The sequence below is a fragment of the Solanum dulcamara genome, chromosome 4 (genome assembly GCF_947179165.1).
Source record: "Solanum dulcamara chromosome 4, daSolDulc1.2, whole genome shotgun sequence".
In the NCBI taxonomy this organism is placed as follows: domain Eukaryota; kingdom Viridiplantae; phylum Streptophyta; class Magnoliopsida; order Solanales; family Solanaceae; genus Solanum; species Solanum dulcamara.
In genome coordinates this window covers 17,779,618-17,844,012 of record NC_077240.1, presented here as the reverse complement: position 1 = coordinate 17,844,012, position 64,395 = coordinate 17,779,618, and the positions used below count along the sequence as shown (strand labels likewise).

The 64,395-nt window shown below is 31.5% G+C and overlaps 4 protein-coding genes across 6 annotated transcripts; 3 read left to right on the top strand and 1 right to left on the bottom strand.

Moving 5' to 3' along the window:
• Positions 1-5,464: 5,464 nt before the first annotated feature.
• LOC129884785 (malate dehydrogenase, cytoplasmic-like) lies at positions 5,465-8,849 on the top strand. Of its 2 annotated transcripts, none has more exons than XM_055959070.1 (7): positions 5,465-5,723; positions 6,820-6,978; positions 7,068-7,243; positions 7,384-7,661; positions 7,752-7,887; positions 8,133-8,244; positions 8,618-8,849. In XM_055959070.1, the coding sequence occupies exons 1-7, from the start codon at positions 5,681-5,683 to the stop codon at positions 8,710-8,712; spliced, it is 999 nt and encodes a 332-aa protein (XP_055815045.1). In that variant the 5' UTR covers positions 5,465-5,680; the 3' UTR covers positions 8,713-8,849. The 2 variants fall into 2 exon arrangements, with proteins under 2 accessions (XP_055815045.1, XP_055815044.1); XM_055959069.1 differs by lacking the exon at positions 5,465-5,723 and adding an exon at positions 5,994-6,147.
• A 1,142-nt stretch (positions 8,850-9,991) lies between these two features.
• LOC129886723 (uncharacterized) lies at positions 9,992-14,627 on the top strand. 2 transcript variants are annotated; one of them, XM_055961537.1, is made up of 5 exons: positions 9,992-10,099; positions 10,806-10,896; positions 10,973-11,231; positions 13,943-14,088; positions 14,178-14,627. In XM_055961537.1, exons 2-5 carry the CDS (start codon positions 10,813-10,815, stop codon positions 14,190-14,192), a joined length of 504 nt encoding a protein of 167 aa, XP_055817512.1. In that variant the 5' UTR covers positions 9,992-10,099; positions 10,806-10,812; the 3' UTR covers positions 14,193-14,627. The 2 variants fall into 2 exon arrangements, with proteins under 2 accessions (XP_055817512.1, XP_055817513.1); XM_055961538.1 differs by lacking the exons at positions 13,943-14,088; positions 14,178-14,627 and adding an exon at positions 13,654-13,774.
• A 10,571-nt stretch (positions 14,628-25,198) lies between these two features.
• On the top strand, positions 25,199-28,014 carry LOC129886722 (squamosa promoter-binding-like protein 8). Its single transcript, XM_055961536.1, has 3 exons — positions 25,199-26,244; positions 27,306-27,430; positions 27,613-28,014. Exons 1-3 carry the CDS (start codon positions 25,601-25,603, stop codon positions 27,765-27,767), a joined length of 924 nt encoding a protein of 307 aa, XP_055817511.1. The 5' UTR covers positions 25,199-25,600; the 3' UTR covers positions 27,768-28,014.
• A 13,741-nt stretch (positions 28,015-41,755) lies between these two features.
• LOC129884784 (uncharacterized) lies at positions 41,756-43,507 on the bottom strand. Its single transcript, XM_055959068.1, has 2 exons — positions 43,264-43,507; positions 41,756-42,315 (listed from the first exon to the last, which is right to left on the bottom strand). Exons 1-2 carry the CDS (start codon positions 43,359-43,361, stop codon positions 42,003-42,005), a joined length of 411 nt encoding a protein of 136 aa, XP_055815043.1. The 5' UTR covers positions 43,362-43,507; the 3' UTR covers positions 41,756-42,002.
• Positions 43,508-64,395: the final 20,888 nt, after the last annotated feature.

Genomic DNA, 64,395 nt, shown 5'->3' with positions numbered 1-64,395 from the left:
ATTATTTAAATAAAGTGGGGCCCACTGAAAGTGGACAGCCCACTAATTTTCTCCTATATATATAGGCCATATTGGCATGAAGAATATAAGGTAATAAGAAAAAGAAAACAAAACAAATACAGATTACATTTCCTTCTCGTTCTCTTTTTCTTCCTCTGTTTTCCTTCCTTTTCTCTTACTTTCTCCACTTTATTTTGTTAAAGATAGAATATTTCATAACACGTTATCAATACGAGGCTCCAGCTATTGTTTCAAGGTAACAAAAGGCGGTAAGAGTTTTATTTAATTTTCTTTTCAGAAAATGGCAAATATTTCCAAACTTGAATTCGTTGCTTTGGACATTTCTGGAAAAGACTACTCCTCATGGGCACTAGATGCCGAAATTCATCTTGAATCGATGGGTCTGACAGACACCATCAAAGATGATAACACGGCATCTAGTCAAGACCGTGCAAAAGCTATGATTTTCCTCCGCTACCATCTTGACGAGGGTCTTAAATTACAATATCTTACATTAAAAGATCCCCTGAAATTGTGGAAAAATTTAAAGGAAAGATATGACCACCTGAAGTTGATCATGCTTCCATAAGCACATCATGACTGGTTGAATCTGAGACTAATGGACTTTAAAAATATAACTGAATATAATTCTGCTTTATTTAGAATTATAGCTCAGTTAACTTTATGCGGAGATGAAATCATGGAACAAGATAAACTTGAAAAAACATACTCCACATTTCCACCCGCGAATATGCTCATACAGCAGCAATATCGCAAAAAAGGCTTTACAAAATATTCTGAATTATTATCTCACTTACTTATTGCTGAACGTCATAATGAATTATTAATGAAAAATCATGATAGTCGGCCCGTTGGTTCTTTGCCGCTCCCTGAAGTGAATCAAGTAAATTATAACCAACGAGAAAGAGGTCATGGCCCCAGTCGTGGTCGTGGTCATGGGCGACAAAGAAATTATAATCATGATGTTCGGCTGGCACCAAAAAATGATCAGCAATATAAAAGGCAGGGTAAAAAGCCAGACTGGTCGCGGACTTGCCGGTCGTCAAAACGCTTGATTCAGCTATATCAGGCATCGTTAAAGAGGACAGAAAATAATCCAAAGATAAATTTTATCTCTGAGAACAATATTGAACCCATGCATCTGGATGTAGCTGATTTCTTTAATTTTCCAGAAGTAAATATGAATATTGATAAGCCCAATGATATTTAAATAATTCTCTTTGTTGTTGTCTGTATTAAATATTATGTTTGTATTTTTCAAGATCCATGTAAGAAAATAAAATTTTGTATAATAAATCATGTATTAATTATAATATTTACTTTCTTTCCTTTTGAAGAAAATATGAAAATGCCTCAAATTTTATTTGGATCAATGATCGATTAAGAAGATATTTGTGTAATTAATAGTGGAACAACTCATGCTATTTTTAAAGACGAGAAATATTTTTCCAACTTGCTTAAAAGAAAAGCTAATGTTACTACGATATCTGGCAATTCCAAAATGATTGAAGGCTCCGGAAGAGCTACTATAATTCTACCTAAGGGGACAAAAATTGTTATAGAAGATGCCATATTCTCTTCTAAATTCCCAAGAAACTTGTTAAGTTTTAAAGATATCCGCAGAAATGGATATCATGTTGAGACACTAACTGAAATAAATACTGAATATCTTGGTATAACCAAGAGTGTCTCAGGCCAGAAATATATTTTGGAAAAATTACCAACTTTGTCATCTGGCTTATATTATGCAATAATTAATGCAATTGAAGCACATATGATCGTAAACCAGAAGTTTACTGATCCAAATACATTTGTGCTATGACATGATCGAATAGGTCATCTTAGATCAATAATGATGAGACGAATTCTTGAAAATTCATCTGGACATCCGTTAAAGAACCAGAAGATTCTTACAAATGATGAATTTTCATGTGCTGCTTGTTATCAAGGCAAATTAATTGCCAGACCATCGACCCTGAAGGTTGGCATCGAATCTCCTAGCTTTTTAGAGCGTATACATGAAGATATATGTGGACCTATTCATCCACCTAGTGGATTGTTTAGATATTTTATGGTCCTAATAGATGCATCATCTAGATGGTCTTATGTGTGCCTCTTATCATCCCGCAACCTGGCATTTGCGAAGTTGTTGGCACAAATAATAAGATTAAGGGCGCAATTCCCAGATTATCCAATTAAGGTCATTCGCCTTGATATTACTGGAGAATTTACATCCTAAGCTTTTGATGATTATTGCTTATCAATTGGGATAAAAATTGAACATTCTGTTGCTCATGTTCATACTCAAAATGGCCTTGCAGAGTCATTTATAAAACGCATACAATTGATAGCAAGACATCTACTAATGAAAACAAAATTGCCAATTACTGTTTGGGGTCATGCTATCTTACATGCAGCAGCACTTGTACATCTCAGACCGACACATTATAATAAATACTCTCCATCACAATTAGTATTTGGTCATGACCCAAATATAGCCCATTTAAGAATTTTTGGTTGTGCGGTATACGTGCCTGTAGCACCACCACAACGTACAAAAATGGCCCCTCAACGAAGGTTGGGCATATATGTTGGGTTTGACTCACCCTCCATAATTCGATACCTTGAACCATTGACTGAAGATTTATTCACTGCTCGATTACCGATTGTCGGTTTGATGAAACACTTTTTCAGCCATTAGGGGGAGCGAAAAAGAAACCCGACAACAAAAAAGAAATTGCGTGGAAAGTTTCATCACTATCACATTTTGATCCACGTATCCGCACATATGAGCAGGAGGTCCAGAAGATCATCCACTTACAGAAAATAACAAATCAAATGCTAGATGTATTTACTGATTTGAAAATGATAACTAAGTCACATATCCCTGCAGTGAATGTGCCTATCCGGATTGATGTCCCAAAAGGACCATCTACTAGTATCATAGCTTCTGAATCCCAAACACGCCTGAAGCGTGGTAGACCATTGGGTTCAAAGGATAAAAATCCTAGAAAAAAAAGCGTAAGAAATAATAAAGATGATACTACACACGAACTTCCTGAAGAAGGTCAAGGTTTGAGTATTGCTGATATTCCTGAAGAAATCAGTGAATCCGAGACTCAAGTGAATGAAGAACTTTCAATAAGTTCTACCGGTGATGAGATAAATTTAGATCGATCAAAAATTACGGTGGATAATATTTTTGCATATAATGTTGCAATTAACCTCATGCAAGATAGTGAAAGTCTTAAACCTAAATCCGTCGAAGAATGTCGACGTAGATGTGATTGGCCAGAATGGCAAAAGGCAATTCAATCAGAATTAGACTCACTTGCTAAACGTGAGGTTTTTGGACATGTAGTCCAAACCCCTGAAGGTGTAAAACCAGTTGGCTATAAATGGGTTTTTGTGCGAAAACGAAATGAGAAAAATGAAATTGTAAGATACAAAGCATGCCTTGTTGCACAAGGATTCTCTCAAAGACCCGCAGTCAACTATGAAGAAACATATTCACCTGTTGTGGATGGAATAACATTTCGATATCTCATAAGTTTAGCTGTACATAAAAATCTTGAAATACATCTAATGAATGTAGTTACAGCTTACCTTTATGGTTCACTTGATAATGAAATTTACATGAAAATTCTAGATGGATTAAAATTGCGTGAAGCATGTAAAAAGTCTCGGGAAATATACTCAATAAAACTGCAAAGATCATTATATGGTTTAAAACAATCAGGGCATATGTGGTATAATCGCCTCAGTGAGTACTTGATAAATGAAGGTTATATAAATGATGTCATTTGTCCATGTGTTTTTATTAAGAAAACGGAATCAGAGTTTGTGATACTCGCCGTTTATGTTGATGACATAAATCTCATTGGAACCCCTGAAGAGGTCCAAAAGGCGATTGAATATCTAAAGAAAGAATTTGAAATGAAAGATCTCGGAAAGATAAAACTTTGTCTAGGCCTGCAAATTGAACATTTAGCAAACAGAGTTTTTGTCCATCAATCTGCCTACACTGAAAAGATCTTAAAAAGATTCTACATGGACAAAGCACATCCATTAAATACTCTAATGGTTGTTCGATCACTTGAAGTGGAAAAAGATCCATTTCAACCTCCAGAGGAGGATGATGAACTTCTTGGTCCTAAAGTACGATACCTCAGTGCAATTGGTGCACTTATGTATCTTGCTAACGCAACCAGACCTGATATAACATTTTCTGTAAATTTGCTGGCAAGGTATAGTTCATCCCCAACGCGAAGACATTGGAACGGTATCAAGCATATTTTTCGATACCTAAAGGGTACTATTGATATGAGTTTGTTTTATACTAACAAAGATAGTGCAGACCTTATTGGTTATGCAGATGCAGGTTATTTATCAGACCCACACAAAGCTCGATCTCAAACAGGCTATCTATTTACACACGGAGGGACTGCTATATCATGGCGATCCACAAAGCAGTCAATTGTTGCTACTTCTTCAAATCATGCTGAAATAATAGCAATTCATGAAACAAGTAGAGAATGTGTATGGTTGAGATCAATGATACAGTTCATCAAAGAAATATGTGGCCTGGAAAGTGATGTCAAAGTACCCACAGTTATATTCAAAGATAATACCGCGTGCATAGCTCAATTGAAAGGTGGCTTCATAAAAGGAGACAGAACGAAACATATTTCACCAAAATTATTTTTCACACACGATCTTCAGAAGAATGGTGAAATTGATGTACAACAAGTTCGCTCAAGTGATAATCTTGCAGATTTATTCACAAAGGCATTACCAACCTCAACTTTTGAAAAACTAAGATATAAGGTTGGAATGCGTCGTCTCCAAAATATCAAATGAAGTTTTCATCAGGGGAAGTAAAATACGCGCTGCACTCTTTTTTCCTTAACCAAGGTTTTGTTCCACTGGGTTTTCCTGGTAAAGTTTTTAATGAGGCAGCATTCAATGCGTATTACCAGATATGTGTATTTTTTTTCCTTCGCTAGTTTTTTTTCCCACTGGATTTTCCTAGGAAGGTTTTTAATGAGACACAATATCTATGGATATTCCGAATAACTATGTATCTTATTTCTTGTAAAGTGTTTTTATAGCGGCACATTACACGTGGACATCCAAGGGGGAGTGTTAAGTGGAATGTAAGTGGAATGTCCACAAAATTATTTAAATAAAGTGGGGCCCACAGCCCACTAATTTTCTCCTATATATATGCCATATTGGCATGAAGAATATAAGGTAATAAGAAAAAGAAAACAAAATAAATACAAATTACATTTCCTTCTCGTTCTCTTTTTCTTCCTCTGTTTTCCTTCCTTTTCTCTTACTTTCTCCGCTTTATTTTGTTAAAGATAGAATATTTCATAACACAATTAAATTAATATAAAATTTAGATGTGTACTAAATTAAAACTATTTTGATCTGTTCAACCATTATTATTAACTAGTACAGTGCCAAATCCATGAGACATCAACTAACATGCAGCTTTTCATGTGACTACAACAACTGCTTTTGATGACCATCTATCTCCTTATAATTCTCCTTGGATTTCGATACTAACATCCTAATCATACATATAACAATTTTCACATTCATTATAATATTCTAACTCAGACTAGATCTGAATTATTATTTTTCTTCAACCATGGCAAGACAACCCACTAGAGTTCTTGTCACTGGAGCTGCTGGTACAATTTTTTTTAAAAACAATTAACCATTATTAAGTATGTTCTAGTTTTGGTATAATTGTATCAGGTTCTTTTCTTGACATGGATGCGTTACTATTCTATTTCATAGCTTGTGGATTTTGTCTTTGGTATTTTTGATTGAGTTAGGTTGGGTGTCTTGTCTTCAAAGTCTTTTTTTGTGCATGTGTGAAAATTTCATTTAAATCACATATGGGGTATCATGTTAACAGTACCTAATTTCAATTATTTGTGAATTTTTTCTAGTCTATTTTCTTCTTAAAATTAATGGAATACTGGGTATCAATTGAAAAGCCTATTGTTTTATTGGGTTGTGCATATTTGTCATGGAAGATTGTTAGGCATATATGGAGTTTCTTGAATATAGAAAAGGATCCCATTACAGTTCTTGTTACTGGTGCTGCAGGCACGTTAAGTTTATATTTCATTATGTTACTGCATTTATTTTCTATTTTTTGTGAACTTTTTTTTATTTATTCCGTCTTGGTAATCATAGAGGAGTACTATATGTTAAACTAGAGGCCAAACGGGAGAAAATTCTTTTTGATAATGGGTGACGGTGAGATTCGATTCCAACACCTCTGTTTGCTTTAATAAAGATGTTGATATTGAAGTTTGTCAGTGTAACCATCTCATTTAAAAGTTAATATTGTTAGTTTAGATTCACTTCAACAAGGAGCTGGATTGAAAATCATCTGAATTGTCTTATATCTGAAAACTGAATTGTCAAACTATATCTGATGAAAAATTTGTATGCTACAAGAAGTTCTAAATGTGGACCTTGTTGATCGGTAAACTTGGATTTAGAGAATTAGCACATGTGATATTGTGAAAGAAAGAGGTTTTTTTTTGTTGTGGCAAAACATTCAAGAACTACAATAATAACAACTATAACTCATGAATCCTAGGAAAGCTGGGGTTGGTTATATGAGTCATTACTGGTCATGTCGCTCCATTGTAGTCCAATCCGCTGCCAAAACATGGCCCTTTAATCTGCCCTTTTTAGAACTTTAGTATGGTATAAGATGATCAGTACTGTATGTTGATGCTTACTGTTGGTTTGAACATCTTGTAACAGGTCAAATTGGATATGCTCTTGTTCCAATGATCGCTAGAGGAGCCATGTTAGGCCTTGATCAACCTGTTATCATACACATGCTTGATATTGAACCAGCTGCTGAGGCCTTGAAAGGAGTAAAAATGGAATTGATTGATGCAGCTTTTCCTCTTCTCAAAGGTAAAATACAGTAAGGAAACAAAAGCATTGTGCGACCACTTTTTCTTTCTTTCTTTGTTAAAAATTTATTGAATGTTATTGTTCCGCAGATGTTGTTGCTACCACGGATGTTGTTGAAGCTTGTAAAGGCGTCAATGTTGCTGTTATGGTTGGTGGATTTCCACGAAAAGAAGGGATGGAAAGAAAGGACGTAATGTCGAAAAATGTTTCAATTTACAAGGCACAAGCCTCTGCCTTGGAGCAGCATGCTGCCCCTGATTGCAAGGTAAGAAAATTTAGTTATTCAATTGTAATCTGTTAAGACAACAGGATTTTCGTCCATCTTAGGTTCAAAAAAGTCAATTATCTATGGAACATTACAAAAAAAAAATTGACATGTTTTATCGTGGTCTCGAATTGGTGCAGGTTTTGGTTGTTGCTAATCCAGCCAACACCAATGCACTTATTTTGAAAGAATTTGCCCCTTCCTTTCCTGCGAAAAACATCACTTGCCTAACAAGGCTTGACCACAACAGAGCTTTAGGTCAGGTTTCGGAGAGACTAAACGTTCACGTTGGTGATGTAAAGAATGTGACAATATGGGGAAATCACTCTTCAACTCAGTATCCAGATGTTAATCATGCAACGGTGAAAACCGCTGCTGGAGAAAAGCCTGTCAGGGAACTTGTTGCTGATGATCAATGGTAAATGATCTACACCATTAAGTCTTACATATATTTCTGTACTAATAAGAAGATCAAATCAGTTCTAATAAGCTTCCGTAAAAATGTTAGGTTGAACACGGAATTCATCACCACAGTGCAACAGCGAGGAGCCGCCATCATAAAAGCTCGAAAGCTATCAAGTGCATTGTCTGCTGCTAGCTCAGCTTGTGATCATATACGTGATTGGGTTCTGGGCACTCCAAAGGTTAAGTATCATCCATTTTTATTACTCCCTCTTTCTAGTTATAATACTTAAAAGGAGTTGGTCAGTGCACTAAAGCTCCCGCTATGCACGGGTCCGAGGAAGGGCCGGAGCACAAGGTCTATTATGCATAAGTCACAACCTTAAGGCTCCCCTTCCATAGTATAATACTTGCAGCTATAAAATGCATATGTCATTTCTCTGTTCTTTCGCCGACGGCTAAATTTTTCTTTACATCTTTTTTTCAGGGGACATGGGTGTCAATGGGGGTCTATTCTGATGGATCTTATGGAGTCCCAGGTGGCTTAATTTACTCTTTCCCTGTTACTTGTGAGAAAGGAGAATGGTCAATTGTGCACGGTTAGTTTGTGGTCTCATTAATGATCAATTAGTTTCATCTTATAAAATTTTAGTACTCAATCTAGTAAATACTACCTCTGGTTTCACATATTAGGCTTTTCCGCAAACTAAATTTGTTCCAAAATATTTTACATTCATGATAGTTCTTTATTATTACTTTTTTTTCCCGATCTACCCTTACTGTCTCAATTTGCTGAAGTATTTCAGCAATTGGGACAGTAAAAGAGTACATTAGACAAATATTCATATAATTAAGGATATGAAGAATGTGTTTCTTAAGGAATATCGTAAAATCTTAAAAGACAGATAATATGAACCAAAGATAGTATCTACTATATGGAGCTTGCCTAAAGATTCTCCGTTGTTGACGCAGGTCTAAAGATAAACGAGTTTTCAAGGGCCAAGATAGATGCAACCGCGAAGGAGTTGGTTGAGGAAAAATCCTTGGCGTATTCATGCCTAAACTGAAAGCACGATTAATTCTGCTCATCAGGGATAATAAACATTGGAAGATGAATGAAATAAATGGAATTCCTGTTAATTTTTTCCTATTTCATATGTTGAATCATCTTTTTACTTGACAAAATATGATTCCTTGCCTCATACTTCTCTCTTGTATAGCTAACTACTCCTTTTTATTTTCCTATGCTCAACTTGAAAAAGTTGAATACTATAATCTGCTTAATTATTTTTGAGTTCTAAATCTCGAAATCTCATAAATTCCTAAAATTTTGTAAAGAGATCGAAGCATCAAATATTGTCTTTATCAAAATTGGCATATGATATTCCTAGTCATCAAATACATCAATAGGGTCGTATAGAAAATCTTTAAACAGGAAAAAGAACTCATGCAATGTTGTATATAATTTTGTTAATGTTAACTAGGGGTGTTCACATTTTGGGGTAAAAATCGAACCAAGTTAATTAAATAAATTGATTTTATCTTGATTTAGTTTTATATTTTTTCAAAAAAAATCAATAATATTTGATTTGATTTTGATTTTGCTCAAACAAACCAAAAAATAACCAAATCGAATCGATAAATTATATAATTATATAAACATAATATATTATTTTTTATGAACAATTTTAAATATATTTGTTCCGAACAAAAAGAATTCCAAACACATTTATATTTTTCTATGGGATAATTATTGTTATACCCCCAAAAGGAAAATTATTTACTATTAAATACCCCATTATTTTTATGCCCCCAAAAGGAGTTTGCGCAGAAAAATCAACTAGTTCGCGTGCGTCATCAAGGAAAAAACACTATAGTGAAAGACACCGCTCAATTACTTCTTGATACCATCAGAGTAAATATATACTCTGATAATATCATGAAGGAAAAAATACTGCCAGTGAAAATGTTTAACGATCTTTTGTACCTTCAGAGTTTATATATATTGTGTTGTTATTAAGGAGCAAAAAGTAGTTAATTACTGGATAAACTGTCTAATTACTTTCATGAAGGGAAAAACACTATTCAATTATTTCTTGATACCATCATAGTATATATATTCTGACAGTATCATGAAGGTCATGCGAAGACGGAAATGAGCCTGGCCACGCGCAGAAGGGGCGGAGCAGTGCTATAATTTGGACCTATTAGTCCAATCAGGATAAATAAATTGGGATAGGTCCAATTTAAGTAAATAATTTATTCTCTTGGTTAATTTTCCCTTTTTCGTAATAACGGAACAAAAATATACCAATATTGTATATCCGAAAGTAGAGGGAATGAAAAAACGAGTTGAAACTTAAAACCCGGATTCTGAAATTGTATTGAACCCTTTATTGTTTGAAGAAAAAAGTGATAGAAGAGACGAACAACTGTCGAACCTGCGCCTTGCTGGTATTGATCTTTTTTCCTTTTAGGAAGATTTCTCAATTGAGTTTGCTTTTGGAGAAATTCATGTGGTCCGTCGTAGATTTGTTTGGTTCTGATCTTTGAAAAAATTCATTGAATCCACTGCTTCAGCTTCGATAGATAAGCCACTTGATCAAGTTTTGGTTGGAATAGACTAGTATTGATTGTTTATATTAATTAAACTATTGTTGTGATTATTTATCCTGTTAAGGTGGAATGTTCGTATCATATAATTGCTCGTGTTTTAATTGATAATTGCTAAATGTTCAAAATCAAAACAAAGGAAAAAATCAATTACAAATCATGGGTGAATCATGTAACCCGGTAATGATGTGGTTCAATCTGGCAATTACCAGCATGTAATGCTTGACAATTCTTTAATGAATCTGAGATTCTTTTTCCCTCACAGTAATTGTTTTTTTTGTGGATTTAATTAGGTCATTGGGAGATTTTAAAGTATATTTATCTCCATTTTACTATTATCCTTTTATGGTGTAATCAGAGATTGGAAGTGCTACACTTAATCTTCCCCTTATACTATTATTTTCTTTTTGGCCCAAAAGTTGGGATGATGACTTCATCACTTGCATCGGCATTTCTTCTAAACTATAATAACTTTTTCTTGCAATAATTTATCAGATGAATTAGTTTGTAGAAATTCGAGGACACTCATAATTGTTAGTGTTTTTAGAGATCAAATGGACGACTCAATGAAGCAATTACAAGAAAAGCTTATTGAGGTTGAAATTGAAGGTGAAAGTCTTTTATTAGCTCGGCAACAGGTACTTGAAATACCCTCTAGGTCGAAGCATATTTTTTGTTCAAATGTAAAATCAAACATTGTGCAATGTAATGCAGTTAGTTGAAAATGATAGAGTGAGGAATGGGAACAGGGAAGCATTAACTGCATTGAGGAGGAGGGCTAAGACGACAAAAACTAGCGTTCTTACACCTTTTGAGTCAATAATGAAGGATGTTGAATCAAGACCGTTGGTGAAAGAGGTTTGTCCAACGTGTGGTAATCATGATTCAAAGGAGAAGACTTGGGTCATGTTCCCGGGAACTGATGTATTTGCCAATATTCCTTTCCATGCTGCTCATACCATTCTGGAGAAAGGTTTCTTTCTTACCCACATTTATATTGTGAATCTTTGTAACAAAGTATGCTCCAGTAACATTCTGTATATGAACTTTATGCAAAAACGGTTCCTTTGTATTATTTAATTGAATGAATTATACATGAAAGCATGAGGAAGAAGCTCTATACATGAAAAATGTGCTATTTCAGAGCGAAGCTTTACCAGTAAAAAGGGGCAGTTTATTAAATTAAAATTGCTTGACTAATGAGTATAAATTATTTGAGGTGTAGACGGCCTTTCTTTTTTTTTTTGATCAGTTAAACATATTTTCATTCATAAGCATGGCCAAAAAAGCTGATTGTATACAGGGGGTTTACCAAAAAAGTAAAGAATCTACAATAATAAATGATTCTCTACAAATTGAGGTGTAGACAGCCTTGTGAGTTGAGACCTTTTTCCCCTCACAAATTTAATGGAGATAAGTGAATGCAAAGGGTTGCAAGTGAGGTTGCTCCAGTGACATGAGCCACTTCTAACTAAGAGGGTGGGAGTTTGAATCACCAAGAGAACAAAGTAGAAGGGGCACTGTTGACTCTTGAGTGGGGTACTAGCCTTGACACAAATACAACAGACAGGGTTATCTGGAGGTTTGGAGTGGAGTTTTATTACATTAGAGAAGAAAAAGGAGAACACAGATGTTTTTTTTTTAAGCATGGTTATCAATATTAGGACTTAGGAGTAAAGAATTATAATAGGCTAAATCGTTGATACATGATCTTTACTTGACTCCGTACGAAGTAGAGGTTTCAGCTAAAGGAACAGCATTCTTGGGATGATAATGAAGCAACGAAGAGAACGGAAATTCAGAAAGTAAAATAGAATACAGATGAAGAAGACAGAGATTAGGAATCAAGGACTCCAAGAATGAGAAAATAGGGAACAAATAGTATTAAAGAGCTAATCACCTCCTAAATATCCATACAATGAAACAAAGACATAAAGATGAGTAGCAGATCACTTAACAAACTAATCACTCATTTGAAGAAAACCTTGATAATCACTAGAGAGCATAGGGTTCTCCTTGCCTCACAAGTCCAATTATCATCTAAAAACTAAGAAACTAACCCCTCAAATGTAATATTTATTGTCTAAACTAATAAGAATTGAGGCCCATAAAATAGATCTTAAAACAAAAGAGGATCATGAAACAAAAATAATCTGGGATTGATGACTAGGTAGGCAGGCTGCTGGCTGGGCCTTCAGGGCCAGGACGTAGCCTTTGGCCCTCTGCTTCTCTCTGACCCTTCCCAGGCCCCAGCTTGCTACTTGGATCTTCCCTAGAATCCAGCTCGGCGTGTTGTCTCTCTGAGAGTCTCTGAACTCATGTTTTGGTGGTCTAACTACTATACAAACCCCAGGTTAAGTGTTGTAGTGTCCTGTATGCTTTCACACTTGATTTCAAACAGTATAATCCTTGTAAGCTTCTTCTTTGACATCTCCAAATATATACATCTTCTCAACATCAAATGCAAGTCATGGAGTACTTTTGCTTGTGATCTGGTGATTACTTTTTGTGATACCGCCCTCCACTGAGTTGGATCCCTTGGTACCAAGGCCGTTGCCAAGGGGTGAACATGTTCTTACAGAAGATAGCGATATGTAGGCCAATATGGACTTTCTTATTTGAGACTTTTGAGGTATTTGTGAGAGTACGCTGTAATAGTGGGTATATGGGCAGAGGTTAAGAGGAGAAATCAGGAGATGAAGGGTAGAAGAAGACAGATGTTGGAGAGAGAGAATCATTATTTTCTATTAATTACCAATTCTGTTGAAACATGAATGATATATAAGCTTTTATGATGTAAACTACTTTAAATCAAGTAGCAAGTTGACTAGTCCAAAACTTGAGAGACCAAGCAGAGCATGATAGTTTGAAAATGTGTTGTTAATTATTGTTTACAGACAAGTGATGGGATGAATTTGCCTTTCTTGAGAGTAAATATTCCTATGTTCCATTTTATATGACACATATGGGATCACTTGTTGTGCCAGTCTAAACATAAGGGTTGCATTTCCTTTGGTATGAGATGAATCTTATTCTCTAGAGGAAACTTTATCCTATTTGTTGGATTTCTTAATTGTTATCTATCATCTTGCTTCATATCTCCTTAACACCCTCATTTCATTCAAACTAATATTCTAAGCTTGCAGCTGCTAAGTTGCCTGACAATTTGTTGTGCTCTTTTTCATTTAGTGAGTAAATAATTTATTAGAAAATACATCCAGGGATGCAGCCTGTATTACTATCAGTATAAGTTACCACTTTCTCACGACCCTCTCCCAGCCCATATTTTTTGTGCATTCATGATCACGTGAAACTTAGCAATTACAGTGTTGACTGTGAGCTATTTAAATTTTCCCATGCTCTTTCATTTGTTATGATTCTTTTTTGTCATCAAGGCCAACCCATCATGACTTGCCACTCTAGGATGGTCTTATTGAGAGTAGGAAAGGATTTTATGCAAGTTGAAGCACTGGAATGACAATTAGCTTGACCCCCATCCACCCAAAAAAAAAAAGTACGACCATTAACTTTACCTGGTGTCTCCGTTTAATTTTTCTCTATTTGATAATTCATTTGATTTGTATTCTTGTTGAGAACTCTATTGTTTACTTTGGTTCTCTCCCCTGTTTTCAATTTCCATATTTGAAACATGAACTGGTTCAAATAGTTGGTTACTTTGTGCAGATCAAACTCTACTCGATTACAAAGCTAAGAAACTTCAGAGCATTGTAAAGGAGAAGTCTTTGTGGATATCAGATCAAGGAGTTCTTGCAGATAGGATTAGTCCTGGTGTCCTCAGATCTATGGTGACCCTAAGTGACAAACCAAAAGTAAGTTTTGGTGGTTGCATTACCCTTCTAATCTGTCTTCTTCTAATTGTTTTTTGCCTTGATGTGTTTACTTCTTTTTGACCATTCAGGACTGTGCAGAATGAATGATCAACTTCAGTAATAATTGCATATGGGGGTAAATCTTTGTACTCCCTACCTCTTGCACATGTGCTCATCTGTACTTAAAACACCAGCATTTTTGTATTAAAGGGAGTATCCATCCACTTGTAGCATTTGCATCCGTCAAGAAACAGGTTGTAGTCTGAAGGTGGTGAAGTTATCTTTCTTTGTTGATTAATCAGTAACTCACATGAGAGACTCTTTAAGGTGCTTTCAGCAGTTGGATAATTTAAGACTGTAAGAAGCAATATTATTGACGGTAGAGTTAATGTGTAGCTAGCTGGAAGAAATCTTGAGTGGAGGTTAGTCAGTTTAGTTTATCTTCGTAAAGTGGAATTGACTTGTAAACCTGAAGGTGTATGCCCCTTATGGCATGGGAGTTGTTTGTGAACATGCTATTAGCAACATTTGAAAACCAACCAGTTACTGTTGCGTTTTGAATCAATATGTTTCTATAAACAGTTGCGCTCAGTGTGATGGTACATAATTCTTCTGGTGATTATCTACCGTCTACACTGCTAATTAATCAGGAGCGCTTACTGGTTTTACTGCCTGTGCTAAACGGAACTGAACTGCTGGATTGTTACTTCACTTCACCAGATTCCCTTTCCTCTTATACAAGGGAAAACGCTTAATTTATTGCAGACTTGGGTGAAGATATCAATGTCAATCTGATGTTCATAGTCGACAAGATTATTTGGTGATTCATGTTCAAATTACCTGAAAGGATACAAATTATATTCTCTTAGTTTTGTTAATAACATCAGAAACAATCTTCACGGTAACTCAAATGTGTGTGCCACAGTCAGAGTAAAAATGGGCAAGTGTGTACTGACTGATATTCGAAGGGACCTCCTAAATTTCATACGTGGGGAAAAAATTGTGCTAATTTCTAAACTGTTTCAAAAGGGGGAGAATTATATTTCTTTTTTAAACAGGAAGTCCATTGGTATGACTTGGTCTGAGAGAAAATGGTCAACTGTGTCTAACATTGGAGGGGACCTCTGTGGGAAATAAATTCATCTTTTTTAAAAGGAAATAAATTCATCTATAAATGCACCCAAGGAAGTTTTAGAACAATTCTTAAAAGGGCGTTTAAGTTAGTTTAATTTATTTATTGAAGTAGCATCTTTTGGCTTAAATATGCACTTGCTAAACACTTAAAAAGTGCTTATAAACAAAAGACTTAAGTTGGTCACCGCCAATAGGTTATTTTTTAGCTTATAAATCTTTTTAGTTTGATCAAGATATTTACTAGTATTTGTTTTTTAATATATTAACGTTTGAACAGAAATGGTCTGACAAAGGAAGGTGCAATAATAATGACACCATTGTTGATGTGTGATTCACATGGCTCTACAAGTTTTATGAGACGACAAAATTAGATCATAGGACCACAAAACCATAAAAGTGAGCACACTTTTCATCTTCCAAAAGTGAATGATTGAAGTCGATTGTATTTGTGTGTTGTAATTTTCTTGGCAACTTCTCTGGTGAGTAATACTTTTTGTTTCATGGGCCAGCACAGCAGCTAGCAGGAACCTTTCACATCATTGTTCTTTGTTAAACCCTCCTTAAAGTCCTACAATTGAATTCATCTGAAAATCTTTGGAGGACGAGTTCTACTAACTTAATTGTTTTACGCTCGAACTATATATATATATATATATATATATATATATATATATATATATATATGTGTGTGTACAAAATAAAATGTATATATATTATTCATTAGATATCTAAACTCGTTTCAATAGAATGAAACAGCAGATGAAGATGTTACTTATAGGATTAAAGATTAAAATTGAATTATTGAGATGGAAAAATGATATTAAGGGGTTATGTGATAAAAAGGAAACTTATCAAAAAGAAACTTATATGCTATATGGTAGTGAGTGTTGGAGTTGCTAAAATTCAAACATATCACGAGATGTGTGTTGCAGAGATATGAATGCTAAGATGGATGTGCAGTCATATCAGATTAGATAAGATTAAAAATGACCACGTTCACTAGAAGGTGCAAGTACAATATATTGAGGATAAAATGAGAGAAGGTCACTTAGATTGAAAAGGTTTGGACATGCTCCGCATCTTAGATGCTTTGATCTGTAGGTGTGGAACTATGGTAAGTAAAGGTGTGAAAAGGGAGCGAATAAACTTAAAAAATTACATGAAAGGAAGTGGTCTTGAAAGACCTCCAAATGCTCGGTATCAATACAAACTTAGTTAAAGAGAGGGCACGATTGAAGAAAAAGATACATATAGGTGATAGCTACGAGTTAAGGATATGTTTTAGATTCGAATGAGACTTTTTAAAAAAAAAATTAATATTATTATTATTATTTTATAGTACATATATTTTGAGTGTATTTTTCAATTTTGTTTTATTTATTAAAAGAAATGAAGATTCATATAGTCGATTCTAACTTGTTTGAAATAAAGTCATAGTTATTATTGTTTGTATTACTCATTTGAATTTATTAAGTCTAAATCTTGAATTCAACTTTTGAGTAGCGGTGAACTTGCAAGTAGATATTTAGGTATTGGAGGGGGTGGGGTGGAGGGGAGAGAGGGGGATGGCTCTGCATGTACTCATAATAATTGAAAATGCAATTAGTGTTATTTTTTAGCCATCATTAAGAGTTGTAAGATGATGACAAGACACTAAATTAAAGAAACAACGCGTTTGGTTTTTGCTGTGATGATTATGGAAAATTTGCAGCAAGACTTTTGAATTGCCAGTAAGCAGTTGGTGAGGCGTTGCTTTTTTTTATCATCTGATCATCCAACATGTTTTTCTATTTTGTATGTTCAACATCCACTATGTCAGCGTAACTGATAAAGTTATTGCCACATGATTAAAAAATTACGGGTTTAAACTATGAAAACAATTTCTTGCAGAAATGTAGGATATGTTTGCGTACAATAAATCGTTGTAGTTCGATTGTTACTCGAATTCTACTCATGATAGCGAAAGTTTTGGTGCACTGACTGACTGTACTTTTTTTAGCATCCACCATGACTTGGAACAAGAACGACCACAACTTTAAATAATTAAAAAGAAACATCGCAATTAGATTTTAGATATTTGGAGTGACAAGTTCATGGAATATGGTTGAAAAAAATAAATCAAATTCAAGCATGTGTTAAACAAAAATAAAAATGTTTTGAACAAAGTTTTCAGTGACTAGTGAGATTTTGTATGGTTCTTTTGTTTGCACATCTTAGCAATCCACACCATGGTCCATGACACTTCGAGTTTGGGTTGAGAGCTACTTGAGAGGTGGCTAGGGGCCATGTTTAATGGCCACGCTCTTTAAAATCCAGCTATTAACACTTGGGTCGGACTCGTTTGATTGAGAACAAGTTGTTTCGGGATTAATTATTACAAATTGTGATTACACCTTCAATGTGGATAAAAATAACGTTATAATTTCGGAATAAGTTATCATGCAATTTTATCTCTACCAAACATGAAATAAACTCATCCTAAAATTAATCCCGAGATTAGTTATCATTTATCCCTACCTAACGAGCCCTTAAAGTTACCGTTTTGAAAGCTAGAATCTGTTTAATTGAAATTCAGGCAGGTTAATTTATCGTAAGTTCTTTTTATTTTTATTTATTTATTCATTTATGTGTGTGTGGTTGGAATAGGTTCATTTATGTTACATCGTCTTCATGGTATACTTTAAATAAGAGCAACAATATTATTCAAATAAAACGAGTTAATAATGTATGACATACTAAAGGAGTTGGCGTATGTTGAAATTATTGTTTGTAAAATTTAAAATATCTTAATATATTAATGATGTTAAATAAATGTGACATTAAAGTTCAAATTCTTATACTCTTCAAAAATATCACTTACACCTAATTTTATAAATTCATAAAGGGCTCACGATTTGATTATGAAAGCAATGAGCCTACCACTTACTAATCTCTTCTTTTGTTTTTGGTTTTCTACACGGTCCAAAGCTCGTGAAGTCTCGATTAAATTCAAATCACGTACTACAGAATCCATTCGAGCGCTCCGGAGTTTTTGCCATATACTATAATCTATTGTCCCCCCTCTCTTCTCAGCTTCAAATAATCAAATGTAGGCATAAATCAAATATACTTTCAAGATATATCCTTCGTATGCTCCTTACTCATTTTAATTTTTAATATCCAACACAATTGATTGCTTAAAGTCAAATCGTAAACTAATTTAAACTTCTTTTATTTCAATTTATGCAATACTTTTTTTTCAGTCTTCTTCAAAAAAATTATCTTTTCATAATTAGAATAATTTAACTTTGAATTATTATTTTTTATTTTTATTGAAATAATTTATAATCATATAAATATCTATATTCGAAAATATTGTAATTTTAATTTATTTTATATAAAATCAATCAATATCACGTAAAATTGGCCAAGTGATATATGTGAGATGAAATAAATGTGTGTCCCCAAAAATACTAGAAATTGAAGCATTACCATTGTCTGACTTCCGTAGACTTAATGAGTCAACGCTGTCCCTAGCCTCTTTTTCAAACTTAATAATGCAAAATAAAACTTTGATGCCACAATTATTTTCATTTCATTAAATAATTGTAACAAAAAGAGAATGAGGAAATTCTCTTACCACAGAATGCCATTAAAATAGTTTTACTCCCTTTTAAAATAAGTGAACTTATGATTGATTACTCAAAAATAAATTGACTGCAAAAACATACTGACTCTGACCAAAAGACCAAATAGATAGTACCAAAAAAGCTAAAATGGCTATTGGGTTATCCATATATTACAGGAAATTTTGTGGTATCTAACTTTGGGTTTGATGGGATGATTGAGTTTTTTCAATCCTAAATTAGAAATTTCGAGTTCAAACATTGAATATGAAAAAATTATATTGAGAATGTCGTCGTCTCAGAAATAAGTGATGGTAATGAACGAATGTGGACTAATTGAACGTCAATACAAATATTAGATACCAAATAAAAAAAAAGTAAGATCGTCGGAATCAATTGCTCACCTATTTAAAGATTTTGTGAAATAATTATATGTAACAATCTGTCAGGTATTCTTAGTAAATATTAGATGATAAATTTGAACGAAAAATTAAATATATGGATCACTATGTTATTTAACAAGAAAACAGAGAGAATTAGTTACTCATTATTAGATATCTGATATCCGTATTTCACCCAGATTAAACCTCCAATCACTTAAGGACACAATTATATGTGCAAGCGAGAGAAAGAATAATATTAAGAGTTGTTGATTTGATAACAAAACGTCAACGTATTAGAAAGTTAAAGTTAATATCTGCCTGAGCCTCCTCCCTTCGTTCAATGCTTGACAGTTTTTTCATGCGGCATAACATGTCTATCTTTGACACTCTCAATTAGTTAAAAGACGGTGATTTGTTCTGAATTTCATCCTCAATCTAAAAAAAGGGAAGGAGATCTTCTCCGGTGGATCCCTCTTGTTCCTATTTAGTCTCTTTCATTTAGAAGCTTTTTCTATTTCTACATCTCTTTCTTTCTGACTTTCTACCCTTTTTTCTATATTAAAATCTGTGCCCCAGCAAAATTTTCTTCAATTCTCAAAAGCTCGAATCCAAAATTTTCTGATAATTAAGTGTTAACGGATTCTAAATCATCCCACTGCAATTTATATTGATTAACAAATATCTTTTAGAGATACATATAGCTTTATTCCCTCCATTTTAATTTGCTTGTATGATTTTGATTGGGCACTGTTATCTAATTTATATGTTGAAAATATTTAGGACAACAATGTTGGTAAGACACAACAAAGTTCAAATAATATTTTTAACTAGAAACTTATTTGTAATAAATCAGAAATAATATCGGGAAAAAAAATCGAGCCCACTAAATATATAATGTGTCCTTAAGGAAATTATTTCTCTCGAGTATCCGAGGTTAGTGAAATATATCCTCCTAGAATAGAACGACTTACTCACTGTTGTATTGGTACAAAAAACAATGGTGTTAGCGAAGTATTGTTTCTGAAAGTTTGCAACCTTCTAAAACAATCACTTAACAGAAGTATTGTTTCAAAAAAGGCCTGGGTCACGCGGATCCGATTGAATTGTACATTTGGCCAATTTAATTAATCTCTTGATTGATCATTTTTCAAAGCCAAAGTCGAGCGAGCAACAATGATAACGGTGTGAGAGGGTCCCTCTTTCCACCCCTTTTAACAATAAGTAGAAGTATTTTCTTATTTAAAGATTTGAATTTTTCTTTCCACCACCAATAAGGGAGAAATATTTTTTTATCAAAGCATATGAAAACACTTCATATTCCCTTTATTCATATTTCCTCCATTTCCCATATATTTTTACTATTTACTAGACTCAACAAGCACATAGTTTAAGAAAGTAAAAAAGATTTTTGAATTATGTGATTTAATACTAAAGATACAAAAAAATATACTACAATATCCTTTAATCTTGTAATCTTATATATGTCATGAGAAAAGTTAAAATTAAAAAGTTATTAATAAAACATTATTTTTGAAGTGTAGTAGTTTTTATTCTATATTCTAAACATAGTTCAACTAATTAAAATCAGTGCTGCGAAAACCCACTATATTTGTAACAACATGATCTGACAGCTCAAAAATAAAGTTGAATGCTCTATAAAAAAGATAAATTATCTATAAAAATTATTTGCACTATCAAACTATATAATTTGAACCTTAAAATTAGATGAATCCACCCCTTAATTACATACTTTTTTTAATTTAAAATGATCAATGATAAATTGTTTATTTTATTTTTAATGAGATTATTTCATGATCACACAAATGTTTATGATAAGCTTTAGATTGCAATTATTATTTTTTAAAATAATCATTTTTTCAATAACACTATTCATTATTTTCAAACAAATTAGAATTAAAAAACTAAAATCACTTTAATTGTGTTTTTCTTATATTTCAACCCACCTCATCTTCACTTCCTTCCCAATAGTCCTCCATTCCAACCACCCCACACACCTACTCCTCAGCTCCCCCAAAATAATATTTATTGAAATTATATACAAATATTTTTAATTTTTTACTTACAAATTAAACACTAAATAAATAAATAATTCAATTATATTCTGTGCAAAACACTTCCCTTAGTACGAAAGTCCAAAAGTCTTGTGTGGAGAGTAAATGGTCATTAATTCCAGAAACAATCTCTGCACATCTGCCAGTACTTATTATTATTCTCACTTCTTTCTCTATTGATTTAATATTTTTTTTAAAATTATGTATCTTACTAAATTAATTTTAGTAATAATAATTTGAAATTTTAAATTTAACTAGTATTATTTTATGTAAACTTACACTAAAAATAGCATTAAAAAATACTAAAAGCCTTTTAATTTACTACAATGAATAAATAAAATAAAATATCTATTGTCGATACAGGAATCATCACACATCACACAATTCATATACTTTTATCATTGAAATGGAAAGAGTACTTCTTCTTTCTTAAATTATATATGTTATGTTTATTTTTTATGCCTTTATTTAGAAAATATTAATTAAAATAAATGTTTAATTTATATTTTAATATATAATTTTTTTAAAAATAATAAATAATTTAATATGGGAGTAGCACGAAAGAGGAGAGATAGAGAGAAGCCAATTATTGTAGCCTAGGAAAAAGAAAGCTGCAATTATAGATAGAGAAAATAAATGCCTTTATTTATCCTAAGGTCACAGTCTTTTATCCCCTGCCCCAACCACATAGGGAGAATGTTATTTAAATATAGTAAAAAGATTATTTTTATTATACCACAACAACAAATTACATTTCTTCCGTACATATATGTTAAAGTCGACTATATGAATTCGATGATTATATATTTTTTATTTAAATTCAATTCATATTATTATCATATAAAATAAAAATAAGAGTGTGTTGGATATGAAGGATAAATTAATATTTAAAGATAAACTTCTAAAATTTATGATTAAATCCTAACTTAACATATCCATTTCAAGTAATTTTAAATCGAGTCATAAACCTACCTGTTTGTTAATTTATAATAAATTTTAATATATTTAGAATGAATTCGACAATTGTGCTTTCAATTACATAGAGGACCAATTCCCTGAGCAAAGCCGCCTCACATCAGTGGCTACTTATTATTCTCTCTCTTCCTTTAGCTAACAAACACAATCATATACAAACAGAGGGAGATAGAGAAACCTGTTGGAAAACTATTTACATAGCAGAAGCCTATCAGAATTATACATAGTAGAAGTCAATCAGAATTATACTTCTTACATGAATAATAGATAACACAAACATATTTATGCTAGAACACATACAAATATGCTAGAATATATAAATATTCTGAAATTTAATTCGATAAATACCTCTTGAATCGTAAGCAAATACCTTCAAGCAAATTTCTAAGGTAGACTGCAGTTCTGCAGACTTCTACATTGATCCCAAGTTTATAGCCGAACTCTCTCAATACTTGGGTGGACAAGTATCTCATAAAAAACACTACATCTCATCTTTTTAGGTTAGAAGAACCCCTATTTTTAAGAACCTTTTTTCAGTCCAAAAAAAAAGAAGAAAATAGAATTCTGAGTTCTAGTTAAATATAGGCACTGTAGGGATCACAAAATTAATTATTGAGACTCCTTATTATGGAAATAATTCAAAATAATTAATTTGAATTATTCTTACCATAATAAATTATAAATCATTCCACTAGAAATTCGTAATTGCACTCCTCCATTTATATTTCAAAATTTTCCATTAAACACTTATGTAATTCCCCATGTTAAGATTACTGATATTAATCAATAAATTAAATTACTGAAGAATTTAACTTAAAGATTAATTTCCTTTAGAGTATTGCTTAACTTATTTCATGTGTCGGATTCATAAATCCACTTGCAAGGTTTGACACGATGAAAACTTATAAGCTTCTCAAAAAGGCATATCATCAATATCTATATCAAGACATGGATTCTATCAACTAACTTATTATTTTGATCTTAGGCTCGCAGCTACTATAAAAGTAATTGTCGGAGTTTTCTCAATCAAAGAAACCTAAATTCTGAGATAGATAGAATAGAATGGGCTCCTACTCTCTTTCAATCGCCGATGCTAAAAATAAAGACAATCTTCCTACCATGCTATCTATTAGAATACTGTCGATTCTAGTCCACTCATTTTATTTTAGACATGAAATTGAATTTTTTTTCATTTTATTTCGTCAATTACACTTCGTGTCCTTCCCATCAAGTCTGAAGTTCCCAGCCAAGTTCTATTGGGGTGGCTTGATGGGTGAGACTGATAGAAAGAAAGGACGGGGGAAAATCATGCATGGTACTGTTAATGAGGATCTTAGCCCCTTTTCTTGTAAAAAAAAAGAATGTTGCTTGATTGAACGAACATTGGTTTTCAAATCATTTTCCAAGTTTATAGAGAGCATACACCAACAAATATATATTATTATCATCTAATCTATCAGGCATATTGACTCATCTCAAAATCTCACTTTTTAATAAATCAAAACAATAATTAATATATACAGATCATAATAGTTATATCAAGATTAAGAATATAAGTATATTTAACAGTTTAGAAAATATATTTTTGTCAGTCAGTCTAAAACAACAATCTCTACTCGGTTCCGTTCAAGACATACAAAATGCACTAGCACAAGAAGTTGGAACTACACCGCTCCATAATCAAGATAAATTATATATAATCTTTTGCTACAATCATACCGATGACTTGTCTAATTTCCATCTTAGATTGTGAACAAAAATACTTTATACTTATGAGAACCGCTAATTTAATCATCTGTGTATAAGCTAAAACTCTTTACACTAAATCATCTACTATATAAGTAAATGGACACATAAACGAATATATGATCTATTAAAACTTTTATTAAAATTGATAAACAATTGTTCTATAATAAATATTATATCCAAACTCATGATTAATAGTATATATTCCATGGTTAATAATATATATCCCAACAAAACCAACATAGATAATCATATACAAACAGAGTGAGATAGAGAAATCAGATCGTAGTGCAGTGGTGGAACTATTTTACTTTTAATTAAAGATCTTGAGTTTGAACCTTAGATATAAAGAAATTTTTGTTGAAAACGTCATTTTTTAATAGATTTTATAGTGCACAATTCAAATTTAATCAAATTTTGAATGCAAACTTCAAACACTATTTAAAAAATAAAAAGAAAAGGAAAAATAGAGTGAGATAGAGAAGACAATTATTGTAGCCTAAGGAGAAACAAAGACGCCATTATTTCCCTATGTCATTTTATAGGTACCGCTTCATTCGTCTCATATTATTTATTCATTTTTTTTTATATATATATTTCAAATAATCTTAAATAAGAAGAGTATTTTTATTAATTTATAATTTAAATCATTTTAATATTATCTTATTTGGAATTTTCTAATATTTATATTTTAACAAGAATTAATCTGAAAAATTAAATTAAATTAATTTTATTTTAATTTTATAAATTAATAGATAATTTGAAATAAATATTTTTTGTTATAATGAGCAAGTAATATGAAACGAAAGGATATTTTATCTGAGTTGTAATTAATGGCCAAGGGTTGCTGAATGGCTTCTATTTAATTACTGTATCTTTCCCTACGTGAGTTTAATTTATTTGAGTTGTGATGAATGTCTCTCTTTTCATCTAATTTCTCTCTCCTCCAAGTGTTTTGCCTTACTTCTTATAATCCCAACCCATCCATCACTACCCCCACCCCATACACAGTGGAAGTTATTTAAATTTCTTTAACAAAAAATTATACTATTATATATTGTTCAATTTACCTAACATTAATTTCATAGTATGGTTCAAAATTAATTCAATCTCCAAGTGACATTGTGTTGAATCTTTAGCCAATATCCCAACAAACACCTTTTCGCTTTCTCAAACTTTGTCATAAGTTAAAAATACTTATATATATTCATTCAGAAAGAAAAACAACAAGTTCCTCATAGCCCGACATGTTTCTTAAAAGGCATTATAAAACTTCACACAGAAACTACTCTTTTTTATTATTGAACTCAAAAAGTTGGGGAAAATAATGCTTTTTTTAATGGCTATACATACATATAGTCCACACTTATTAAAAACTCTTCACTGAATGCGGAACAGTAAAGTCTTTAGCTGCAGCTTTTTCCACTACACAAAATCTTCTTCTACTTAAAGCTGACAGATTTACTCTCCCATTCCTCCCAAATCCCAACTCCAAACTTTTATCCTTTCATTTTCAAAAATTCCACAATCCTTTTCCTTTTCCCACTCTATTTATACACAGGTTATTGAATAATCCAAGTGAAAAAAATTAAGAAAAATGTTGCACTATGAATGGGAAAATCAATCTACTTTCATGTTTCCCGGCGATCAAACTAACCAGGAAAATGACCAAAATAACAATCAATTTTTGGAGCCTCAAGTCTATTTTTCACATATAACAAATTACCAACACCATCACCAATACCATGAACAACAACAAATCCAAAATCCGCAATTTCCCCAATTTCAAGCAACTCCAAATAACACTAATTTAATCAGCTCCATATACGATCCACGCGCTTATGGCGTTTCGTACACGCAAACACACGAAACATCCATGCTTTCTCTACAACCAACTGGTTCGGCCGGTGGATTTATGGTAGTGCCGAAGAGTGAACCGCAATTTGGAGGCGGAATTCATGATTTTTCAAGTACCAGTAGTAGGATTGGGTTGAATTTGGGCGGGCGAACATATTTTGCTTCGTCATCAGAAGATGATTTTGTGAACCGGCTTTACCGGCGGACTCGAACGGTTGAAGCCGGTTCAGTCAACTCGCCCAAGTGTCAAGCTGAGGGATGCAATGCCGATCTCACTCATGCAAAGCACTACCACCGACGGCACAAAGTGTGTGAGTTTCACTCCAAAGCCTCCACCGTCATCGCCGCCGGTTTGACTCAGCGGTTCTGCCAACAATGCAGCAGGTTATGTTAATAGTACTTAATTCTTAATTACGGGTGTTTATTCACCAAATTAGGTTAATTAATTTGATCTCAAATAATTATAAATTTCAAAGTAGTTTATAGTATATACTATATTTATATAAATTCACCTTAACAACATTATCTTTTGAAATAGAAGTTCAAGTGAACCTCTTGACAATAATACGATTATACATTTCCTAAACTAAAAAGTGTTTGAAAATGCTAGTTTTGAACTCGCTCAAGCATATGTTTAATTCGTTGTATTTCGTATAAAAGAAACGCGGTAAAATGTATATTACAAACTACATTAATTAGCATACACTTAATGATAAATGTGCGTTTGATACAAAAGGTGAGGTGCAAATGAGATGGGAAAATTAGAATGACAGGAAGGCCCTTGAATGTGTTGAGGAGCTAATGATTGGGGAGTAGAGAAGTCGTACGTTGATCCCGAGGGCATTTGTGTCCGTAAATTTATGTCCCCCAATGAGTCTGCTATTCCCCGTTTTGGTGTGTTACGTACTGGTTTTCTTTTGCTGCTTATAGTAAACACAGAGTTTTTGTTTTTTCTATTTTGGCTTAATCATTAAAAAGAATCATACGGGAGTATCGGCTTTTAAACAATACAGGAAAAAAAAAAGTAATTTAGCAGTATATATATTTCCTTCTTTTAAAAGAGTTAAATTACGTGTGGTAATACTAAGTTATAAAAAATATTCAGTAAATTAAACCATTGTTCTTTTTTCTTAACAAGAAAATCACTCATGTGCTATCCATTATCACATAAAAACTTCTACTAGAAAATAACACAAATGACTTGGAGAAGCAACGCCACCAGAATCAAACCATAACTCATAACGTATCGTGTTCTAACTTTAATCGAGACAAAAAAATGTTAAGTGATTCTTCCCAAATATTTCAATTTTGGTGGACAGAGTTACGTGGAGATTTGTGACTTTTTAATTATAAAAAAGGTAAAAAATGACATGAATTATTTTTATAACTTGGATGCCTTCCAAGCTAAGTAATTAGCTCGTTTTTATTCTTATAAAATTTAGCAGGTTCCATGTTCTGTCGGAATTTGATAACGGGAAAAGAAGTTGCCGGAAACGGTTGGCAGATCACAACCGGAGAAGAAGGAAGAATATGCAACAAGAAAATAACAAGCAGCAGCCTCAACCTTCAAGTAACTCTATTACCCTTTGTATCAATTTGTTTGACCACACGATTTTTTTTTAAAAAAAATGATTGAATTTTGTGATTTTAAATTATCGATATGTCAAAATGTAACAAAATCCATTAATCAGGTGGTTTTAGACATATGGTTTTTTTAAAAAAAAAAAATTAATTTATATTTTGTTGGTGTAGAGTCTCCAGGTGAATCAGGAGCACCTTCATCAACAGTGACAGTGGCTATATCACCACCAAGAATTTCAATGGATTCTTTTAGGCAAAGAACATACCATGGCCAGCAAGCTGCAATAACAACTAATTCCTCACCAAACTTCTTCTCCAATGGGTGACTAAAATATTTTTATTTTCAATAATTAATTAATTATGATAATTTAATTTCAAGCTTGCTTTAATGGCCACAACAATCTAGTATATGATAGTACTACTAATTAATTACAGAGGGAAGTTAATTTAGATATGAAATTATATTGATTAATGATGTAATGGAGGATTAGGTTTATGTTAACCCTTTCTAGCTAGTGTGTTATACCCTCTGTTTCAATTTATTTGTCTTATTTTTATGTTTTTTAAAAATATTTTTTTGTCAACTCTTTAATTTCATTTTTTCACGTAGCATGGTTAACAGGGGCGAAGTCACCCTATAATCAGGGGTTTCATCCAAACCCCCTTCGACGAAAAATTATACTATTTATACATGGTTAAAATATTTTTTTTATATATATATAGTAGATGTCGAACTACTTGAACTAGTTCGTGTGTCTATTTTTTCAGTGTTTGAACCCCTCAGTGAAAATCCTACCTAGCTCCCCACTGATTGTTAAGACCACAAAATTTAAGGACATTTTGGTACATTCAATATATCTTTAATTTAGGATTAAAAGATTCATAAATCTTCTTTACAATTTTAAACTCTGTGTCAAGTCAAATAAATCAGATAAACAAATTGAAAGTTTTTTTTTTTTTTTGATAAAACATGATAATATATTAATAGAACTTGCATCATTTTATGGCAGCGCGGTGAAACCGCTATTAAGTATACGGGTAGGGGGTAATTATATTACATTGTTTTAACATACTAAATGGCTTAAGTAGCCTAACAAAAAGAGTTCCCTCCTTATCTGCATTTAACTTTTTCGATACAAACAAATGTGAAACTGCCCAATACATAAAAGAGTTTGCTGATAATTTAGACTCCTTATTAACTAGCGTGTCTGCCACTTGGTTCTCCTGTCGATACCTATTCTCTCAATACCTATGCTGGATGCGGGGTTTCCCCAACTGGAGAAGTAGTTACTCGTATAAAGAAAGAAACTTTACTTTATGGTCATATGCATGCATGTACATAGACACTGAATAATCTTGAATTATGAAAGTGTTGCTGATTTTTTCATATTTCTCCTCACGCTTTAATTTGCATTTTGGCCTAATCTGATCCCAATTTGTAGTACGTAGTTGAATATTATGGGTAAAATAAATTATAAACAAACAAAACAAGTAGTTTCTAATTTTGTTATAGTTATAGGATTTAAGTTACCTAACACTTCAACAAATGTTTTTTATACCAATATAATCTGCGTTATTTAATATGTATAGCTTGTTATTTACTACATTTATTTTAATTTGAGTTACTTGTAATCGATACTCTAATATATTATTAGTAATATTAAATAAAGTAACCTGAAATTTAGTTTAGTTAACTTGATTATATAAATAATTTTTAATTAATCTATGATTGTGTATAACATAATTAAGTTTTTGTTATAAGGGCCGTACATAATGCCAGGTAAGTTCAGGCAGGTGTACCCCTTTTTTTTTAAAATGTTTTTATATATTTTTTTCATGGAAAGTACAGTAGAAGCAAATTAGTCCCGTTTACTATGCGGATAATGTTAGATTCTGATCTAATGTTCAGTTATATATTTTTAATTTTATAAGTAAAATAAAATTTTCATCTATATATTTACAAAGTTAATAAAAAATTAAATTATAATCTAACACTTTCTAGTAAAAAAAATCAATTTACCAAACATTTTCGATTGCATGGATGCTAATTTTGAAAAGGTTTTTTTATGGGGCTGAGGGTCCACTATAGAGATTTTTAATGATCAAATTCCACTGAAATAAATAAATAAATCTCTACTTACATGGCCTTCAATTTCCCTTTTGATATTTGGGTGTGTTTATTGAGACGTGGAGGTGGGTGAATAACTGCCTGCGATTTTTTGGTGAAAGGAGACATTAATCAGAAGATACTATCTATTTTATATTAATTAAATTTGTAAGTCAATATATATATATTAAAAAAATATTTAAGGACATAATTTGAATTATATTTTTCATTATTATCATTTATAAAATCATAAATATAACTCTTTAAATACTGTAATTTATCTCCTAGAAAATATAAAACTTCAATAAATGAAAGAGCAAATATGGAAAAAGTTTCAAACATCCATCTTGAATTTTGAACAATTTAATTATTTTGAATAATTTAAAATCCCTTAAAAATTCAATTAATATGAAATAGAGGAAATATAGTATACTATAATTAATTGGACCAATTATTGTGTATGAAAAGTATTAATTAGTTAGGATACCCTTAAAATTGACCCAAATTACTAGTAGTCCTAATTATATTTCTTTTACATGAATATTTGATAGTCTCCCCCCAGACCCCATAGCTTGTTTGGATGATGATTTTTTGTGGTATGGTATGATATGGTTAGTAAGAGAACCATATTTGTTTTCAATGACCCTTTAAAGTTGGCACCAACTTTCACTTAGACACCTCAACTAGGTTTTGTTCATTTTAGACACCTCAAGTCAATGTGTCATTTTTACACTTTTTTACAATCACTCAAATATTTAAAGTATGTGTAATGCACTCATCGTGTCAAAGAGGTGAATTAAACGAAGACACGTGGCGAAAAAACTCTTTTTTTTGGAAAAGCTAACCTATTTTTTTCTTTTATTGACACTTGGCACTATGTAACTAAATTTTTATTTATTATTAAAAATAATAATTTCTTAATTAAAAAAAAAAAAAGCAACCCAACCCCTAGGTGGTCATCTTCTTCATTTCTTTGTATCTCTTTTTTTTTTTTGATTCTTTGTTATTTTATTTATTTTTATTGTTTACAAATGCAAAAGAAAAGATTCATGAATCAACTTCTTCTTTTCCTACCATACTAAAGTGCTTGCCATCATCGGACCACATTGCCATCGCCATTTCTGTTAATATAATTTATTGTTAAAATAAATGTAACGATCCATTAGGTCGTTTTGAGTATTAGAAATTTTTAGTTCATAAAAGATTCATTCCGTAAATTTTTAATTGGTATTTTAGATTTTTCGATAATTACGGTTATTTAATTGAGGAGAAAATTTAGATAACTTATTTAATTAGTGGGTTAAAGTGTTAATTTAATTAATATTATATACCAATTATTAAAGGAAAATGATAGAATTTATTAATTTTGATATAGTAGAGAAGGAAAAAAAAGAGAGAGAGAGAGAGAGAAGAGCTCACCTGCGGCGCCAACGAGAAAGAATGAAGAAAGTAGAAGGAAAAAAAATACGGAGAAAGAAAGAAAAGAAAGGAGAAAAGAAAAATAGAGGATAAGAGAAAAATAGGGATTTTCATTCAAAGCGTCAAGGTAATTATTATAATTCTTTCCATTAAATTTTTATATGATTATGAATATATTTTTAGGGTATATTGTTGGAGAAATAACGCTGAAATAAGAAAATGTGACCCTAGGGTTCTTCACATAAAATCTTGATTTTGGGGTCGAATAACGATCCGTTTTAGCTGAAATTTGACAAGTGAGTTTATTTTATCATGAGTGAATATAATCGGAAAGAAAATTTCAGATTTGACTTCAATGACTCGGGATGACTTTTTGACCCAATTTTTTATTCCAAAATAATTATAGCTATATGGGTGTCATTGGATTCGTATTCTTATGAAGATTATGTATTTGAACAGATTTTGATTGTTCAAAAATGTTATGAAAGGCTAAAGTTTAAAGTGATTATTTAATTTAGTTAAGGTTTAACCATAGTTTTGAAATTCAGAAAATATGGGAGTTTACATGTTAAGTGGCATCAAGATTAGGAACATGTTTATAGAATTGGGTGAGTTAGTGGATCTAGGTTAAACATATATATAATATTAGTGTTTACGGATTAGTTTACTTATAAATATTATATATTTGATAGATTGAAATTGGTCTGAAGCATTGAAGAAAGGAAAGACATTGGTGGATTAACTTACTTTACTTCGATTCTTCGGTTGAAGTAGGTTATGATTTTTATTCTATATATCATAGATAGACTATTAATAGTTATTGGTATTCATTGAATAATGTGTGAAGTTTATTACGCATTTAATTGTTGTGATTTGGATGGTTGATATGTTGTTGTGATTGGTCTGAAATTCCGAGGTCATGAAATCCATAATCTTGAACTTCCCCTATCAAAAATGGTGCATTGAATAAAGAAGGATTGATGAAATATTATTAATGAAGTGGAATGTAATAATAAAGAATGATCGGGTGTCACGAGCCGACATAATATATTTGGATCGAGTACCACGTTCCGACATGATATATCTGAATCGGATGTCATATTCCGACATGATATATTTGGATCAGGTGTCACGTTCCGGCATGATAATATTAAGGGAAAATAACTTTAAATGATTTAATGCTATCCAATCTCCAATAAATCATTTTCCAAAAGAGTATGATGTGGAGGCATGAGTCCTCCTGTGTGATCTTGATATTGTTGATTGGTTATGAAATTGTTCATTGTGTTGTCACTTGATCTTGATCTTGTTGGTTGCCACCTGTTAAGTGTTACGGTCGATTTCCCGCTATTGCTTATTGCATATTAATTCTTATTTTGAGTTGGCCGATGATACCTACTCAGTACATATTATCAAGTACTGACCCCTACGAGTGTTCCACCGACTTTCACTCGACCTCAACATCTAGTCAGTCTCCAGTTCATCGGATTGCAGGGTTAGTTATCCTTCTAGTTGGCGATGGAATCTCTTGTCATGGCATGGTGTCCTTAGTTTTTGGACACACTATGTTAATTGTTTATTCTGGTGTTGATATTTTCAGACTTAGTTTTAGAATTTAGATGTCCTTCATGTGATGACTTTCAGATTTTGGGAAAAACGTATTTATTTGAGCTTCCGCATTATTGTCATATTTATTAGTTGGGGTTTATATCGTTGGTTCTTCCACCTAGGAGGTTAAGTGTGGGTGTCACTCATGGCCTATTTTGGGTCGTGACAAACTTGGTATCAGAGCTTTAGGTTCGGTGATCTCATCACATAAGGACAGGTCCAGTAGAGTCTTGCGGAACGGTACGGGGACGCCTTTACTTTTCTTCGAGAGGCTACGAGACTTTAGGAAAACTCCCTTCCTTCTTTCTTTCGTGCTATTACTTGAATCCAATTGGTCTCTAGGTGATAAAAATTGGTATCTGAACTTCTTCACTCTATTTTCGCAAATGTTCAAAACTAAAGCAATAGCATCGCCTGAGCCAGCCATTAGGGTTGTAGCTAGAGGGGGTTAGTAACGAGAGATCGTGGTAGAGGTCGCAGGAGAAATCCCACTAGGGGCAGAGATCAAGCAGCTAGACAACGTCTTCTGACTTCTTCGTAGAGAAGTATATCCCCCGGACCTGGAGGGACAAGAGGGGAGATGAGTTCCAAAATATAGAGCAAGGAAAGATATTTGCTATAGCCTGTGAGACCAGATTTCGTGCCTTATCTAAATATGCTACACAACTTTGCTTTTGTCTATAAGAGCGAATTTCGCCACTTTGTGAAAGGATTGTGGTCAGAATCTCTACTGCAGTTTCATAGATTGAGTGTATATCAAAGAGGGTTAGGATATGACTACTACAGTGATATCGATGCTTACTTGGTTAGATTATGGACTGTGTTACTTCTGCTAGAGACCTGACCTACAAAAGAATGTATATCGCTTGGGATAGAGATAGAATGGGTCGAATTTGGTAATGTTTTGCAATTATTCAATGGGAAGGAAGGTGTGGGTCATTTGGGTACGGTCTTCTCAATAGATATAATGTGTTCTAGGGGTAGATCTTAGATACGATTAATTCGTTTAGGTTGTTGAGTATATTTCAAAGATTCTAAATAAGGATCGGTGACTTCATCGTAAGCTCCAAGGAATGACAAGATTATAAATTGAGTGTATATCAAAGAGGATCGGGATATGACTACTAATAATTTTCTTTCTTTCGAACTACGAGGTTTTTTTTTTTTTTTTACTTGAATGAAGAAAGACAGAATCTCACATTTTTTATCATATTAACGTCTCAAGGTGGGGGATTAGAGGAGAGACTACCAAGATGTGCAATTAATAATTCGTGATAAGTTAAAAAAAATGTCTATAGATATTAATTTCTATTAATTCTTTGAGCTTTTGTCAGCGAAACATCTATGTTGTTCTAAAGAGTTTGATTTTTATCTGGAGCATTAATTTTTCGATACATCTACTTGAAATTTAACTATTAATTAAGTAAAAAAGATGTTAATTAACAACTTAGAAAAGAGTGTAGATAACCCAACAGAATTAGTGACAAGACTTGAACTGTTTTAGAATTGAGATAACGGGACAACTAGTATATATCTGGACTAATTTTATAAGGTGTCTTTTATCAATCATCAGCCATCAGCACATATATAAAATAATTATTTTCATCAAAACACAAATAAATGAAAAAGTCACTTAGTAACTAGAATTCTGCTATTAAAATTATCCATGACAAGTAAAATTCCATTTTTTTCTACTATTTTAAAATTATAAGTTAAACTAGAGAATTGCTTTCTATATAGTGGTGATTAATACTTATTTTTAGTAGAAAATGGGTCAATTGAGCCCTTTCATCATGTGCTTCAAATTTTTGCAAATAATTGTCATGACAGGTGTATATTCCAATGTATATCAGGTATAAACACATGTACCTTTTTCTGTAAAATGGGCACTAGTAATTAAAATTTCCTCCTTTTGTATGTCTGGGAGGTAGAATAGGCTAATGTATATACATAACTACAGAATTATTGTTTCAAAATATATTATTTTACACTCATTCTATTTATTTTTTCTTTCTACTAAATGAGGTTGGACTTTTATTTGACAATCAGGTCTTTAATACCAATTTGGATTTGTAAAAACTTTACATAATCAATTAATTCTCATTTACTTTCTTGTTTTCTTCTTCTTCATTTTTTACTTGATATATGATACCTATACTAGATTTTGATTAATTTCGATTTTCCTCATTTACTTTGATGTTCACCCAGTCTGTTTGGACGGTAGAACGGGGAGAGGGGGAGTCGTGCCGAAAAAAATAAAAAATCAAAATATCGTTTTATTCAAAATCAACCCCTGGCACATTTTGATTTTGATTTTCGGCCATCCTGGTCCTAAAAATATACATCTTTTCGATGGTGACATTACAACGATGTCAGCTAGCATAGTGAATTGAGACATCTATAATACTAACATAGTGTATATTATATAGTGACATCGTATCATGAAGATTGATTCATTCCTTTAAAAAGACACTTTTTCTATCATCCATGATACCCACCTAAGTATAATGTATTAACAAGGTATACTAGTTTGTTCATTCAGAAGAAAAAATCATATAAAAAAATATAACAAAATATAAATAAGCTTAATTTTGATACTTTAATCTTCAAATCATTTTTAACAAGTTAAGTTTTGCAACAAAAAAAAGGTCATATTTTAGATATAAAATTTCATTTTTGTATTTTTGTTTGCAAAAATATATTTAAAAAAGTATTACAAAAGATTTTTTTTTTTTAAAAATAGATTTTAATAAATATGCTAGTGACTTTAGTATTAATAGTATTTTATATTTCTTCAAAAAAGACTTCTAATCATGTATGATATCTATTATACTTACGGGATATCATAAATGATTGGTTCATGATTATGGTCACCCTGATTTATGTTGATGTCATGCGCGAAAAAGGGAGGTATGAACAAGCCTGATAATTTAGGACATGATGGGTAATTCAGGCAATTATTTTATACAGTAAAACTTCTATAAATGCATATGTTTGAAACTGGAAAAAATATTCATTTATCGAGATTATTAGTTTATCGTTAAATGCATAAAATATTTATTAATTGATAAATAAATATTTATTATTTTAGACAGTATTTTATAGCATGTGCCTTAAGAAAAAAAATTGAATTAAGAATTTCAAAAGTTTAAATTTAGGAAACTAAAAAGTATAGTCTTTGCATATTTATTATTTAAATTTAGGAAAGCTAAACGAATTTAGTGAAGTTTAATATTTCTAATTGTATTCATGTATATAAAATATGAAGAGATTTTATGTTAACTATAAAAAGAAAAAGCTAGATGTTTAAAAATGATGATGAAATTAGCTACAAAGGAAGAGATTATTCAATCTGTACTGATTAATGATGATGAGAATGATCCTGAACAAGATAATAGTAGCATTGTCTCACATGTATCGTCAAATGAGGCATTTCAAGTAATGACTACATTGTCAAACTATTTGGTACAATATGAACAAAATATTTCAAAAATTGTGTTCGCTCTTCAAAAAGTTAAGGATAAGATTAATTTTGGCTTTGGTGGGAAGAAAAAACAATCAACTATAGAATCATCTTTTAAAAATAAATAGTTATTACTCTAGTATTATTGATTGATTAAATATATATAAATTTTTGATGTATTCTAGTAATTATTACTTTATATTTTTTTGGGCCTTTAGTACTTTATTTTTAATTATTATCTGATGCTTAAACGAGAATATTACTTTAATATAACTGACCCAAGTCTGGATCGGTGAAAAATATTCATTTAGCGAGATTATTACTTTATCGAATATTATTTTATCGAGATTTTATTGTAGATGGCAAATTTGGATAATTACTTTATTTTTTATGGATATCTTGAGTTAAAACCCCAAGATTATATGATGATGGTATGAAATTTGAATATACAAGCCCATGTTACCTCACTTGCTAGCCACCTCCCTATCCTCCATTTTCCAACACTCATTTTTGAAAGGAAAAAATATTTAGGGAACACAAATTAGTTACTCTCTTCATTTTAAAATAACTGAATTGGTGAAATATTTTTTATATTTCAAATTAATTTAGTTGTTCAATTTTTGAGAATAATTTTAGAGTATTTTTTTATTTTTAGTCTTTATTTGGATTTTTTGTGTGATGAGTTTAAAAATTTTTTAATTAATGTATTATCATTTTAAAGAATAATTTGACAATAATTAATAAGGATAAAAATGGAAAGCCGTGTCGAATTAATAACTTAATATTCTTTTATTAAAGGTATGAAATACCTTTAACAATTCAATTATTTTGAGATGGAGGGAGTGTACGTGTATACGTACAACTATGATGTTATAATTTGAAAATTAATTTTTTTTACTTATGACTATTTTAAGAAAAAACTCAACATTCTATTTTATGTTTTAGAAAAAAAGGAAATATATGTCCAATTCAACATTGAAATATTGACCCTCAAAAGGTTTATGGAGTAGCAATAGAAGGCCTATCCTAGTCCCTTAATATCACTAGCCCAATTGAGGGACCAAGAAAGCCAGTGACAAATGAACGGGTCAGATAGAAGACGGGCGGGTCAAAATAAAGTAATAAAAAGTGGATAAAATATCCACTTCCCATATTTAGTATCCATAAAAAGTAATCGCTCTATTCCATATTAACTGAATATGGCCGGATCAAGAGAAATATTTGAATTTTTTTTCATATTTACTTTTTGTATTAATGAAGTTTTGCAATTTTCTAGGAGCTAAACTAAACTAGTTACAAAGTTATACTCCACTAAGAAATTATTTGTATTTATAATTTCACATTTAATTATCTTTATAAAATTGATTAAATAAAAAAAAATATATGATTTAAATTTTGTCTTTGAATACTTTTTTTAATAAATGTGCATTACTTTAAAATTTTAATTAATATAAAACAAAAAAAATGTCCTAATTATTTATATTTGTTCGATAATACAAATATAATCTTTTCTTTAAATTATATTTAACATAAAAATAAAGTCATTTTCTCCTATTCATTTTCTCTTCTCCACAGATCCACCAATTTTAATAAAGGAAGCATACATGGTTATCATCGATTATTGCGTCGCCGCAATTTTCTCCAATACTAGAAAAGATTTTCTGATACAATTATTGAATCAAAAAGCTTATAATAAAAAAAGTACTCCATGGGTCGCTATCATCGTCGCCCTCAAGCCACAACAATGACGATGCCGTAGAATCTGCTTTTATTAGTTAAACAGCCCTCTTGCATATGGGATAACAATAATAATTTTAAAATTAAATTACTTTTATATTTATTTAAATACTAATTTTGAATAAATTTTTATACTAAAATAAGAAAATTAATTATTTCATATACAAAGTAGAAGAAACTACCTTATTACATACACATTTTTATCTTATTTACCAATTTTTTCTATAATTCAAAATAGTTACATTTTATATTACTAATTAATAATATCATACTAGATTTGAAAATCCGATACATCTAGATAGTTATTTCTTGTTACCAGATATACTGAAATAGAAAGAGAGGCCAGCGAGAATGACTTATATATCTCAGATACATGTGAATCATATTTGATACACACTAAATACATATACCTCGATGTCTCTTGTGTGATTACATGTATTTGAAATATAAGATACGTGAGCCGAGATTTGTCTATGATCCTAAAGATATGCGAATTCATTTAAATATAATGTATTTAAAACTCATTATACTTAATTTTGATCCCATGTATTACGAGATACATGAACATATCTGGATGCACCAAAATTTGCTAAAATACATAATATTACAAACTAATATGCATCTAAATAATCAGCTCCTAAATCAGTGAGATTTTTGCAACTTATCCATTTTATAAAATAACCACGTCCGCACCCATGACATATCCTACTATTATACCAAACGACCCTTAAGAATATCAATAAATTCAAAGTTGACATTTTGGCTACTGAATTCCGAGTGTCAGAATTATAAGACTCCAGAATGTTGACTGATGTCATAACAACCTAAAATCGGAAGTAAAAGTTTAATTTTACAATCGGAAGTAAATTATATATTATGTTTATATAATTATAAAAAAATATGTATATAGTTTGTCTGTTCGATTCGGTTATTTTTTCTATTTTTTACACAATCAAAATCAAATCAAATATTATCGATTTTTTAAAATATAAAATCAAATCAAACAAAAAATCGATTTAATTTGATTTTTTGATTTGGATCAATTTTACTCAAACAGTGAAAACCCCTAGCGATATACATAAATGACTTTTAAATTATCTACAACGATCAGGTAGACATGTTAACTTTTATTAATGACTAGATATACACTTATACTTGACATCGGTATATCTCGTAAAGACGTAAATCCGTCACACTGGCATATTAAATTTTAGTTTTAATTTTTTAAGTTATATAGGCTTTCACGTTTTCACAATCTTCCTTACATTTCTTCTCCTTCAAATTTTCATCCACCATTGAAGCATGTTGAAATTAATTTCAACCTCTAGAAAATTTCATAGGATCTAAATAAAAACTCAACCAAATTTGACCCTTAAAAACTAGATAACCCCCCCAAAATAAAAAGAATATATATGTGCAAGGAAGAGCGAATTCGGGAAGAAGAAGAAGATGGAGGATGAGCCTATTTCGTGAAAGTAGATATGTTATTTTTGAAAAATTCTCAGACTCGACACTATTCTCATAAGTTGAAAATGTGTATAATGACACCGGCGCGTCAACATCGACGTGCTTATTAGTGTAACATTGAATAAGCTATTCAAACACTTGGCATATTATATAGTATAAAGTTTCCAAATAAACAAAAAAAAGTGGTCGAGTAAACTTTACATAAAGACACGTACTTGCAAAACCTAAAAACAGGAACAACAAACGAAAAGCACATAACTTGAAAAAAGTGAAGATACACATATATACCACGTTAGCAGACAACATTGCATGGATAATAGTAACTATGATTTGGCTGACTAATAGTAATAGTACTTGTAATATAAGAGCTACACATGTACGTTATTTAATTTCTTGCTTAAATAATAAACTAAAAGGGATAATTCAGTATAAAAAATAAAATAACTAATATAAATAAATAATTAAATCATACAAAATTAATATTTATATAAAATAATATATAAATTTTCTATCAAATATTTTTATATTGATAATGTCCGTCTAACTATAATCTGCTATCAAACGAGCTTTAAGAATATAGTACTAGCTAGTACATGATAAGCAATGAAGAGCTAGAGCTACCTAGAATATTGCATGCAATTCCGTGTTGGTTGCAAGCTTGTAATAATCAAAAGTTGTGATTTGTGAAGCCAAGAAAGCCCACCATGTGGCTTCTCCTTTTTCATAGTTTACAAGCCAAGAAAAGTGAAAATAGACACTTGAACACGCACTACTACTAAAACTATATCTTATCATATACATATATTTGCTCCGTTTTAATTTATTTGTGTTAGTTGGACTAAACACATAGAATTCAACAAATTTAGAAAAGAAGTCATGACATATGTAATTTTAAACATATCATGTGATATATTAAAATTTTTAAAAAATGCAAAATTAAAAAAGAGACCCTTTCTTAAACAAGCTATATATCACAAGAATGGCGAGTTGGATATTAATTCTTCGTTAGAAAACTATATTGGTTAAATAGATTAAATATCATTTTTTTAATGGCATATTTTTATTTTTCTGCTGAGGGCAAAATGAAAGTTCGTAGTTTGAGACAACCCGAACAAACAAAAAATTGCTACTCCCTCTTTTCCAATTTATAATATATGATATTTTTCGGCTTTTTGCTATTTGAAATTTAATGTATAACGTTTATCAGGTATGTACTTATTCGAGACGTATACTTAATTAGCAGATAATCTTGATTAGCTAGCAGATAAATGTCACTTTATTTCATATCAATCTTCTTAAAATGCCATATTAAAGCAGAAAAATAGCACTTTAATTAATTCATACCGATCTTCTTACTAAAATCCCATATTAAAGCAATTCTACTGGAATATTACTCAAAAAAAAAAATCCTTTTTGCACAGATCTAAATTTTTTATTTAATTTTTCTAAATGTTTTCAATAAATAATATAGATAAGGGGGAGAGAGTAATATATATCCTTCAATGAACCTGGAAAAATTAAAGTTATCAGCTTTAGGTACTATGAATTCTTATGGAAGAAGGAATCAAAGGTGCATTCAATTCTCCTTAAGAGACTCAATTAATAATAGAGTGTACAAGTGCAACTTTAGCCCCACCCCCTTTCCCCTACCCACCCACCCACCCCACCAAATACACCTATTAAGTTGTGAGTTCACATATAGACAATATCTCCAGCCCCTACCATACAAACCCTATTATATATCAAGAAAGTAATTAATCCCTACTCTATAACGGTGATGGATACACAAAGTCTTTGTGCATTTGGGTTAAAAAAAAAATCATCACTATTTTTTCCTCCAAACTTTGTACAAATGTGTGTGTGACAGATATATAAAAATAACATTAAATATAAGTTTATACTCACATCATCTAAATTTTGAGTTAGCTAATGAATATATATAGTTGCTGTTTTTCTCGCATGAGCGACTTCACCTTATCATGTTGTGCGAACCGATGGGGATATAAAAAAATTGTAACCCCCAAATGTTTTACGTAATGATTCATATTTTCTATCCTTTTTCATTCCTTTAAATTTTAAAAAAAAAATTAAATACAAGTAAAACTTTAAGATATTATTATGAGAATTTTATTTATGTAATTTGAAATTTCATGACAATGATTTTTCAGAAATGAGGCAATTGTAATTTCTACACGATTATATCATGCTAGTCTCGATCAGAGTGATAAATACATATAGATATTAGGCAAAATTAGAAAAGTCATAGACAACCTAGATTATTTAGGGGGGGGGGGGAGTTCATCAATATTTAGTATCTATATTAAAACTCAACTAATCTAACTTCATATTGAATAATTCATTCAAAAGTAGTTCTTGGATTCTAATCAAAATTTTATACGCACGACTTGAAATTAAAATTTCTAAATAAAAAAATAAAAAATCAGTCTTATCCATCGCCCTACTTCCTTTGATAAAAAGTCAAGAAATTAGATAAGTAAATTGAAGGGTAGCTATTTTATGGAAAACCCATAATTATCATCTACTAGTAGTAATTTGTACATAATATTTATATATATAGAGAGAGAACGCTACATTGAGAACTTATTCAGCTAGGTAGGTAGGTAGCATAGGCCATACATAAAAGTAGTACTCTACAAGTCAAAAGAGAAAAGAAAAAAAGAAAAAAAACTTACAATTATCCAAAAGGAAGATGGCATAATATTAACACGATAATTGACGACATGAGTCTTTTTTTTCCTCTCAACACATGACATCCTTAAGAAGCTTGTACCTACGGGTGGACGTACGAGGAGAGGGTGCGCCACCATGATTATTCTTTGGTTTTTGATCATGAGCCGTTGATTCTTCCCTGTGATTATGATGATCATGGTGTTGCTGTTTGATTTTATCGCCACCTGGATATTCTGATCTGCTGCTCATCATCATACCTTCAGCTGATGATTTTCTGGAAGAACTTCCACGCCTTGAACTACTGCTGTTTCTTTCTTCACTTTGACACCAGTCACACACCTCTATTCCCTCTGACAATTCACTATAGTAGTTGCTACAGTACCTGTACGAATTTAAAATTTAAAATTTATGAGTTTAGATATTGTTACTGCTTTCAGATGAATCAGTTGTTTGCTTGTTGCATCGGTCACGAATAAAGTATCATTGTTTGCGTTAAACCCATTAAAGAAAAGATTACAATTCAAGTTATGCATGGTCTACTACAATTAATTTAACTCCTAATAATCATGATATACTATAATAATTAATGTTTGATCACTCAATTTAAACGTACTTCTAGGAAGGTCTTCATTTTAGGCAGTTTAAGCTTGTCTCGTAGCATATATTATATATCATACAAAATTAAAATAAACATTAAAAATAGTACTAGAAGTACTTGTGTATCTTTTCTGGTGATATGTAAATTTCTGACATGACTAAACGATTCATAGAAACATATATAGAGTACTATATGACGACCTAACATAAATTAATAATAATCATCAATAATGAAAATTAAATCTCTTGAAGATGAGGTATAATTAAGTACGAAATTGTTGGTTGATGGGATATTTGTTCCCTCTGATAGTGTATGGTGGCGGTGGGTGGACGAGTGTCATGTTTGGTTTGCCACAAACAAGAAAGTAAAAAAAAAAAAAATTCAAATAGATCGTCATAGATGATGGAGTAATAATACAGACAGAAAATTCAGTCAAAAAGACTCTAATTAAAAGCCTGACCCAAGACCAACTCAAACTGTGGACTAAAGTTTTCCAAGAAAACTACTATTTCATGTAGTTAAAGAAAAACAAAAACAACACATCTCAAAAAAATATAAATAAATTGGATAATGGGTGAATTGATCATCAATTGTGAAAAAAAAATCATCATTGACATGAATGTGTGCGCGATAGAATTCAATAGATTTGACTCAAATTTAATCCATAATTCAATAAATAAAAAATAATTATGATTCAGAATCCATAAACTAAAAATTACGCCAGTTACTTACGAGTGTTGGTAGCGGTAGTGGCACTTGGAGCAGCGAAAGAGCTTTTCCGGGAAGCCAACGTCGCCGCACATGGAGCATACTTTCTGAAGATCTACCATTTTTTCTTCTTTATTTTTCTTCTTAAATTCAAGGCAAAAAGGAAGATGTAGATAGAGAAAGAGAGAAGCAAATGCCTAAAACCACCAAAACAAAAGCACTCTTGAGTCGGTGTTTGCGCGTCATATCTCATTTATATAGAGGGACAGACTTGGCTTTTTATTTATATTATATAATAATGGAGCTGCAGTTTCAATTTCGAAGTCCACATAACTCAATAATTTATATATATATTTAAAATTTCATAAGTTATGCTTTATAATATGCCGAATTTAGAAACTCAATATTTATATAAATTATATATTTATTATTTGAGTAATTGGATATATATTAATTAATGTGAGAACGACCACAGGTTGCTTGCAGTCGTTTTTAGTTACAGGGATAGAAGGTGTGAACCTTAAAACGCTCTGAGATGAAATGACCTTTATACCCCTATGCTTAAGCTGTGGGCATTAGGTGTTTAGTTTAAGTAAAATTTTATTTCCTAACATACAATTATATTTTACTCCCTCCTGATGTATTTGGTAATAAAAATTATATATTTTCTATAAAATATTTAATTGAAATTTGTTACTTAGTTTGTTTTGTATTTGTTAAATAAATAAAAAATATTATTTAAAAAATAATTATATGTAATCTAATAAAACACTATGTGAATGAAAAAAGATAAGGAGTTGGGGTGGGGTGGAACAATCAAGGGGGTAAGGGGTGGAGATTATGGATGTTGGGTGGCTGGGGATCGAGAAAATAATGAACATGAAATTTATTTTTCTTACTTTTATTGGAGAAGGTATTTTTCTCGTATTTAGGGAGTTTAATAATTTTTTTAGAGAAAAATATTTTGGCAAACCACACTCTCGGTTTCAATGGATGTCCCAAAATTGGACACCAAATTTTAAAAAAGGACAAATATTTATTTTTTAAAATAGTATCTACATATTTTGTTGACCGACTAAAATGAAAATATGTTAAGCAAATTGAGATTAAAAATAATCATTTTATCAAACATTTGTTATGTCTTAGGAGTGACAAATTCTAATTTTATCAAATATCTATTACTACAATGTATTTTTTAAAAAATTGATATAAATAACACAATATGGAGAAAAATATGTTGGGAAAAAAATTTAATGTGTTTTTTTTTTCTTCTTTCATCACTATTTTAATCCATTTTTTGTTGTCATTTTCTGTCTGCTAGCTTTTCAGAAATTAAGGGTTTTGGTTTACTCCGGTTTTGTTTCAGCTCTTTCAAAGAGCGTGATGAACAATTCATGCCACAAGGGAATTTAGTCTAAAAGTTCTATTTTCTCACTCTTAAGAAAATCGTTCAAATATATAATCAAACAATAATGTGGAACAAAACAATTACATTTTAACTTATACGAAACAAAATAAATTCCTATCATACTCCCTCTCTATCCATATTTATTTATTTAGTATTGGCTTAAGTCGTGCTTTAAAGAATAATAATTTTATTATATCATCCTCTAAATATAATAAATTTAATTTTTGGAAAGTGTATTGAAAAATGATCGTAAATAACAAGGATAAATTAGAACTAAGTGATTTTAAAGTGAATAAGTAAAAATGAAAATTTATTTTTAACATGGTAATATATATAAGTGAACGGAAGGAGTATTATATATAGTATTAATAGCTTGTGTTAGTTGTGATAATGCACTCTCTTTCTCTCGACTAAATATTACTCCATTTCTTTTAATGTGCTTGTTTGATTTTTAACTTGAATCTTGTGATTTTAAATTAAAGATATTTATGTAGAATGTATTAAAATATTATTTAATTTTGTGATCTTAAATAGATCATGTTAAAACTAGAAATAAGGAGTATCTAAAATTAATGAAAACAAATTAAAATGAATAGAATAACACAATGAGTTACAACAAGTTATAAGTACGTACAAAGCATTGTTTCCACGAGAATTGTAACGACCCATTAGGTTGTTTTGAATACTAGAAATTCTTATTTTATAAAAGACTCTTCCGATGAATTTTAAATGGGTATTTTGGACTCTTCGGTAACTACAGTTATTTAATTGAGAGGTAACTTTAGATAATTAATTTAGTTTGTGGGCTAAATTGATATTTTATTTAATACCCTATACTACTTTATTTATTAAAATAAATTAATAGGATTTAATATAATTTTGTATCATACCACAAACCACTGCTGCGGCTTTTATCGATAACAGTCAAAGAAAACCACTGCATTACGAGAAACGCAGATCATCCAGGTAAAAGCAAATGACCAAACTTCAAATTTATAATTTATGTATGTGTATTAGAATTACATTTGGCATGTGTGGTCACTTGGAGGATAAGGTGTATTATATTGAATTTAGAAGCTATTGAAGCTTTAAAATAAGGTTGCTGCTAGGTGCTTAAAACTTTGAAGACAAATTCTTTTGTTAATTGTTAAGTAATGATTAATAGGATTATAGGATAATTATGGATAATGGTTGGGAGAGGATGGTTGGTGTGATTGAATTGGTGGCGGTAGTATTATTCTCCAATTGATTTTCTTGGAATGTTATTAGTTTGAATCAGTTAGTTCCTGTTTTAAAATTTACTCTTTTAATTTATACATTATAATTCTAGTTTTGATATATTAAGATAGTTAATTAAATATTATATGTATTGTATCATATGAATACCATCAAGGTTATGCTATTTGGAGGAATTAAGACTTAACCATACGCTTGAGTTTCAAGGAATTGATTATAGAGTTGGGTGAGTTGTTGGGTCTAGGTTAAACATATATATATATATATATATATATTATTGGTGTCTACGGATTCGTTTGCTTACAAATATTGTATACTTGATTGATTGGAAATGTGAGGCATTGAAGAAGTAAAAGACATTAGTGAATTAGCTTGCTTCACTTCCGGTTCTTCAGTTGTGGTAGGTTATGATTTTATTATATATCATAGATAGACTATTAATAGTGATTGATAGTCATTGAGTAATATGTGAAGTTTACTATGCATTTAATTTTTGTGGTTTGGATGGTTGATATGTGTTGTGATTGGTCTGAAATCACAAGACCGTGAAATTCATAATCTTGAACTTGCCCTATCAAAGGTGATGTCTTGAATAAAGAAAGCTTGATGAAATATTATTAATGAAGTGAAATATGATAATAAAAAATGATAAATTAATTATATTTGGATCGGTTGTCACGTTCCGAAACGATATATTGGAATCAGGTGTCACGACGTTCCGATACGGTATATTTGGATTGGGTGCCATGTTTCGGCAGATATATTTGAATTGGATGTCACGTTACGACATGGTGTATTTGGATCGGGTATCACATTCCGGCACAGTATATTTGGATCGGATGTCATGTTCCGACACTATATATTTGGATCGGGTATTATGTTTGGACATGGTATTATTGGATCGGGTGTCACATTTCGATGCGGTAATATTAAAGAAAAACAAATTAAAATGACTTAATGCTATCTAAACTCCAATAACTCATTTTCCAAAAGAGCGTGATGTGGAGACCTGAGTTCTTATGTGTGATCATGATATTGTTGACTGATTATGTAATTGTTCATTGTATTGTCACTTGATCTTGATCTTGTTGGTTGTCACCTGTTAAGTGGTATGGTTGATTTTCCGCTATTTCTTTATGCATATTAATTTTTATTTTGAGTCAGCCGATGATACATACTCAGTACATGTTGTCCTGTATTGACCCCTACATGTATTTTTTTTGTTTTATTTTGTGGAATACAGCGAGTGTTCCATCGACCTCAGCTCTATTCATTGTCCAGCACATCAGGTTCCAGGGTGTGCTATTTCTTCTAACTCGTGTTGGATTATCTCGGACATGGAATGATATTCTTAGTTTTCAGACACATAAGTTGAGTTTCCACATTGTTGTCATATTTTATAAGTTGGGGTTTGTATCGTTGGTTCTCTTACCTAGGAGGTTAAGTGTGGGTGCCACTCATGGCTCATTTTGGATCGTGACAAACTTGGTATTAGAGTTTTAGGTTCTGTGATTTCATCACATAAGGACTAGCTAGCAGAGTCTTGCGGAACGGTATGGGGACGCATTTATTTTTCCTAGAGAGGCTACAGGATCTTAGAAAAACTCCATTCCATCTTTATTTTGTGTTATTACTTGAATACAATTGGTATCTAGATGATACAAATTGGTATCCGACTTTCTTTACTCTATTTTTCACAAATGATTAGAATTAGAGCAACAACAAAGCCTAAATCATTCGTTAGAGCTAGTACTAAAGTGAAGTACTGGAAGAAGTATGTGGGATTTAATAAATTGAGTATGTGTATGATTGTAATGAGGACCATACTGATTGATTGTGGGTATGATTGTAATGGAGACCATACTTGGGTTAAGCATTGCTTAAAAGAAAATTTTTATTGGTGGATCTTTGATACGATAAATGTGTTTAGGCTATCGAGTATATCCCAAGGATTCTAAATGAGAACCGGTGATTTCATCGTAATCTCCAAGGGAGTAGATCGATATAGAAATGACAAGATTATGGGTAAAAGAAGTCCCAATGAGTAAATTTGGGTAAAGGCAATTGAAAGTTTTAGTAAGAAAATGCGTATAAAATTGGGTTAGTCCTTTGAATTTGGTTGGTATAGCTGGGTATGAAGTGTCATGCCGATGACAAGGTTGACTTGTGGTAATAGCAATGGCTACAAAGCATGATGGTAACAAGAGTTTGTGATAGATTTTATTTAGGATGCAACTATATGATAAGATTTTTTATTCAAATAGATTTGGTATGATAATTACGACTTGCGAGTATTTAAGGTTGTGATTTTCTAATATTTGATGAGTAGCGCAGTAGTATGGGAAGTTATAGGATATGTTGAGACACCGCTCTAATAGAATTGAAAGAAGCTAGAGTCATAAATGGAAAGAATTACTCAGATGTAGTTTAACCTTCAGAAAGAGGCGAGAACAAGGATTAGTTGCTCTGATTGCAAGGCCAAAGATGCATCTTCAGAGAAAGTGGAGAATTGGATTCATAGAAATGTAGTTTCATATATTTTTATCTGGTTATGGTGATAGTGTTACGTGTCATTTATATGGGTTAAATACTGTTGGAAAAGATTTGAGAAAAACAAAGTCTATAGGCGTTCAACTCGAGTGTGGTGATAAATTTTTTTGTAGTTTCGATTTTGATAACTGGTTCAGTTGAATTCTTAATGAATGATATAACAAGGTCGGTAATCAATGATAAGCTAAGATACGTGAATTCATAAAGATCTTCAACGTATGAGCTAATGTTGATAGATAAGAGAATTAGGTGACACAATTGAAATCAAAATTCAATTTTTTCATTGTGAGTCTACATTCGTGGTAGTATGTTTTGTAACGGTATGGATTGATGAGTTAGAAATAATTGATCGCATAGGGTATTGAACATTTAGAAGGACTTGTGCATGGCTTGGATCATAAATTTGATTACTTTTGATTATTAAGGACCTAAGAGAAGGTTTCACTTAAAATTTTAATTTAGATGATGAGGTAAAATATCATGGGTTGTTGGTCAAAGGATAAAATTGGTAAACAAGATAGCGAAAGGAATAAAAGTATGATATATTAAAAAGTTCTAGGTATTTGAAATTTGCGTCATGAAAAAAATCTAAGAAAGTGAAGGAATAAGACATCTCGTACAGACCCTTGGTTCGGAGTTGAAGATTGTATGAATTTTTGTCTTTGAGTTCAGATATGATCATGCAATGTGAACTAGTTCGGCACAAACTTACTAGGGGTTTATCAATGACTTTTACAAAGTTTGGATTTTAATTTGAGTAACAAGTAGTGATGTGTGAAAGATCCTGTGTTTTTATATTGGTTTGAATACTTTGAATTATGGTAGATGACTTGTGAGGGCGCTATGGTATGAACTTATAGTTTTATTTGGTTATTGAAAATCTTAAGGGGATTGAAACTACTCTATTTATGGGACTACACACACTGTTGTGGTATGTTACATAGACACTTGATGGTAAATAAAGATATTGTGCTCATAGTATACATAATTATTAAGGTGACCAAGAATCTCTCTAAGTTTTGGAATGAGGTATATGATGCTTTGATTCAGATTATTCTTATAGAGGCTTGGAGGGACACTTCAGAGAATGTCAATTCCTGAATGGATGTGGAAAAGGATTGTAATGCATTTTGAGGGGAATCTTTCAAAGATATTGGATAAGTTTGATTTGATATGGGTAATTATTGACATGTTGACTAAGTTTACACTTTTCATTTAAGTTAAGGTGACTTATAATGTAAAGAAGTTAGCCAAACTCTATATTGGTGAGATTGTACGATTGCATGGAGTTTTGATTTTCATCATATCAGATAGAGGTACGCAATTTATTTATAACTTTTAAAGGACCTTGCCGACTGAGTTAGGTACTAGATTGAATCTTAGTACCGCATTTCATTCTCAAACCGATGGACACTTCGAGTGCATAATTCAAGTGATAGGAGATATGTTTCATGCGTGCGTGATAGATTTTGATTGTCATTGGGATCGGCTCTTACACTTGGTAGAGTTTTCGTAAAATAATAACAATCACACGAGTATTGATATGACTCCATTTGAGGCATTGTATGGAAGGAGATGTAGGTCTCCTATTAGTTGGTTTGATGCATTTGAAGTAAGACGTTGGGAAATCAATCCTTTGAGGGAATCGTTAGAGAAGGTGAAATTCATTAAAGAGAAGTTTCTAGCAGCTCAGAGTAGGTAGAAGGAGTATGTAGATCGAAAGGTTAGAACATGGAGTTTATGGAGGGAGACAAATGTTATTGAAGGTTTCGCCCATGAACGGTGTAGCGAGGTTTAGTAAGCGAGGTAAGCTCAGTTCGAGGTATATTGGGCCATTTGAAGTTCTTAAGCCTGTTGGAGAGATGACTTATGAATTGGCTTTATCTCCAGGTTTGTCCGGAGTGCACCAGTATTTCATGTTTCTATGATAAAAAAATATCATGGTGATGGAAACTATATTATTCGCTGAAATTCGGTCTTACTTGATGAGAATTTTTCCTATGAGGAGGAGCCCGTAGCTATTCGAGATAAGGAGGTTCACAAGCTGAGGTCTAAGGAGATTACATCTGTGTAGGTCCAATGGAAGAATCGTTCATTTGAGAAGTCCACTTGGAAGACTGAGACGGATATGCATTGAAGCTATCCACATTTGTTCGTCGAGTTAGGTATCCTTACCTACCCTCGCTCTTTATTTGACCGTTCGAAGACGAACGGTAGGTAAATTGGTATATGTTGTAACGACCCATTAGGTCGTTTTGATTACTAGAGATTCTTATTTCATAAAAGACTCCTCTGGTGAATTTTAAATGGGCTAAATTGAGAGGTAACTTTAGATAATTAATTTAGTTTATGGGCTAAATTGATAATTTATTTAATACACTATACTACTTTATTTGTTAAAATAGATTAATAGGGTTTAATATAATTTTGTATCATACCACAAACCACTACTGCGGCTTCTATCGATAACAGTCAAAGAAAACCACTGCATTACGAAAAACGCAGATCATCCAGGTAAAAGCAAATGACCAAACTTCAAATTTATAATTTATGTATGTGTATTAGAATTACATTTGGCATGTGTGATCACTTGGAGGATAAGGTGTATTATATTGAATTTAGAAGCTATTGAAGCTTTAAAATAAGGTTGCTGCTAGGTGCTTAAAACTTTGAAGACAATTTCTTTTGTTAATTGTTAAGTAATGATTAATAGGATTATAGGATAATTATGGATAATGGTTGGGAGAGGATGGTTGGTGTGATTGAATTGGTGGCGGTAGTATTATTCTCCAATTGATTTTCTTGGAATGTTATTAGTTCGAATCAGTTAGTTCTTGTTTTAAAATTTACTCTTTTAATTTATACATTATAATTCTAGTTTTGATATATTGAGATAGTTAATTAAATATTATATGTATTGTATCATATGAATACCATCAAGGTTATGCTATTTGGAGGAATTAAGACTTAACCATACGCTTGAGTTTCAAGGAATTGATTATAGAGTTGGGTGAGTTGTTGGGTCTAGGTTAAACATATATATATATATATATATATTATTGGTGTCTACGAATTCGTTTGCTTACAAATATTGTATACTTGATAGATTGGAAATGTGAGGCATTGAAGAAGTAAAAGACATTAGTGAATTAGCTTGCTTCACTTCCGGTTCTTCAGTTGTGGTAGGTTATGGTTTTATTATATATCATAGATAGACTATTAATAGTGATTGATAGTCATTGAGTAATGTGTGAAGTTTACTATGCATTTAATTTTTATGGTTTGGATGGTTGATATGTGTTGTGATTGGTCTGAAATCACAAGACCGTGAAATTCATAATCTTGAACTTGCCCTATCAAAGGTGATGCCTTGAATAAAGAAAGCTTGATAAAATATTGTTAATGAAGTGAAATATGATAATAAAGAATGATAAATTAATTATATTTGGATTGGCTGTCACGTTTCGATATGATATATTGGGATTGGGTATCACGTTCCGATACGGTATATTTGGATCGGGTGACGTTCCGGCATGGTATATTTGGATCGGGTGTCACATTACGACACAGTGTTTTTTGATCGGGTGTCACATTCCGACACAGTATATTTGGATCGGGTATCACGTTTCGACACGGTATTATTGGATCGAGTGTCATGTTCTGGCAAGATAATATTAAAGGAAAATAAATTAAAATGACTTAATACTACCCAATATCCAATAACTCATTTTTCAAAAGAACGTTATGTGGAGCCCTGAGTCCTCATATGTGATCTTGATATTGTTGACTGGTTATGTAATTGTTCATTGTATTGTCACTCGATCTTGATCTTGTTGGTTGCCACATGTTAAGTGCTATGTTTGATTTGCCGTTATTACTTTAAGCATATTATTTTTTATTTTGAGTCGGCCGATGATATCTACTTAGTACATGTTGTTCTGTACTGATCCCTACATGTATTTTTCTTTGTTTTATTTTGTGGAGTGCTGCGAGTGTTCCATCGACTTCGGGTCGACCTCAGCTCTAGTCAGTGTCCAACATATCAGGTTCCGGGGTGAGCTATTCCTTCTAGCTCATGTTGGATTCTCTCGGGCATGGCATGATGTCCTTAGTTTTCTGACATATTAAGTTATTTATTTATTCTGGTGTGATATTTTCAGATTTAGTAATTTAGAATTAAATGTCTTTGAAGTGATGATTTTCAAGTTTTGAAAAAACGTATCTAATAGACTTAAGTGATTTTATTATTTCTTACGTTCATAAATTGAGCTTCCGCATTATTATCATATTTTATAAATTAGAGTTTGTATCGTTGATTTTCTCATCTAGAAGATTAAGTGTGGATGACACTAATGACATATTTTGAATCGTGATAAGAATATACGTACTCTTTTGTGTCATTATTTTATTCAGAACGTCTATCTAGTCCATCAAATCAAAAATAATAGCTTGTTCTGATTATTTATTTATATACAAGATTTCTTACCTTGTAGGCTAATAATTCAAATGGCTGTTGTCCATACAAGAAAACAAACTCATCATTAGACTTAAAAATGTCCTTTCACATAATTATTATAGTTAATTAAAGAATTATTAAATTTAAATTAATTGAGATTCAAAATAGTTGATCGATGAAAACTAAAATAGTTGGTAAAAGGGTGAGGCAAACGTGCTTTACAAGAGAGTGGAAGAAGGTGCGATACAAGGCCTCGAGAGTAGCAAAGCGGTAAAAACAAATATAGCATAGTCCTCACTAAATTAAAACGAAATGGGTCAACTCTCTGCTTCTAAATGTTGTCATACAAAAGAAACTTCAAGATCATGTTAAATCATTTATAAAATAAAATAAAGGGTCAATATATAAATTTAAAAACATTAGTATATAGTCATGATTTTTTTTTATTCAATTTGAAGTTATATTTCATATTTAGAGTTTGTTTGAATTGACTTTTGAGTTTTGATTCATGAATATTTATAAATTAAAAGTTATAAGTTAGAAATTTTAAGAGTTTGTTTGAATTGGCTTATTTTAAGTCAAAATATTTTTAAAATATTTGGATAAAATAAATTGTTTTTAAGAAAAAAAAATTCAATCAAAAAAACAAAATAAGCAAAAATTATAAATTAGAATTCCTAACTTCTAACTTATGGCTTTTAAATTATAAGCCAAAAGCTTTAAACTTGTGTAAACAGACTTTAACTTATGACATTTGATTTATAATTAAGTGTCTAAAACACTATTTTTATCTTATTCAAACATCATATAGTCATTTCAAACAAGCTCTTAGAAAAGAGTTTATAACCTATTTTTCAACTCTTTTCTCATTTTTAAAATTGTATTTAAATCAATCATGAACGTTATTCAAAAACTTTATATTTTTCAATAGTTTTTATCAGCTCTTCTTCGTCATTTCGGATATTATGTTCATCTTTTTTTTATTTTAACTGCTTTATAATAATTCTTTAACCTACTTATTATTAACGCAAAAAATTATAATTTGACCTTGCTAAAATGGTCTCTTATTTAACTAAATTTATAATAGTCCTTTTTTTAAAAAAAAAAAAGAAGAAGTAAATACCTTGGTTTTGAAATAATTGACAATAACAAAACAATAAAAAGTGCCTCCCCTATATGTGACGGATCAAAACTTGTACTCCCTCGATCTTTTTTAATTGTAAAATTTTGACTTAGCGCAATTATTAAAAAATAATAATTGATATAATAATTTTATTATTTTATCTTTATTAATTGATAAATTTTAAAAAAATTATATAAATTTTTTTTAAAATTCTACATTTTTTAAAGTTATTAACTTTCTAAATAAATCAAGAATATATTAAATAATAAAATTAAATTTTTTTAATTTGTCGAAAATAACAAATAAAATAACACGGAGGTCGGAGGGAGTATATGAGTTCACGTTATTTTTAAGTGCATTGCTTTTCTTTCATTTTTCAAGGAAAAGAAGAATCATTTACATTTTTGTTCTTTTGTTGTTTGTGAGTTCTTCGAAATTGAAATTGCGTTATTTTTTGTTTTCTTGCGACTCTTTCCAATTTGCTTGTTCAAACTTTATTTTCTCTGGACCACTTTACTCTTTTTAAATATTTTTTCAATATATATTTTACGAAGTTATGTATTTTGATCAATTTACTTCTTTAATAAATATTATTTTAAAAAAATTTATTTCAGTGAATAAAAAGAGATTTAATTTTTAAACATACTTAATTATATTTTATTTTTTAGAAATAATAGTAATTATTTTAGATCATCTATTTAATAAGGAAAATAAGTTAACTGCTCCTGAGAATACTTCTTTTGTTTTGTGTTCTTAATGACTACGAGCACAATAAGTTGTTGAATAGATTTCAAGAATTTGATCACCAAGAGATTTCAAGAATTTGTTAAAATATGATATTATTTTGATAGAAATAATTAATATTAGATCAATTTGTCAACTGTATGTTCTTTATATTAATAAAAACATTAATAATAAATTGTTATAAGAAAAATTATATTAAAAAATAAACATAAACTTGTAAACTGCAAGAATGACTAATGAGATGCACCAAAACTCACTGCAACAAATGTGATATATAGATACGAAATTATTAGCTACGGTTTAAAATTTGTCACTAATTGTTCATTTTTGGTGACAAAAATTATATTTTGTGTTTAAATACACATATTTTTAGTGATGAAACATAAATATTTGTAGCTAAATTTTGTCTAATAAAATTTCCCACCAAAAAATAAGTTGGCTCCATTTATTGAGTACTATTAGTTACGAATTTAAATTTATCAGTGACATATCATTTTGTCACTAAATGAAGTACTCAATCTGTGACAAAACATTTTTTTTCCTAATATTAATTCAATTTTAGAAACAAAAATTTTTCGTCATAAAAAGTATGTTGATAAAATAGCAACGAATTACAAACTGTACTTAATCATTGTAAACTTTAACCACAAAATTTATGTTTAATTATGACCTTATCTTTTGTCACTAATAATTTGATCCGTGAATATTTATATATTTTAAGAAATCATATTTTGGTCACAAAATAGTCTTCTTTATTTACAAAAATAAATCATATTACCACAGTTTCACAAATTAATTTTATTTAGTGATAAAAATAATTTCGCATAATTATATTTTAATCAACAAATTAACTTAAACGTATCTAATTAAGACAACATAGAGTGACAAATTATTCGTCACTAATACCATATATACTATATCAAGACTAATTTTCAACCACGAAATTATTATCTTTTAGTGACGTAATCACACTCTTTTGACTTCAAATTATGCATAGCTTTAAAGACAATCTACATCGTCATTAATTAAATTTATAAATAGTGACAAATTAAATTTGTCTGTATTAAACATATTTTTAGTGACGATATAATTTTTTTAGCTACAAAATATTTATGTTTTTAAGACTAACAAGCTCGTCATAAATATAATGCATTTGAAGACGAATTTTATTTTTGTAGTTAATAGAATATTTTTAGCGACGAAAAACTAAATTGTCTTTGTATACTTTTAGCGACCCACGTTTATGGATGAAAGATTTCGTCATAAAATTTTTTTGTGAAGAAATATGATCTTTAAGTGATAAATAATTCTTCACTGATAATCAAATTTGTTGTAATCTTAAAAAGAAGTTTATGAAATTATCTCTTTTTTTATTAAATATTGTACTAATATTTTTCGTACAATACTTGTTGAAGAATAACAAAAGTATCACATTAATGGTTGTTTGGTCAATCCTCTCCTCTCTTTGAACTAGCTTTTGAGATGTGAGTTAGATTTAAGACCTAATTTAATATGACATCAGTGCAGGACCCATCTCACCCAATATTGGGGCCTCCGAAATTAAAAATATTCCACGCACCAGATGGTAAGCACTGAACGTAAGGTGTGGTGTTAAAGAACGACAGAAGTTCTACATTGATAGTTTTTTTTTTTTTACAGGAACAGACCCTACACGAGGCTCCACCTCTCGTGCACAGCCAGAGGTTGAGCCGCACACCCCCAAGCCTTATTATACATAAAACAAAAAAATACACAGAGGGGGACATAAACCTAACCTCCAATCCTATTGATAGTTAATAAGACAATTGAACTCTTTATAAAATTTAAACAATTATTTTTTTTTAATTTATTTTGCGATTGAGTTAGATTGAAGATCTAATTTAACATTACTTTATAGTAGGTAAAAAGAACTTTATTTGATTATCGAGTTCCATCACCTCGTAACTTGCTGTACCTTTTAAATATTTTCCTTTGATTAGACAATTGAAATGAAAACGACCTAATGACAATAACATAGAGAATAATATATATATATATATATATATATATATATATATATATATATATATATATATATATATATATTGGAAAAAGAAGATTTTTAAACCATTAAATAATAATAGAATATTTTTGGATCAAAATATTGATAGAAGAACATTTTTTAATTAAATTATAAACGGATGACATCTTTGTTTATTTAAAATAATTCAAAGATATTTTTGATCTTTTTTTCCGCAAAAAGAATTATGCATTTATATATTTAATAATAATTAAATTTTTAAATATTAATTTTATTCTTAATGAAATAGTTTATAGTCAAATTAAAATTTATAAGTTGTTTTAAACTACAAATTTCAATTTATTTTTTTTATAAACTTCGATCCAATTCAAACAACATCACCATCTTTCTTTTTCTTCAAACTTAATATGAAATCAAACAATATCAAAAATATTCATATTTTAAGTAGGTGAGAGAAAATCACTCTAGGTAGCTGGAGACAAAATAATGGGGAGCAAAGAACATGTTCTGTCAGTTTCTTTTTTCGATTGGTAGCTTTCCTCTGCCCTTGGGAAAAAAAAAGGTGATTTGCTTGTCACATAGGGAAGAACCCTAGAGAATATCACCACATTTTATTACTTTCTGTAGTTCACTGAATCAATAGATTTCAAGTACTTATTCCATAGAAGATTAGGGAGCACATACTTCTAATTAATTTTATGATGGAAAAATAAAACACTTATTTTATATATACTTTCACTGTCTCATTTTATGCCATATTTTTTTTTGTCCATCTAAAAAAGAATTTTATTTTACTCTACTTTAAAATTTATATTTTATATTTAATGAAATAATTTTTAATTATATAAATATTTAAAAATTATTTTAAATCACGTATTTAAAAATAAAATAATTTTTAAATATTGTGTAAAGTTAAAATATGCAACATAAAATAGAATGGAGGGAGTATTATATATACTCCGTTGGTGTGGCAAGATGGAGGCAGAAAGGTCATATCTTTCCTTTTATGAAATTAAAGATTCTCTTTATAGAGGAGATTTAATTAAAATGCTTTGTTGGTGGACATGATGATAGAAATAGATGTTTTACTATATGCTAAATATATTGTTGCGTTACATCTTTTCTTTAGTAGCTGAAAAGAGAGAATCGATTTTTAAAATTATAGGTTTAAGTAATATATCAATATATATATATATATATATGGCTATTATATCAAGGTCGTGGGTTGTGGAGTTTGAGGTCGTATATTAAGTACGTCGAAAGTTAGGTATGGAGTGTTATTTTATTTTTTGAGGAATTTAGTTATATTCTTATATTAGTATGTTACTTTAAGTCTACTATCATATGTTGTTTATTGGATTTAGGTTCACGGGTGATAAATAATTGGATTGGATTGAATGTGGATGGATTGAGCCAAAATAGATTGAATTACAATTCACCCATATAAAATATGAATAAATATAAATTTGTCCAAATATGATTTAGGTAAAAACCATCTAACTCATTCTAATCTCATTAAAGACAAAAAAAATTAAATCAAAGCAAAATTGATATTGCTCTAACTCATACAACCCCCAACCCACCCCTAAATTATTATTTTTTCATACAAAAATAAAATTTATTTTTTCTTCTACCCCATACCCCCCACCCCAATGCCTCACCCACCCACCCACCAACCAAATTTGTCGCCCACCCCCTATCTCCATCACCCCAATTTTTTTAAAAAAAATTTTGCCCACCCCTAACTCCTCTCCTCCCCGCCCCCCACTTAGACCCCCTACCACCCCACCACAATTTTTTTAAAATTAAAATAATTTCACTAAAAAAAATATTTTTTTCGACCCTCTCTCCACCCTACCCCCTACCCCCTACCCCACACCAAAATCTAAAAAAAAAAATTTAAAAATAATTTTTTTGCCCACCCCGACCATCCCCCTACCCCAACCCCACCCAGACTCCCCCTACCCCCACCCAACCCCCATTTTAAAAAAAAAAAATCAAAAAGAAAAATTTACCCACCCCTCACCTGGATCCCCTACCTACCTACCCCCCCCCCCCAATTGTTTTTTCAATTTTTCTTTAAAATTTCAACAAAAACAACCACCCACTCTCCACCCTCCTACCCCAATTTTCTTTTTAAAAAAAATATCAAAAATATTTTTAGTGCAATTAGAAAATTTTATTATAAGAGGGTGATCTAAGGATTTATATTGATATCCATATTTTATTCACTTTGTCCATAATTGTATGAGCTTTTGAAATAGGTCAATTCATATTTACCAATTTAAAAAATATGAGTGATCCATTTAAATAAATATAGGCTAAATGGATTTATTTTACTTAAACGGGCTGAAATTGTCGCCCTTAGTTCACACTATTATGGTGATTGCTATTGCTTCCTTATTAGTTGCTTTATTTTCTTCACTATTTTTTTTCTTTTTTCATACCTACTTTGATATATTGTATTCGAGCTGGAATTTTCCAAAAACAACATTTTTACCTCTATGAGATAGAGATATGATTTGCACATACTCTACCCTTCTCAATTTCACTTGTGAAATTTAACTGATATGATATTGTTATTGTTATGGTTAGCTATCATACAAAGTCTGATATGAAAGTTACATATATGTGGTTAAAAATCAATTTAACAGACGCAGAGCTAATGGTATCAAAATTATTTTCATGTCAGTACACATAACATAAAGTCGGGAGATGGAATGCATGATCAATAGAAGTACACACAAAATCAACAAATTAATTTAATATGCACACTTGTTTGATAGGACTTCTTTTTATACTATTTCTAAATTGAGAATATATGATCAATCAAATCTTCCCGTGAATATTTTAGTTGGCACGTACAAAAAGTTTCTCACTCTTTTTCTTGAATGAAATTTTCTTTACTTTATAATATTATCTAAAATCTAAATTTCTTTGGCATTGCCAAAAATGCTATGTAAAAGTTGTTTTAAAAATATATAGTATATATTTAAGAATTGCCTCTAAATTGTTCCATCCACCAAAAGTTTTCATCCTATATATGCGTGGTATATATAATATTAACTAGTTGTAAAGATTTGTAATGAGAATAAAATAAGATCGCTCCACCACTGGAGATCGTACGTACCTAATATAGATTGTTTTAGTCTTTCAGAGGTTATAATTCACATTCTCAATTTATTATACTTAATAGGTCTTTCACATGAACACACACACCAATATAATGTAGATATGAATCAATTTTATATACTAATAACATTAATCCAACGGTATTTTCCAAGTATCAACATGATCTTTTTAGACTGAAAATGACTTCAAAGAAAACTGATTTTAACTCCTTTTTAATTCCTTTTAAGGGACATGACTAGAAGTCTTGACGTAATAATAAAATTTATCGTTGTATGACTGATTGACTTGCAAGAAGCTTGCCTAGCTCCTTCATATAGCAAAATTTGATAGTAGCGAAGATGGTGCATCACCTAGTTATTGTTATTGTTTGGGAATCAAAACGAACATGCATGCTATTGTGAGAAGTTAAATAGTTGAAGGGTAGAAGTGTCATTCTACCAGAAATTAGTTAGTGGAACTAACAAGTTGTTAAGTCTGTTAGTGTAACTAATTTCAGTTAACAAGTTTAATAAAGTGTGTATATATATACACTAATTGTAGTTGTTGGAAGTAGCTGAAGAAATAAAAAAAAAATTATCTTTGCCTCTCTCTCTCACTTTACTCTTCACTTCTCTGCATTTTCTCTTCTCCTTCATCTTCATCTTCTTCTTCTTCTTCTTTCTTTCTTCAATTTGTACAGCTCATGTTTTTCTTCATGGTATCAGAGCAGGACGGCACAACTGTCACTGTGAGAAGCTGATCCTCGATGTGGAGTCAAAGAGTTGCAATGAGACTCACTGATTCATATGAGGTTTCTTTGTTTTGTGTTTGACAAATCAACAGATCGGAGCTCCGATCTGTGTTAAAAGTTAGTGATTGTGTTACTGGTTGAAGAAATGGTAGGTGACACAGCGGCAGCAACAAGTTTACCTCAAAATCTCAACCAAAATCACCAACAAGCTAGTGTGCCAGCCTCCTCGAGTAGCAATCTCACTCTAGGGCAAGGTATTGACTATAATCACCCGTTATTTCTTAGTCCTACAGATGTAAGTGGAGTTAGCATAATCTCCTTTCAACTGACTGGTGTTGAGAACTATACTCTGTGGAGTCGTTCAGTCAAGTTAGCCTTGTTAGGGAGGAACAAGTTGGGGCTGGTTGATGGAACATGCAGAAAGGACGTATACAGTGAAGAACTGTGGTGTCAATGGGAGAGGGTAAATGCAATTGTCTTGTCGTGGTTAATGAACTCAGTCTCAAAGAGTTTACTGAATGGAATTGCGTTTGCCTCAAGTGCATTGCAAGTGTGGGATGATCTACAAGAGAGATTTGATAGAGTAGATGGATCAAGGACTTACAGTTTACACAAAGAAATTGTTACTCTACAGTAGGGTACTAACTCTGTCTCAGTATATTATACGAAGCTGAAGGCATTGTGGGATGAATTTGAAGTGTTAGTGCCCTCACCTTGTTGCAACTGTGAAAAATCCAAAGGATTTGTAGCTCACATGAATAGACAAAAGCTGTATCAATTTCTACTGGGATTAAATGATTCATACATTCAGGCTAGGAGTCAGATTCTCATGATAGATCCATTACCAACTATAAATCAAGCATATGCCATGATAGCAGGAGATGAGAGCCACAAATCTGTAGTTACAGGCATTAATAATTTGGGCTTGCATTCGTCTGTTCTAGACTCAGCTGCTATGTACTCTAGAGGTGGCAGTAGTTCAGGTGTAAGTAATAGGTACAGGAAGAATACACCTCTACTTTGTGACTTTTGTAAGTGTAGAGGCCATACTAAAGAGTTCTGCTACAAGGTTGTTGGATATCCACCAGATTTCAAGTCCAAGAGGAAGGCACAAAGCACATATGTTGATACAAATGTCTCCAATCATACTCAGAAATCAGGCCAAGCTAATTTCTCTTATGGTTTGAATACAAATGTAACTAATGATTTAGTGTGTGGTAGGAATATTACAGGACAACACTCTCTAGACACAACATCAGCTGAAGCTTCAACTCTGAGTCAGGCTGAGAAAGATGTCAAACAACTACTTCAAGGTTGCACATTCACAAAGGAACAATATGAACAGATACTCAAGATGATGAATCAACAGCCAGGAGCTACTGCATCTGCTACTACATCTCACTGTAATAAAGCAAATAATGCAGGTAAAGCCTTGTTTGTAACTGAAAACAGTGATGTGTGGATTGTGGATACAGGTGCAACAAATCACATGGTATCTAAGTTAGATATGTTACAAAAAGAGTCTGTTCTCAAGCTTGACACTCCCAAGGATGTATGCTTACCAAATGGTGGTACTACAAAAGTTACTCATATTGGCTCTTGTAACCTATCAGCTAGAAGTATGATCACTAATGTGTTTCATATACCTGAGTTCAAATATAACTTAATGTCTGTCAGCAAAATAACAAGGGAGTTAGGCTGCTCAGTCTCCTTCTTCCCTGATTTTTGTGTTTTCCAGGAGCTTTACACTGGGAAGGTGAAGGAAGTTGGTAAGGAAGAAGGAGGACTATACCTGCTGTGGAGACATTTAACTCAAGGTAGTGTCAATAATGTCAAGGAATCTGCTAATGCTGTTGATACAATTCCTTCAAATGGTAAGGAGTTAGACATGAAGCTATGGCATCAAAGGCTTGGACATCCCTCTTCTACAGTACTCTCAAAGATGTTTGCTGACTACAAAATCACTATGTGTAAAGTGTCTAAATGTTTAGTTTGCCCATTTGCAAAACAAACTAGACCTGTATTTCCTTCTAGCAGCATTAAAAGCAGTAGATGCTTTGACTTGATACATGTTGATCTCTGGGGGCCCTATAATACAGCTACGTTTGATGGCAATAAATACTTTCTTACAATTGTGGATGATTTTTCACGAATGACCTGGTTATTTCTACTTAAACTTAAGTCAGATGTTTCTGTATCTCTTCAAATGTTTTTGCAATATGCAAAAACACAATTTGACAGGGTAGTGCAAATTGTCAGATCTGATAATGGTACAGAATTTGTTAATTCTGTGTGCTGCAAACTGTTCCAAGACTGGGGCATTATTCATCAAAGGTCTTGCCCTTATACCCCTCAGCAGAATGGTGTTGCTGAGAGGAAACATAGACACCTGCTGGAAGTGACAAGAGCCCTGAGATTTCAAGCCAAAATACCTATCAAATTTTGGGGTCACTGTGTTCTAGCTGCAGCCTATCTCATCAACAGACTCCCTAGCAGTGTCATTGGTTTTCAAACTCCCTATGAAAGACTACATGGCATCAAACCAGGGCTATCTCACTTAAAGACTCTTGGATGTCTGTCCTTTGCTAAAAACCTTGCTGAGCATGACAAACTTATGCCCAGGTCAAGGTTAGCAGCTCACATGGGCTACTCTGAAGTGCACAAGGGATATATTTTGTTTGACTTACTTAACAAATCATTCTTTATCAGTAGAGATGTTATTTTCAGGGAGGATATCTTCCCATTTGCCAATAAAGCTGATGTTGATTCACAACAGCTATTTGTAGACAGTTTACAAGAAGCAGATATGACCATTCCAGGTTTATCTACTATAACTCCCATATCTTCTACCAATATTGATGAGAATCCAAGCCTTCATATAGGATGTGAGCATACTACTGTGGAGCATTCTGAGGATCAAATACATGCTGCAGATGGTGCTGGCTCTGGGGAATCAAGCCTTGCAGAAGTACCCATTACTGAGGACCCTAGTGCTCCTAGAAGATCTGTAAGATCTAAGCACCCTCCAAATTGGCTGAGGGACTTTGTTTCACTAAACATAACCAGTGATGTTCACTATCCTTTATCCAACTATGTGAACTATTCTCATCTATCTCCCACATATCAGCATTATATTGCTGCTACTTCTATTATATCAGAACCTACCAGCTATGCAGATGCCATCAAGGATTCAAGATGGGTTGATGCTATGCAAGCAGAGATTCAAGCATTAGAAAACAATAATACCTGGGAGATCACTACCTTACCTGCAGGTAAAAGACCTATTGGCTGTAGGTGGGTTTATAAAATCAAATACAAGTCCACAGGTGAAGTAGAAAGATTCAAGGCCAGGTTAGTTGCCAAAGGATACAGTCAGCAAGAAGGTATTGACTACAAAGAGACATTTTCTCCAGTTGTGAAGATGGTCACAGTCAGATCTATTCTAGCTCTTGCTGCCTCCAACCAGTGGCATATCCATCAAATGGATGTGTTCAATGCATTTCTTCATGGGGACCTTGATGCTGAAATCTATATGCAACTTCCTCAGGGGTTTGTCAGTCAAGGGGAGAAGGTATGTAGACTGACAAAGTCCTTATATGGACTTAAGCAAGCCCCAAGACAGTGGAATCATAAACTCACTGAGGCCCTTATCTCCCTTAAATTTAAACAGAGCCAATATGATCACTCACTCTTCATCAGCAAATCAGAAACAGGAATTATACTCATACTTGTGTATGTAGATGACATGCTGATCACT

What these genes read in the sequence shown, in the direction of transcription:
- LOC129884785 (XM_055959069.1), top strand. Translation starts at nt 6,009, where the DNA reads ATGGAATACTGGGTATCAATTGAAAAGCCTATTGTTTTATTGGGTTGT. An exon ending in TCTTGTTACTGGTGCTGCAG is followed by an intron (nt 6,148 to 6,819) that starts GCACGTTAAGTT and finishes ATCTTGTAACAG; the next exon opens with GTCAAATTGGATATGCTCTT. An exon ending in AGCTTTTCCTCTTCTCAAAG is followed by an intron (nt 6,979 to 7,067) that starts GTAAAATACAGT and finishes ATTGTTCCGCAG; the next exon opens with ATGTTGTTGCTACCACGGAT.
- LOC129886723 (XM_055961537.1), top strand. Translation starts at nt 10,813, where the DNA reads ATGGACGACTCAATGAAGCAATTACAAGAAAAGCTTATTGAGGTTGAA. An exon ending in TTTTATTAGCTCGGCAACAG is followed by an intron (nt 10,897 to 10,972) that starts GTACTTGAAATA and finishes AATGTAATGCAG; the next exon opens with TTAGTTGAAAATGATAGAGT. An exon ending in TCATACCATTCTGGAGAAAG is followed by an intron (nt 11,232 to 13,942) that starts GTTTCTTTCTTA and finishes TACTTTGTGCAG; the next exon opens with ATCAAACTCTACTCGATTAC.
- LOC129886722 (XM_055961536.1), top strand. Translation starts at nt 25,601, where the DNA reads ATGTTGCACTATGAATGGGAAAATCAATCTACTTTCATGTTTCCCGGC. An exon ending in TTCTGCCAACAATGCAGCAG is followed by an intron (nt 26,245 to 27,305) that starts GTTATGTTAATA and finishes AAAATTTAGCAG; the next exon opens with GTTCCATGTTCTGTCGGAAT. An exon ending in GCAGCAGCCTCAACCTTCAA is followed by an intron (nt 27,431 to 27,612) that starts GTAACTCTATTA and finishes TTGTTGGTGTAG; the next exon opens with AGTCTCCAGGTGAATCAGGA.
- LOC129884784 (XM_055959068.1), bottom strand. Translation starts at nt 43,361, where the DNA reads ATGGTAGATCTTCAGAAAGTATGCTCCATGTGCGGCGACGTTGGCTTC. An exon ending in CACTACCGCTACCAACACTC is followed by an intron (nt 42,316 to 43,263) that starts GTAAGTAACTGG and finishes AAATTCGTACAG; the next exon opens with GTACTGTAGCAACTACTATA.